This window comes from Curcuma longa, chromosome 7, assembly GCF_044706935.1.
Source record: "Curcuma longa cultivar G26 ecotype Majalengka, Jawa Barat chromosome 7, ITB_CL_G26_1.1, whole genome shotgun sequence".
Taxonomy (NCBI): Eukaryota; Viridiplantae; Streptophyta; class Magnoliopsida; order Zingiberales; family Zingiberaceae; genus Curcuma; species Curcuma longa.
The window spans coordinates 3357994-3428743 of record NC_133867.1 but is presented as its reverse complement, the minus strand read 5'-3'; the positions used below and the strand labels follow the sequence as shown (position 1 = coordinate 3428743).

Below are 70750 nucleotides of genomic sequence, written 5' to 3'. Positions count from 1 at the left end.
ATTTTATAATATATTGAAGCGTCCATTACTATAAAAGTGATGTCTCTCCTTTGAGAATCAAATCAATCCTTTCAATTTCTATTTAAAGATAATTGATTACGACACTAAGATAAATAACTAATAACTGTCCATTACTATAAAAGTGATGTCTCTCCTTTGAGAATCAAATCAATCCTTTCAATTTCTATTTAAAGATAATTGATTACGACACTAAGATAAATAACTTATAACTCTCTTTTCATCTAGCACAGCTCCTAAGTGCTAAAAAAAAAAAAAAAAAAAAAAGACCTTCCTCGTGTATGCATAAGATCAAATCCATTTGATTTCTAAAAAGGATTACTAATCCTTAACTTTTCGAGAAATCCTCCAATAGTGGTTGTGAATAACTGACTTTTTCAATCCTTTTGATCTTGGAATTCCGTAAAGATACAATTCACATGACTTTTTGAATTTTCCTCCTTTTTCAGTTCTTTCATTTCAATTCCTTAGCTTTAGGATAGGGAGAAACGAAAAAAAAAATGTATATATGGAACCTCAACAAAAATGTGATAGATCGAAGATCAAATTTGGGAGACCTAAAATTTAAATGTGGATCCAATCTAGGGATGGTTCCGCAAAATCATAAAATGGGGGATTTCTTATTCTACTGATTTAATTCGATGAATTTTATCCCCAGAGCTGGAGAAGTATAAGCGCCTATCAATAGTTTTTTTTTTCTCAAAATTTGGTCCTTGGTGTGGCTCAAACTGATACAAATAGGAATGAAATGAGTCTTACTTAGTAATATGATTGACTCTCACTATAAAAAAAATAGTGAGAGTCAATTCTAGGATTAAGAACGACAAAAATCAAAGATCGAAAGTATCCAAAGGTTCTTAAAAGGCAATCCATTTTTCTCCTAGGATTGAAGAAGAGATTGTACGAATGAATATCAAGAATTCCTAATTATTTTTCACTATCATTACTAAAATTGTGTCTACTAACTCCATCTGAAATTAGATTGTACTCTTTTTATTTTTCTCCATTCATTTTCTTCATCTTTTCTCCGAGGTCTGACTAGAACATCTGAGGGGCCTTGTCAAAGTTCGGCTTGATCCCCCTTCTAACTTCTTTAGTCTTTTCAGATCTTTATTTAAAGGACCTTCTTACTACTCCGCATTTTGAAAGTCGACCTGAAGGAAGTCGGTCTATTGAAGATCGACCTAAAAGAAGTTCGACTTAAAGGAAGCCCTACTCGGTGTTCTGAAAAATTGATCTGAAGGAAGCGGGTCTATTTAAGACCGACTTAAAGGAATCCCGACTTGAAGATAGTCAGTCTATTAGAGATAGACCTGATTTTTGTATCCAATCGGTCAAACGTATTTGCCCGTGGTTACTCTACTGAGTTATCACATCCCTTGATCTTGGGCCAAATCAAGAACCTAGCTAATTAACTAGTGACCAACAATTAAACATTAATTTTATTAGAGATAGTGGTTAGAGATAATATTAATCTTGCAAATATTTTTAATAAACTTGTTAGGTTTTATTGGTGCAATCGACCTCAGGTCAAGATTGACTACTTTGACCAAGCTCAAGTTGACTCGAGTTTGGATTTCAATGTTTGATCAATATGTTAGTTATATGTCAAGTAGATCAAGGTTGATCGGATACTTGACAATGAAGAAGAGTCCAGTGGGTCACGACTGTCGATCACTTGACATGAGACGAAAAGTCTAAATGGATCATGGAGGACCAAATACTTGATACGAGATAGAAAATTGGGATTATGGAGGACCAGACACTTGATAACTAAAAGTTGAATAGGGAGTTGGTAAGAGAAATCCAAGTGAGACGCGATTGACCAGACATTTGGTAATCAGAAAAGTTCAAGTGGGACACGGAGGATCAAACACTTGACATGAGATGGAAAATTCAAGTTGGTCACAATTGGCCGGACACTTGATGATTTGGGCAGAGAAAGTTCTGGTAGGTCAAGGTTAATCGGATGCTAGATAATAGGAAGTCCTAGCAACTCACGAATAACTCGATGTTGGATAGAAGAAATCTTGATAGGTTGAGGTTAATCAGATACCAGAAAAGATGTGAATTCAACCTTTAAAAGATTGAAATTAGGGTTAACAATCGATTGACGCAATGTAGTAATCAATTGGCAAATCCTAAACTCAGAATTTCAGATTTGATACATGACCAATCAATTAGTGAGGTTCACCAATTGATTGGTGGTTATCAATCGATTGGTTCGATCAATTGGCAAAAGGTGGACAGTGAACAAAATGCTTGGGCGGTCTAAAGCAATAAATTAGTGAGGTTCACCAATCAATTAGTGGCTATCAATTAATTGTCTCGATCGATTGGTAGAAGGTGGCTAGCGAACAGAATGCTTTGGAATCGATTAGGGCAATCAATTGGTCTAAAGCAATCAATTGGTCAAGTAAAATAGTCATTCTACAGGTTTAAACAGTCGGATCCAACGTGACAATTGATTGGTGAGTAAGATTAATCGATTGGTAAGCGAAAATCAACCCAATTGCAACCCTATAAAAAGGGGTTTTTGTGAAAATTAGAAGACACCAGTTTTTGGAGATTCTATGGTGAAGTACTAATGCATTTCCAAATCACAAAAGGTTATTCCAAGCAACAAGAAAGCATCCAAAATAAGATTTCATTGTAAAGTCATTTTTATTTTTATTTTAATCTTTGTGTCTTGTTCTTGTTGTTGTGTTCTTGTAAGAATGTATTGTAAGAGGTTTCTCTGCCTCTGAAAGGTTCTCGAAAAGGAAGAGTTAGTGGAGGGAGATCACTAGGAGTAGACATTGGATTAGTTATCTCAAGAAGACAGATATCAAGTAAAATCAAGGTGTTGTACATATGGCGTTGATTTTGATTCAAGTTTCCTCTACGCATTCAAATGATGAGTCCGCATTCAAGATGAGAAACGATCGAAGTTATTCACCCTCCTTCTAGTTCACACAAACCCTAACAGATTTAGTATAAAGAAGAGAGTTAGTTAATTAGGCATGTGCATAGTAGACACAAAATTTGACACACACATATAACACACACATATATATTCTTATTTGCCTACTATAAACACATTGACACATCACTACACATTGTTATTATTTTCTCTTTTTTTTAAGGCCTCGGGGCAATGATGTAATGGTTAAGGTCACTAGAGAAAATGAACTGTTTAGATGGAGCACCACAAGTGTTTCTCGATTTACTTTGATAGTAAGTGAAAAATTTTTATGAAACTAAACTAGTAACCCCAGAATTAGACAGTAGATATGCTTAGTTTGTATATTGAAAAATCTTAATGAGAGTGGAATGCTAGAAGGATGCTTTTATTCATAAATATCTATATTTATATTTAATTTGTTATGGTGCATCTTAAGAGTTACAATAAATCATTTCTAGATCATCTTGAGAAAAACTAGTGCACTTAGTTAAAATATCTTAATTGGAGCCTTTTTAATCATAATATATAATACAAAATTTATTTATTTATTGTTATCTCATGTTTCAATAATTTTTTTTAAAATTTCTTTATTAGATGTTTGTCAAATATAATGGGGAGAGAAAAGTGTTTAACTTAACTTTTAGTATGATTTTAATTCTTTTGATTTATTTTCTACATATATTTAGTTTTTATTAAATAGATAACTTAAACTAGTTATCAAATGTCAAAAAGTAAAAATTATTAATCCCTCAAAAGTTTAGATATCTAACAAAGTGAGTTAAAATGAACAATGTGTATTTAACAAGTAAGTTGTCATTTGGGCACTTTAGTTAAAGGTAGATTAACCTAAGGGTTTGCTTTAAAAAGAAAGTGTTGTAAATCCTAGATTGATCTAGAGGCCTCATCTTCTAAGGTCAATCCATGTCTATCCATTGATGAAGTATATGTTGGGAATTAAGTTTTTCTAAAACAACAATGATTTAGTTATGTTGATATCTATAGCAAAAAATAAATGCATCAGTAAGACGATGAATCTGATTGTACTGGAAAAATCATCATCTTTATGTGATATATATATGAACACATTCGTTATCAGCTCATTAATGATAATGACGATTTCTATACATGAACCTCACATCTATAATAACTCAAATCCTCAATAAACATAAGTTAGATCACTTAACCGGTTCGGTTCTCTTAATCGCACGTATCCGCATGTCACAAATAACTTGCAAGCCCACTAAATATAGATAAAAATCAATAATCTCCCACTTGAATTATATGTTATTTGTATATGCTATGTGATAAAACCTTAGTTGATGTCAACAATAATGCTAAATTTTATGAGTATAAATTCACTCTTGAAAAATAATATGGTCCATGTCTAAATAAGAATCTACATGAACTCTAAAGTACAACTCTTCTAGACTCTCACTACTTGCTTAAGAGATACCATTTATAATTTGATTTCGCCACTAAAAATGGTCTTCTACTAGTTACTTATCCCTCCAATACACCAAACCCATGATATGATCCTAATATCATTCTTTATACTTTTCCTACCTAGTTTGTCTCCTTTTGACTATCATCGACAATGCAACCACAATACTCCTCGTCCTTCTTCAATCTCTAATAAACTCAAGTCATCGAGTCAATCAATTTTCATCACGTGTAACACGTCTATGCACAACTCAATGCATTCATTAAAAACATAGACAAATTTAACTTAAATCTTTTATCAAATATATTAAAATAACACTACAACAAAAGTGAAATCCTCTCTCTAACAGTCTTTCACGATCGATCCCACAATCATCTATGAGTAAGTAAATCGAGAAGTTACAGTTAATCATTAATTATGAAAGAGTGCATTTCTTCGATTTCATCGAAATTCAATCCTTATTCACTATAATGTATCTATTCCATAATAACTAACTAAATCATAGTATGAGAATACATATCTTTCAAACACAGTGCTCATTTAATATAAATTTAAGAATGATGGCACTAATCATCTTGTGTCATCTATTGTACCCTGCCCTGGTCTGCACGTAAGGCACAAGGCACCCCACATCAGTCACATTCACATAAATAGTGAGCATACAAAATTTATAAATAGTGAGCATACAAAATTTATAAGTAAATGGTATGCAATCATTGCAATAAATGAATATGCCTTGAATATGGGATATAATTTATGTCCCATATTCTTTTTCTTTTCTTTGCAGAAAAAAAGAAAAAGAATATGGGACATAAATATTAATTAAATAGGTTTTTTACCCATGGCACACTAAAATTGAGTAGTGCACTTCGGGCTCAAAAGTTTGATATTTTTCTAAAGATATATTTATTTTTGATTATATCCTCCCATTTTTATTTCAATTTTAAATTAAAGAAAAAATTAATTTTTATTTAAATCAAATCAAATCTAATTGAATCAAATAAAAAAAATTAAAAATTTAGTTATTTCATCAATGAACATACAAAAATCATTAACCCTACAAAAACTCATTTTTTAAAAAAAAATTAAGTCATTAAATTTATGATCATTTCTTAAATTTATCCAGACTTTTTAAAATTTAAAATTTTAATAAAAATTAAAAAAAATTAAAAATACATAAGAAGATTAATAAAAAAATATAAAATTAAGAGAACGTAAATAAAAAAAAAAATTATTTTTATTATTTTATTTTTAAAATAGCTAATTATAAGAGAAAATGGAATAAAATAAAAAAAGAGAAATCAAAATTTAAAATTAAATAACAAACTAAATAAATTACTTTGGTACTATTTTGATTAAATCATCACTACTTTAGTATTGATTTTATCAAAATATCACCATCTTCATATTGATTTGGTCAAATTATCATCATCTTGATGCTGATTTCTTACAACCAACACCATTATGATTCTGATCTTTGAACAACAACACCACACAAGTTCTAATCTGTGAAACCACCACCATCATGGTTATGTTCTTTGAATAATATGATCAAAGTGGTATTGATCCTTAGAAATCAATACCACCATTTTATGATATCAACAACACATACGGTTCATATAACAATACCATAATGGTGCTGATCCTTAAAAATCAACATCATTCTTTTGTGATATCAATAAAATATCATGGTGTTGATCTTTGAATAACAACACTATAGTGATGCTAATTCTTGACAACTGACACCACCCTATTATGATATCAATAGAACACAGTGCTTTTGTTCTTCGAATAATAGCACACCACCGTTTTGTAATATCAACAATACACTATGGTAATGTTCTTTAAATACAATACCATAATTGTGCTGATCATTAGAAATCAACATCACCCCTTTGTGATATCAGTAAAATATTATAGGTCACGAGTTCTAATCAACAAAATTAGCACGGGCCCATAGGTTCTTTGTAAGGGTCTCAAAACTAGGATTCGACACCATAAATTCCTTTCCTACACTATCCTCTTTCAGTATATGTCAATTTTTTAGAAATCCAAATCCCCTAAGTCAGGGGCGGAGCTACAGGGGGGTGCCTGGGGGCGGTCGCCCCCCTGCCCCCCCTAACTTTGAAAAAATGTGCAAGTTTCAACCTGCCTAGATCTTTAACAAAGTCAATTTCAAATAGCATCAACAAACATAAACATTATAGAAAGAGCAGGACATCCCATAACGTGAAGCCGGAAAAGCTCAAATTGAATACTGTAGAGTTTTCCAGTGACGTCACTAGAAAATGATCGAACAACCAAATAACCAAACAAATGCGGAACATGATTTCATCATAGAAGATCTGGAAGGATAATAAAAAAAATCAACACTTTACCCCCCCTGCCCCCTGACTTTGAAAAAATGCTTTTACCCCCCCCCCCCCCCCCCCCCCCCCCCCCCGCGCTCTTTAATAATGTATATTGAGAAGGATATTGCTCGCAGTTTTGATGTTAATTCTGTCATAGATGAATTTGAGTCTATGAAAAAGCGAAGAGCGCAACTTAGATTGCGTTGAATGTAACTTATTTCTTAGTAATTCAAAATTTATTTTATTAGTGTGACAATACGATGTTAAAAAATGGCCCCCTCCTCGACAAAAATCCTGGCTCCGCCCCTGCCCTAGGTCCATCAATGAGTTTGGTCAAAATCCATTAATGGACCTAGCAAACTCTGATTAGACCCAATTCAAGCTCGATAGATTTCTACAGTACCTTGGAGTCCAAATGTACCCTAAGTTATTAGATTGAAGGTATTCCTAATAGTGCTCAAAAGGTTTTTAAATTTTAGACTTTGAGACAACTACACCATAACTTCTTGTAGGGGTCTTAGAACGAGAACTTCACATCATAAATACCTTCTTTATACTACCCTCTTCTAATACATGTTTATATTTTAGAAATCTAAATCTCCTAGGTCCATCAACGGATTACTATCAAAATTCATTAATGGACCTAGTAAATTCTGATTGTACCCATTTCAAATCTAGTAGATTTCTGTAGTACCCCAGAGTCTAAATGTGTCTAGAGTTAATAGCGTGAAGGCATTCCTAATAGTGCTAAAAAAATGTTTTTAAAATTTCAGACTTTGAGGCAACTAGTGCAGATCCATTAGTTTTTTGTAGGGGTTTCAGAAATAGGATTTCACACCATAAATACCTTTTCTGTACTACTATTTTTCAATACATGTTAATTTTTCAGACATCTAAATCCTCTAGGTCCATTAATGAGTTTCGATCAAAATTCATTGATGGACCTAACAAGTTCTAATTGGACTCATTCCAAGTCCAGTAAGTTTCTACAATGCCTCAAAGTTCAAATGTGCCATGAGTTATTAGTTTGAAAGTATTCTCAGTAGTGCTCAAAAGGTTTTTAAAGTTTCAGACTTTAAGACTACTAGCACAGATCCATAACTTCTTATAGGGATTTTAGAACTAAGATTCAACATTATAATACCTTCTCTACACTATCCTCTTCTAATACATGTCAATTTTTTAGAAATTCAAATCTCCTAGGTCCGTCAATAAATTTTGATCAAAATCCATTGATGGATCTAGCAAGTTCTGATTTGACTCATTCCAAATCTAGTAGATTTTTTTAGTGCATCAGAGTCAAAATATGTTTTAAGTTATCAACTTGAAGGCATTTTCAATAGTGCTTAATTTTTTTTTTTAAGTTTGAGACTTTGAGACAAATGACATAGACCCATAACTTCTTATAGGGGTTTTAGAACCAAGACTCCACACCATAAATACCTTCTCTACACTAACCTCTTTCAATACATGTTAATTTAAAAAAAAAAATCAAATCTTCTAGGTCTATTAATGATTTTTTTTATCAAAATTCATTGATGGACATAGCAAGCTCTGATTGGACTCATTTTAAGTCTAGTAGATTTTTTCAATGCCTTGAAGTCTAAATGTGTTTTGAGTTATCAACTTGGAGGCATTTTCTCAAAAGATTTTTAAAGTTTGAGACTTTGAGACAAATGACATAAACCCATAACTTTTTGTAAGAGTCTTAGAACTAGAATTATACACTATAAATACATTCCCTACACTACTCTCTTTCAGTACATATTAAATTTTTAAAAATTCAAACCTCGTAGGTCCATCAATAGATTTCAACCAAAATCCATTGATAGATCTAACTCTGATTGGACTTATTCTAAGTATAGTAAGTTTTTTTCCAGTGTCTCGGATTCATTTTAAGTCCAAATGGACATTGAGTTATGAGCTTAAAGGCATTTTTAGCCGTGCTAAAATTATTTTAAAGTTTCAAACTTTGGTTATGATATTCGAACAACAACATCATAATGGTATTGATCCTTGAAAACCAACACTGCCATTCTGTGAGATCGATAGTTTATATTAATTCTGATATTCGAATAATAGCACCATAGTGGTGCTGATCCTTAAAAATCAATATCACTGTTTGTGAGATCAATAAATTTCATTAGTTCTAATCTTCGAAAAACAACACTATAGTGATGTTGATATTCAAAAATCAATATCAAAGTGGTGTTGATTGTAAAAAATCAATACTACAGTGGTGATATTTTGATAAAATCAATACTAAAGTAGTGATGATTTAATCAAAACAATACCAAAGTAATTTATTTATTCTTAATTTTTAATTTTTGATTTCTTTTTTAATTTTATTTCTTTTTTTATAATTAGCTATTTAAAAAAATGAAAACAATTTTTATTTTTTACGTGTCTTTAATTTTATAATTTTTTTATTAAACTTCTTTAATATTTTTAAAATCTTTTAATTTTTATTAAAATTCTATTTTTAAATAGAGAAAATTATTTTTTTCTCTATTTAAAAAAAATATGTCAAAAAATTATTTATGTAAATCAAAAAATAAAAATAAAAATTGAATCTAAAAAGTTTTCAGTTTTTAAAAAAATTTTATGTATTTATGATGATCTCCTAAATTTATACATTTTTTTTAAAAAAATAGAATTTTAATAAAAATTAAAAGATTTACATTCACATAAAACTCTTTCATGAAATAATTAAGTATAATGTGAATCTTTTTGAATATGTTAAATTTACGTTGTAACAATTATAAAATTATAATTAAATATTTTTGAATATATTAAGTATATGTTATAGCAGCTACGAAAACATAACTAATATAATACGGACTTATCCTGTTGATATAACTAACCTATCGGATTAAAATTTAATACGTGTGGTGGGAAATTAAATAATAATGTTGAATAATATATATACTTGAGAGCAACTGTATAATTTCATAGAAGATTGATGGAGTGGAATGCCGATTTTGGAGTATAAACAAGGGGAAGTAAAATTCAAAAATATTTTATTCTAAATTTATCTCTATTTTAAAATATTAATTCTCAAATTAACTTATCTATTTAGGCATCTCATTTTTGTACCATCACTCCTCACACAATGCATGTCGTCACTGCCTAATGTCTAACCGTTCACACTCCACAACGTCAGTGTCGGTCTTCATCGTAAATCTCTTTAAAGACAATACTCAAGAGGATAGAGATAAACGCGCACACAGTCTTCGAGACTTCGACTCTTCATCTCCCCTCTGGCCATCACATGATCATCTATCGTCTTCGAGATTTCGACTCCCTCTTCTCGTTCGACGCGCACGCGAGCACCGATCAGCGAGGCACGAGCAAGACAACACCTCCGTTCGACACGACATGCCGCACACGAGCACTGCTTCGACGGTCTTCGGTCTTCCTCACCGACGCCGGCGAAACCGCGAGGCTCGCCCCTCTGGCCGTCTTCCTCGCCAGCGAAACCGCGAGGCTCGCCCCTCTGGCCGTCTTCCTCGCCGGCGAAACTGCAAGGCTCGCCGCCTCCCCCCTCTGGCCGTCTTCCTCGTCGGCGACGGCGAAACCGCGAGCTCGCCGCCTCGCCCCTCAGCCCTTTGGCCCTCTTCTTCGACCATCTTCCTCGCCGGCGAAACCGAGAGGGACTCGCCCCTCTGGCCGTCTTCAGTCTTCTTCGATCATCTTCCTCGCCTCTCTGGCCTCTGACCGTCTTCCTCGCCTCTCTGGCCGTGAGGCTCTCCGTCTTCCTCGCCCCTCTGGCCTCTGGCCGAGTGGCCGTCTTCCTCCGTTCCTCGCCCCTCTGGCCGACGAGTAATCCACGTAGGCGAAACCGTCTTCCCTGCCGCGTCAGATCTGATTAATCGTCCTGTTTACAGATCGTCGGATTCACTAATTGTGCTTCGTTTACTCTGTATTTGGGCGTCGGATCCGATCCGGTAATTTCTGTTGGGTTGCAATGGTGCAAACATAGTCCCATATCTAAAGCACATGGAAAAGATCATGAGTTTAAAAGGATGGAAGATATCTCCATTGGAATGAGGCCTTTTGGAGAGAGCCCAAGAACAAAACCATGAGGGCTTAGGCCCAAAGTGGACAATATCATGTCATTGTGGAGATGTAGACATTCTTTAGACCCTACAAGTGGTATCAGAGCGAGACCGCTCTTCACCGGACTAACTGCCGGATGAGCCATGATCCAGATCTAACCATGTGGTTTGAACCTTAAACAAAAGAAGTGGGTACTCCCGTGTCTGAATCAAGAGGACTAGACACCAGGTGAGAAGTCCTAGTAGGTCGGGTGGACCGAGGGGCAAAGTTGGAAGTTGCCGCTAGGTGGAAGTCCTAGTAGGTCAGGTGGACCGAGGGGCAAAAAGTCCTGGTGGGTCGAGGATTCAGACCGGGGGGCCTGTGGTCCTTTGTTTGAGGGGGGGATTGTTGGGTTGCAATGGTGCAAACATAGTCCCATATCTAAAGCACATGGAAAAGATCATGAATTTAAAAGGATGGAAGATATCTCCATTGGAATGAGGCCTTTTGGAGAGAGCCCAAGAACAAAACCATGAGGGCTTAGGCCCAAAGTGGACAATATCATGCCATTGTGGAGATGTGGACATTCTTTAGACCCTACAATTTCTTTTCCTTCTTTCAATAATATTGTTGCTGAGATTTAACTTTTAGATAGTAATTTTTTTGTGTTTGATACAGCTGAAGATAACCCTAAACTTTTTTTCTCCTCCAAGGACATGAACTTATCCAAAGAGCATGTGTTGTGTATTTTAGAACTTCCATATTCTAGCTTCTACATGTAATACTGATATAATTTTATAATTTTTCATCTGCCCTCTATATGCACGTTGTCTTTTTTAAGAAGTAAGGATATTTTTATAACTTCATATATTTAACCTTCGTTTTCTTTCTTTTCCTCCTAAATAAAGTAATACATATTACATTAATTAATCTTCCATCCATTCTAAATAAAAGGAATCTTCTCTCACCCCATCCATTATCCAACTAGAGTATAAGAGTATAAGATATCTGTCCTATTTAAAATTTGAATTCTGATTTTTTTTATTATTCCTCTATATGTTTTATGTTTAATTACCATGTTCGTGGGACTACTTTAATATTATATTTATATTTATATAATATCATAATTATAAAAAAAAATTAGTTTTAATTTGTCACTAATTGATGAGATCTAAATAAACAAGTGGACAAATCAAATTATATTATAAATATAATTATCTTAAATTATATATTATTAATGTTTTTAAATTTCATTATAGGCATTAAATTATTAAAATTACATCATAAGTACTATCAAATTATAGTTTAGGTGTTCTTAAATTTTATTATGTCTGGTAGGTTTAATATGTTGTGAGACTTGCACAAAAATATGGACTCTATAAATTTTAACTTGAATTTAACTTCAACGTGGATTGAATAAGAAATAAGATAGTTAACTAGCTAGATATAGAGGTGCCAATAGGTCGTAGATGGCTTTCATGGGCCCATTTCCTTTTCGTGGCATGCATGCCTCAACTTAACTTGAAATGGGTCATGCATGATATGAAACAAAAAAGAGGTTTGCCTCACAATCCAAGTTAATCTAAGTCATGTTAAGTAAGACTATTCAGTAAAAAAGTAGAATTCGTTACTTCACACGATCGGTCCCATGATCATATGTGAGGAGGTAAATCGGGAAGCTGCAGTTGGTCACTATAGGGAAAAGCATTGCCTTGGCTTCGCTGAAATTCGACCCTTGCCCACTTCAATAAGTCTATCTCATATTAACCAATTCAACCATGCTCCGAAAGCAAATGTTGAGTAAGACTAAAGTCATGAGGTAGATTGAGTTATAAATGTCTAGCCATTTTACATCTCTAGTTAATGCAAGAGCATAGAAAAAAATAAAAATTATAATAAAAATGAGCTTTATATATAAATATATATATATAACACTTAGTGATGATATATTTATTTACTTATTGTTGCTTGTCTAAAAATGAGCTTTAGTTATGATTTTATACTCTGTTCTATTTGTTTGATTTTAATGATAAAATTCGATCAATTCAATTGATCTAAAAAAATTGATTTATTTGATTTTAGATAACTCAATTTAGTCCATTTGATTCTAATCGAAAGCTCAAACTTATGTATGATTACAATTACGATTTTAAACAAATGATATGTTTGTAAACAAGCTTAATATTTAATTTGGTAAAAATTTATTTATGTTCGTTCAATACATACAAAATAAATTAAATGAACAAGTTTGAATAACTCATTAAATTAAATAAATAAATTTGAATACATATATGTTCAGCTTGTTAATATTCATAAATAAAATTTAGGAATGATGTTTATCAATAAACTTTTATCAATATGATAAATAAATAAAAAAACTTTAAAAATGAACAAATAAGCTTATGTTATCAAATAAGTTTTAAAATATAAAAATTTTAAATAATCAAACAAACTTAAATTAAGAACTTGATAACATTTAAACGAACCAAGCTCAATCTAAATTTAAACCAAACTTAAACTTATAAAAAAATCAAGTCAAATTTGAACAATTATTTCAATGACTTAGTTCATTTTTAACTCAGCTCAATTACCTTATCAAACGAACTCGAACATTAGAGAGTTTGTATCCTCTTGCTCGTTTACTGCCCTAATTACAATAAACACAAACAAATTACTAAGGTGTTGACGTACAGGTAATAGAAAAACCCTAACCCAATAGACCAATAAGCTAGGCCCAAACCCAGTCACCCAGAATTTTGTGTAGTGATAAGATAATACTTAATAGCCTCATGAACGTATTAATTAAAACAGCTTTGCTTAAAAACAATGGTGACCATTGTTGTACTGATTTAGACTCACTTCTTCTTTCAACAATGACCAAGGGCATGCAGCAGACTTGCAATTCCAAGGAACCAAAGAGAGAATTAATACAAATAAACAATTCCTATAATACTGCAAACAGTACAATCCAGCACCAATGGCTTTCTTCTGGCACTGACCAACTACAATTAACCTAAAGCCAACTGGTAGTTAGACATCAAGCATCATAAGAGACACTAAATGAGTAAAACAGGGATCAACATCAAAGAGAGGGGACCAGGGAAGTGTAAAATGTGTGACTCACCGGCCAGTTTCTATCCAGTTTATCAGTACACCTAAAGCTTTAGAAGAAAGCAACAAACTTAAATGCCACCTCTAAACCCTCTTTCTGTTTTGTGCATCATTTTTGCATATGCCCTGCTCCATCCCTCTTTAATAGTGAAACTTCAGAAATCAGTGCATTCCCCAATCTCTGGCTACTCTTTCCCTGAATGTGCATTTGGTGCCTTTAGGTTTTTGACTCACAGAAAGAACATCATGATTGCAGTTACCTAAAGTTTTGCAGCTTGTGCTAGCTTCCACTGACAGCAATTAAATATGTAGAGTTTTTGCAGATGCTTCCTGTATTTTAATACTACTAGTATGATACTAACTCTTCTCTATGTTGTTTTTGTCACAACTTTTCATAGGTAAGGAAGCAGCTTGCTTTCTCCTACAAAAGCTAGCTAATCTTTTTCATTGCTCATATGATTTTGCTTTTTGTTTCTGAACCAATTTGAGCTGAAGACCTAATGCAACTGCAATGAACTACACTGTAAGGAATCAAAGTTGACTATCACAATCTAATGTCACAATTACTATACATGTACAGAACTACCTTGAAGTATTTGACTAGCCACTGGTAATGCATTCCAAGTAGGTAACCAACTTAAAGCAAAGCTATGTCAATGATCTTGTTGATGAAAGAAATTCACCATCTAACCTCTCTTTTCAATACACAAACTGTAGCTTTGAAGTGGTAGGGTTCCTCTGTCTGGATGATTAAGGAACTAGCAACCCTCTCCAAGTCTCATTTTTACAGAATATTCCAGTGGTGAAATGGTGATCTCGAGGACAAACTTCAATCATTCTTGACCAACTACTAACTGCTACTAATCGACAAAGGTCAGGCCAGAATTGATTCATCTCACACGTTGTTGGAGCAGTTAAAATTTTAGTTGGGATGGTGGGGCTCTACTCCCAGGACAAAAACCAGTGCAAGTAAAAACATTCAAGTCAAAAGGACTTCCTTCACAGTTGAAACTAGTGGCTTAGTTTAAAGGCTCACTGGAATGAGCATCGAGCAGTGGAAAGCAGTGAGAGAGAGTAGAGAAAGCTCACAACCCCACACGCAACGCTCTCTTTGTTCCCTTTTGATCCAAGCCGACAGCAACCAACTCATTGTCACAAGACCTGCTCTGCTGCTCATCTCGTGATATATGTTATTGTTCTTTGCTTCCTACTTTATTCCTTACCCCGCAGTATCACCCCCCTTCAATATTACACCCATTAATTAGAGCCTTGTGGATGCTTAAATTGGAAGACAAGAAATCTTGTGTCATGAGCATTGAGCAACTGACAACAACCAAAGGCCTACCTAACATGTGATTTGATCTTAGAAATACTTTACTACAATACTCATCAGAGTTCTGCTGAGAATTTTCCTAGCTAATCAACAGGTTCCTGAAGAAAATGAACATAGAGTTGCAGAAAGTGGATTGGAATAGGAAGGAGGGGATGTGGTGGATGAGAAAGAAGCAGTTTTTGCTGCCCAAGAGAGGCAGGTGACAGAGGAACTCTTGTGCTTGATTTGATCCGTATCTTGATTAGAAAAAGGGACTGTGAAACAAAGTCTAAAGATCTGATAGGGTCCAGTGCGATGTGACGGCCAAACTGTAACTTCACTGCTAGGAGACAACAGAGCGAGCCGGATGGGATGGATCACAGCCGCCCGCGGTGCATCCGACGTCGTCCTCGAAGGCCATGGCCATGGGAGAGTTGGAGGGGTAAGTAGTGAGCGATGATTCCAAAGCGATGGCAATTAATGGACACGCCGAACGTGAGCTCAACTCCGGCGTGGGTGCGCTGCTTCGCACGGACGTGCTCACTGCAACGTACCGCTTAATGGAACAGTGCAATTAAGGTCAGATGGCAACAGAAGTGGTGACGTACTACGTTCCAAAAAGTGGAGCGAGGGAGCGAGAGCTCGATGTGCTTTTAAGAGGAAGAAGAAGAAGAAGTAGCTGAACACTAGAGAGAGCGAAAAAGGAGTGAAGAAAAGTTCGAGTAACAGTGGAACAGTAGGGGTTTCCAGGTGGGTGTTGTGGCAGAGAAGGAACAAAAGCAGCAGCAAAAAGCAGCGGTTCTACACTGCTCAGCTCTGTCCTGCTTCCCCAACCATCTCTCTTTCTCTTTCTCCTGCACACTTGTGACAGAATTGCATACGAAGAACGGTGTTAGTCACTTGCTAATCCACGTTAAGAGAGCACATTTAGCAAGAAGAACTGGGAGCAAAGAAACAAATTAACAAGGGAAAGATGTCACATTGCAATGGATCCAACCTACTCTGTTCTTGATCAGCTGATGCCGTGAGCAACAATGGCGACTCAAACAAGGAAAATATATGCAACTGATTTAGCTAAAGCAAAAGAGAAGCAGATTCAGGAGCATACAAATATAATCACCAGCTTTATCCAACTGAAAAAAGAAAGAAAAAAATTTGAGCTTCATTGTTATGGGTTCTTTATGCTTCCATTTCTTACCTCGAACTTGGACTCGGTTCCTGCTTGCTCAGAAGTCGGAAACGATGCTTGTAAATTCAGCTCGATGCCGGGTTGGCAAGGAAATCCATGTCAGAAACGGCTGACAGCTCGACCTCGTCCTCTGCCATCGCCGGCAAGTTGAGGTCGAAGAGGCTGACGCCGGTCGCACGCTTGGTGGCGGAGCCGGCGACGGGTGACATGCTCAGGCGAGAGCGTGGTGGCGGATAAAGAGGGACCGACACAGGCATGTTGCGGGTGACCGCAATGGAGGAGGAAGAGCTGAAGTGGGCCCTCTTGTGGCCGCCGAGAGCTTGGCCGGAGTTGAAGACCCTGAAACAGAAGGGGCACTCGTGAACCTTCGCCCCGCCGTTGGCGTCGGCGGAGTCAGCCTCGCCAAAGATCTGGCCGGGCTCCGAGGCGGAGACGCAGCCATTCTTCTTCTTGTGACTCGCCCGGTGGCCACCGAGCGCTTGGTACGAGCGAAAGATCTTCTTGCACGCGCCGCACTGGTACCGGGTCCGCCCCTTCCGCGGCGGCATCGGAGGCGCCGGCGATGGAGTAACTTGCCGACGCTCCACCTCCTCTTCCTCCTCGCCGTCGTCTTCATCGTTGGATCCGTCGGAAGGGTGGACCTCCCCGGCGACGGTCCAAGAAGAATCGCGGGAGAGCATCATTAGGCAGAGCGCGACGTCTTCCGCCGGGGTCACGTCGGAGACGGAGCTCGCCGGCTCCGCCTCAACCGGGCACCCCCGAGGCCGCTTGTCCTGCCTACGGTGCGCTCGGGGAGACTCGGTGTCGCTCTCCCGGTCCTGGACGACGACGCTGGATCCCGCCGGCTCCAGCGCGGCGAAGGACGAAGAGAACTCAGGGTCCGCGAGGCGGACGCTCTTCCTGGGATTGGCTCTCAAGCCGTAGGAAGCGGCCGCCTCCTTCCCCTCCTCCGCCTCTCCTTCTTGCGGCTGGCTCGACGAGGCGGAGGCGGAGGAATCTCCCGCCGGAAGCAGGGCCGCCACGGCGGCCAGCGAGGAGACCGCGTGCGAGCGCATGTGGCCGCCCAGCGCGCGGCCGTTGTGGAAGCGGCGGAAGCAGAGGTTGCAGGTGTAGCGCTCCATGGAACCGCAACCAATCGCCTCAACTCGATTCCATCGCAGACGCAGACTAAAAAGAGCAGGTGACAAGAAGCCACTCCATGTCCCGCACCACCGCATCAAGAAGGCCAGAAAAAGCAAAAATAAATAAATAAAATATTAAAGATATTTTAAAAATTAGAAATTACGAAAATAAAACACATATATATTAATTAATCACGGATTAGTTCTCGAGATCTAAAGCTTATCATCATCATTAAGCCAGTAACAAACTCTCCGATAACAGCGTTGGATGTCTCACGTCGATGCCACGTGCCTGCCAGATGCGATCGTCTTGCCACATAAATAGGCCCGATCGACATTTCAAATAAACCCGTTTTTTTTTCAGATTTATCCGTGAAACGGTCCGAAAGTGGTATGGATCAAGTGAACCGACGGTTCGATCGAACCGCACCCTGTCGATTTCTTCGAGGGAGTAGGGGTGGCGGCGCCTGCTCGGCGGAGGGCTCGATCCAGATCTCGCTCTGCTTCCTTCGGGCGGATTCCGCTTTCTCAGGTACGAAAGGTTCCGCGGTCGATTTCAGTGCCTTTTCTTCTAATCTTCTCAACGGATCCATTGCTTGCGCCGAAAAACTATTGGTTTTTTTTTTTTGTTTCTCGGAAGAGATTGATCGGCGTACCGAATGTTTCTTTGGGAGAACGAAATGAAGTACGGTTCGCGTTGTTCTTATAAATGGATGGTGTGATTATCCGCACCTCTTTGTCGTTCATGGAGGAGTTGCCGATTTGAGATTTGGGCATTTCTTGATGCCTTGCGATTGCTGCTCTCTGCGGGTTCCTGCACAGAGAGTTGAGTAAGGGTAATTTTCTGGTAAGTTAAATAATCTTCTTTATTAATTGTTGTTGCCTTTCATTTTACGCGATAATAGGCGTGAATTATTTAGGTTTGCTTAGGTTTGCTCGTAGTAGAGATCAACCTTTAAGTTAATTGCCCCAAATCAAGTCAATTTAGTGCCTCCGTGAAACCAATACTATGAGCAAAATGGTGGTTGGCTGGTTTTTATTGAATGTGAATGTGAAGAAAATTGAGCATAGGGCCTTTTGATAATGGAAAAATGCTCAAATTGGGTCTTTCTGTTCCATATACCTAAATCAAATCATCTTCATTTTTCTTGACCAAACTAGGTTTTAGTTTTTCACCAAAGAAGCTGATTCAAAGAATCAATGTGAAACAACTTGGGTGATTTAAAAAATAAAATTGAAAACAAATAGATAAATGGAGGAAAATCCTGCTTAAATTTATAAGTAAATCTGCATTTTTATTTGTCAAAGAAGGTAAATTTGTTAATTATAATTAGACAAGACTAAATGACATTATTGTTTCTTTTTTTTCCACTCTTAAAAAAGTGTATCCATTAATTTAGGTATTCTCTCTTTTTTTTTTAATAATTTTCTTTCATAAAGGAGAGGGGTTCTAACTTTATGAAATTTATGGAAAAATAATTAAAAATTAGTTAGAAAGAGGCAAAAGTCCATTTATTTTTGTAGGTAAATATGTCTTGGTTTTACAAATAGTCAAATAATCACTTTCATTCTATCAAGCTATTTCAATAAAGGTCTTGATGGATTAAAATTAGAAAAATAAAAGTATTTTTCCTTTTTTTAAATGTTACTATTAATTAATTAAAATAAGTAGTTATTTGTTGTTTAAAAGAGAATATTTTTTTCAGTCAATCAAGCTACTTCACCAACCAGCTTAACTAATTGAAATAGAATAATCTTGTACTTATAATTCTTAAAAAAATTTGTTTTTACAAATAAATTGTCATTTGCCTCCTATTTTTAAAATTCTTTTCTTTGAATTTTCTTTTCAACCAGTCAAGTTGTTTCACCAAATAGCTTGATTACTTTCACATGAGACTGATTTGGGCATTTTGGAATATGAGAGCCTGAATTTGGCCATTTTATATTATCACGGTCCCAATTCAGGTAACTGCTCAAGAAAATTACTAGGTAGTAACCTTGAATTCAAGGCTACAAAAAGAGTGGATAAGTTAATTGTGGATGCAACCTGGAGCTCCATTATGTTAGAACTTAGTGGTACCCGGTCCAAAAAGTAAATGGAAAATGTCAATTTTTCTCAAAGATTTCTGTTGAAAAAGGAGAAGGGGGAATATATCATTCTCCCAATATGTATATATGGCAAGTAAAGAATGCATGCCTGCTGGTTACATTGTTAAACTTTAGAATAATACTACACAAAACACCCTACAAGCTACCAATAGAGACTAAATAGTCATCGAGAAACAGCATGCAAGCAAAGTGCTACAAAATATAAGAAGATTTTAAGAGCCTGTAATTGTAATGCCTTGGAGGTTGAAATCTGTCCTATACAGATCTTTGCAGCTTCCTCAGGTTTCTGTCAATCAAATTCTTAAGTTTTACTGGGGCCTTAACTGATCAAGACACCACCAACCTTTCCTGTTCACCCACTAACTCATGAGATGTTTTCCTTGGCTGTCTTTCAAGAAGTATATTATTCCTTTCCTTCCAGACAATCCACATATCAACATTGACATAAACTTCCAAGGAAAAAAGCTTGGTACTGGTTCTCATATGATCATGATTAAAGAAGAACCACCGCTTGCAAGTTTCAGGGACAAACCAGCCAACTCCCCAATTATCTCCTTGTACATCAATTGAACTACCTTCAGAATTTCAAATGGATATTCAAGTGTTGTTTACTGTCAATCACAATTTAGATTTAGAAAAAAAGGCATGGTTGGTTATTAGACATCCTCAAAGGTATATTTTAGCCTAGATTGATAAATTGGCTGGAAATTGTTGATAACCATTTGTGAAAAGACTTACCATTATGAAACTAGAAACACCAAAACATTTGGAATCTTACTAGTGATTTTATTAATTGAAAACCATCAAGGCCATGGATACAAATGATACCGGACATTGAATTGCCAAATTGGATTGAATCAACATAGTAAAACTGATAACGCAAAATTGACTGTGAAACTATAATAAATGTTGATTTACATGTTGGTAACATGAAACTTAGAGGATCTCCCTACACTTTCTGCTTTCTGTAGAGTTTGACCTGGCGACCTCGTGTAATGAATCAATATGCCCGAGAAGAAAAACATTGATAAAATGCATGAATACAACTAACAACAATTTTTAGTAGTCTGACATGATAGGCATACATCCACAGGAGAAGGGATTCTTTATAAACCAGGAACACACTGCAGCCTACCTTTGTCTTTGTCATCTGATCACCTGATGGTTTTAATAAGGTCTCTTCTTCTCCAATCTTATTTGATACCCTAGTTTTATAAGTAAACTGTCTGAGATCCCTTAGGGTTAGTGTACTTGGATGGAAGATATGAGGGAAGGAGGGAAAGTGACACAAAAGATGTGCATAATGATGATATGAATTTGTAAGCCTTTTTCTTCCCCTCCTGATTTTCCATCCAATAGATACATTCTTAGGGCAAGTTCCGACAACACATGTCATCTGAAGTGAAACCAATTTCAACCGCTCACTGTTGCTGCAATTGCAACCTTCCCAAGGTTAACTGCAGAGCCAGTTTCCTACCTTTTGGCTGGGTTTATCTGCATCAAACCTCCATCCTTGGAGTAAAAATGGATGATGAAGGGTGCTTATTCTTATTGTTGTTTGCTATACTAACTAGAGCAACTTCAGATTTTTGATTTGCTTAATCTAATGTATGGCCTATCTGAATCTTTATTAAACTTTGGCCTTCTAAGTTTGTTTTCCCCTTTCTATCATTCAATTATCAGATGCATGTGATTTTCAGATAACTTATATCCTGATACTGCATCTTTCCTCAAATAACGTTCAATGGCCTGAGAAAGTTTTCCAAAGTTCCCTTGTATGATTCCATCCTAGGAACTGCCTCATACCTTGTGATAATCAATATGTGTCTGTGCTTATGTTTATCATTGTGAATTACAGATCAACTCTGTTACAGTTGAACAAACATGAGCCGACCACAGAATGGACAGAGAAATTTCTTTCCTTTTGGAAATCCTTTTCGGATTGTCCTCCCCAAGGGATCTAATTTATCCCCGAAGCTTCGTGAATTACTGTTCTCTTTTGAGAAAAACCTGGCAGAGCAATTGAAGAAGCTGAAGCCTAAGAATGTCGAAGATGTCTTCACCCTGTCTTGGATGAGACTCTCCATTCAGTTCTTATCAGATATGCATAATAGCATTAGAAATTTGATAACTGATCTTCAGTTACCTGTTTTTGACTGGGATGAAAAGTGGTTTGACATATACTTGGACAGCAGTGTGAAATTGCTTGACATCTGCATTGTATTAAGTTCTGAGCTCTCCAGATTGAATCAAGGCCAACTGCTTCTTCAATACGTGCTGCATCTTTTGGATATCTCAACAGGTGATCCTTCGTCCGAAGTAATCACCAAAGCTCATTTGCATCTTCATGAACGGATAGAACATTCCAAATCTAAAAGTTCTAAAATAGAAAGCTGTCCTGCAATGATAGTGGGTCTTCAGGGAACTCTTGGTTATCCAAAGGTCAAGAGCCCCAAAGGTAAGGTATTAATGAGGGCCTTGCATGGAGTCAAAGTAATGACTGTATTTATTTGTGGCTGCCTTTTAGCAATGCTATCAGGGTGCTCAAATGCAGTGGTAGACTCGCATGTTTCCGATGGTTTCTTCTGGTTCGAAGCCTTCAGTGACTTGCAAGTTGTTTTGAACAAGGAAATAAGGAGACAATTTGCTGGTGGGAAAGTGAAAGCATGTAAAGAGATTGAAGAAGTGGAAATGGCGTTGCATAGTTTGACCAAGAGTTTGGGTTGCAAGAAAGAACATCTACAATGCAGCACTGGCATCAATCCTGAGGTGGAAACAATTCCACCAGCAGGATGCTGCTACTTAGAAAGTCACAGTATTGAAGAGTGTGCCACAAATATGGCTGCCAGAGTAAAGAGGCTTGGAGATGAATTAGATTCTCTTTCAAAGGAAGTCAATGACTTTTTCCAAACTGTTCTAGTTGGACGTGATGCTTTGCTTTGTAACCTCAGAGTATCCGCTTCTTTGCAGAAGAGCACTAATGAAATGAAGTCATGAGGTAATCATTTTTAAATGTACTTGTATGTGCATTGAACAATATGTCCTAGCAATGTTCTCAGTGTTCATAGTCATTCTCCAGTGTACTCAATAGTCCAATCGCACTCTATATTGTTCAATGTGTGCTGGCAAAGTGGTATGGAAAAGTTGCTTAGTGGTGCTAATGATATTAATAGAGCTCGTTATAGATGTGCATGGTTCGTCTGTCTTTATTGCTTATTTATTTCATAGAGCTTCTTTATTGCATATGTTCAGATGTTTTATATGATCGTCAATAAAACGCAAATACTTGGATAAGAATGATAATATAGATTAGAGAAGCAAGGTGAGAGGTTCATAAATGGTTATAGTGAGTGGATGAACACTCTTTGAGCAAGAATATACTTCAGTAAAAGATAGAATCCGTCATTCTAATGGTTTCACATATCTCAAATATATATAAATTTCATCCAAATCTATCTCAGGGCATATTTGGTTACGATTTGTTGAAATGGATAATGATCGAGCTTTTATATTTTTTTTAAATATTTTTTACAAGAGAGTTAAGAGTGCAACAGTTTGGAGAAGGCCAAATTTAGCAAAATACATTGGATGAAATTGGATGGCCTCACACGTACGATCATCTATGAGTTAAATAAAAATTGTAGTTGATCAACGAAGGATATTACTTGATTTCGTCATACAAGAATTCAATAAAAAAAGATATTGTTTTAATTTTTGGCCGATATCATCCTTTAATAAAACGAATGCATCCATGAAACAACCATAAGCCTAGGCCCTAACTAGGTAATGCCGTGAGAAGCAGGGAAATGAGCATGTGAGTATATATCTTCTGTTTTTATAATTAAGCATTCATTAAGCATGCACTTTTTAGGTTCGAGACACACTCGTTACTGTGCATTCATTACGAGAGCAAGCAAGTCTTCTCCACCCATAGTATTGTCATGATACGAATTTACGATGACTTTCGCCCCCCTAATTACAATAGTAAAGAACTTTTTATAAATAATTAGATATTTATGGATTAATTTTTAATTTAAAATGGATATTATGGATTAATTTTTTTAAATTGGAAGATAATTGAAATATTGAGAGTTATTTAGTTTTATGTTATTTAAGTTTGACTTGATTTTTTTATATGAATTTGAATTTAGTTCATTTAGATGCTATCAAACTTTCAATTCGAAATTGTTTGATAGTTTAAAATTTTTATTTTTTTAACTTTATATGATTGATGATCGAACTTGATATTACAAATTTATTTATATATTTTGAGTGTTTTTTATCTATTTACTTACAAGTTTGATAAAAGTTTCATTGATGAATACAGTTCACAAATATTATTTACGGATAAGGTTGTAAACGAGTAGAGTCGAGTTAAATTTCATATTGTTCAAATTTATTTGATAAGGTAACTGAACCAAATCGAGTCTAAAATAAATTAAACAATTGAAATGATTATTCAAACTTGATTTGATTTTTTTTACGAGTTTGAGCTTGATTTATTTAGATATTATTGAGCTTTCAGTTCAAGTTTTTTAATTATTTAAAAATTTTATAATTTTAAACTTGTTTGATTAATTATTAAGTTTGATAAAAGTTTATTTGCTTCATTTTAAAAGTTTATTTATTAGGTTGATGAAAGTTTTATTGATGGACATAGTTTACAAAGTTTGTTTGCGAATATTATTCACGAACAATTTACAATTCTTGTTCATGAATATTAACAAACTGAACATATATATATTTAAGTTTATTTATTTAGTTTAATGAGTTTGATGCAACTCGGGTTCACCTGGCCGGGTCGTTGTCCTATCAGAACACTATATATTCAATCGACGCCCTCAGCAACAACTAAGGTCTATCAAGCTCCAACTTCCTCTACCCGAGCGATTATGGCAGTTCTGGGACGATGAGGAGGTTGGGCTGAGCGGGCTCTCTCAGACACCAACTTCCAATAGTCCATGATGCACAATCACTCCTAGCTAGGTTGCCCACCTCGAGAGCTACACCAGACTAACAATCAAACAATTGCAGTGGTACGGATGAACGATTGCTCCCTCTAGTGCAACAGTCTGCTCGTACGGGCATCCACGTAATCGATTCAGGGCTATAGTGGCGGTCTACGTGGATCATCCATTTCCACGACTATATAAGATGTTGTGAAGGTAAGTAAAGATATGATTTACTTCTCACTTGTAAAGGCTAATCTTCTCTGTCTTTTTCTTTCAATCTCTTAACACTCTTTCGTGCACGCAAGACCTCCCCACTCACCCCTTTGTTGATTTAACCGTTGAAAGGGCTACACTGACAATGTCGATTCCCGACTAACGTGCTTCGACTAACAAGGCACGAACCGTCATCATGTCGAAGAGCCCGTCTCTATTGCCATCCTAGAGTAAAAGAGAGGAGTTCCAATAAGTAAAAAATAGACACTATCAAAGTCATTTAAAATTATTTATTTAATTAACTTTATATACATTAAAAACATAAATAATCTCTAACAAATTGATATTATTAAATTTATTTATTTAATTTAATAAATTATTCAAATATAATTAATTAATTATATATATTCACATTAAGTTGGACATCAACTAAATTTGTCATTTACATCCTTAATTAAGTGGCCCTCTCTCAATTTGGAACTCCAATCACAAGCGAGAAGACCATGTGCTCCACTCATGGTGCCAGACTATGCATAAATATATACTCGACAAAGATCACTAGTCCTCCAACTCGAGAGCGACCCTTCCATGACTTCCAGCCGAGCAGAGCGGCTGGAAAGCAGGACTCTTGCCTCTGCTTTCAGCTTCCATGCCCATCCATTTGCATGCTCAGTACGACCACCACTGTTGTGGCAGCACCAGCTGAAAGTTGAAGCTGCTGCTGCAGTACAATCACCACCACAAGGCATCGGCTTCCCTACTGCACAAGTAGTCTGAAGGGCTTGGTGGTTGAACAAAGTTAATGTTTAGAATTGAATGTTATAGCTAGCAACACAGTCTTCCCAGAGTCAACAGCACAAGACATGGGAGTATTTACTTCAGTCGGGGCCATGTGATGTCTACCCTTCTTATCTGACATTTCTTTATTAAAGGATAAGAGGATAGAAGAGATGTTGTTGTTAAACAACTTAGCCAAAAATTGATGTTATAGTAGAGTTGAGATTGCTATCCTGCGCGATAAATCCGTGCGCAACTTCCTGACCCACCGCCGCTGCCGTCGCCCCGTTCGACTACCGCCGGCTGCCACCTCGACCGCGATCGACACGTCACTCGCCGGCGCTCCTTCCGACGGCGGATTCCGATCGAATAGTGATATCCGAAATTTATCCGGAAACATGACCCGTGCCCGCTCACCGCCACTGCCGACCAAATCGCGATCGGATTTCAACTAAATCGCTACCGAAGACCGACCAAGGAAGGACCTTCCTCGACCGATCTCCGACTGTGATCGATCAAATTCGACCGTGATTTGATCGAAATTATGTTTGACACTGTCAGTCAAATCGCGATCAGATTCCGACCAAATCGCGAACCAGATTGATCGAGGAAGGACCAACGTTGTCAATCTCCAGCCGCAATTTGATCGGAATCCGATCGCGATTTGCCGACAATGGTGGTGAACGAGCACGAGTCGCGTTCCGAAACAAATTCATCGTTCGATCACGCCTGAGGCAGCAGCGGCTAGGCAATCAATCGTCCTAGACGGCACGGTGAAGACAACATGGCGATGGCAGCGACAATGGATCGAAGATGTCGCGCACGAGATCGTGCAAGATAAGTCGTGCAGCATAGCATTTCTCACAGTAGATTTACTCATCTTTTACCGAAACCCTCTTTTAGGTACTGCGATTGGTATACTGCTGTCTTCTGTTGCAGCATCGCCGCCACGTGTGACATCGATGGGCGGAGGCTAGGGTTTTCCCTGAGGCACATCGCCGCCATTCTTAGTACCTCCGCCGCCTCTCCGGCGTCGTACTCCCCTGATAAGCCGGGGTCCACCGCCTCCGATGCCCGGCCCTCCGGGTCCCGCAGCGCAGGAGCCATCTCCGCCGTCAGCCGCCTCTCCCTCTCCGCGTCGAATGCCTCCGCGCCGGTGACCAGCTCCAGCAGCAGCACCCCGAAGCTGTAGACGTCGCTCTTCTTGGAGATCACCCCGCACCGCAGGTAGTGCGGGTCGACGTACCCCGGCGAGCCCACCACCATGGTCCGCCCGGATCGCGGCGGCGCCACCGCCGCCGAGAAGCCCACCCGCGCGGATCCGAAGTCGCACAGCTTCGCCTCCATCCGCCCGTCGAGGAGCACGTTCGCGGCCTTCACGTCGCCGTGCACCACCTGGGGGTCGCAGCCCTCGTGGAGGTAGTCCAGCGCCTGCGCCACCTGGTGCGCCACCGCCATCCGCCACGCCCACGGCAGCGCCTCCCCGCCGCTTCCATGGAGCTTCTCGTGGAGGCTCCCGTTCGCTACGTACTCGAACACCAAAGCCCCTTCCGCCTCTGCGATCCCGATCCGAAATTAACCACAAACTACGGAAGATGCCCCAAAGGGCGATTTAGGGCAGATGAAATACCGCGGTCGTCGCAATAGCCGAGGAGGCGGACGATGTGCGGGTGGCGGAGGCGGAGGAGGACGTCGAGCTCCTGGCGGAAGGCATGGTGGAGCCGCTCGCTGGGGCGGTGTAGCTTGAGGGCCGCAAGGGAGGAGCAGTCCGAGAAGCGGGCGAGGTAGACGGTGCTGGATCCCCCCTCGCCGACCACCGCGGAGAGGGAGAACTTACCGGTCGCCGAATCTACCTCATCCCACCTGAACCGCCGCGGAACCGCCGCCTGCTTCGTCGCCGGATTCCCCTTCTCCGGCTCGGTCTCATCGGCGACGCGGGCGTGGCCCGGACCCATCTCCAAGCGGCCCATGTCCTGGAAGCACCCGGTGAACAGTATGCACCTGCGGTACATCCTGACGTACGCAACGGTAACCGCACAAAAGGTTAGGACGGCGGCGGCGGCGACAAGGCCGGTGAGCAAGGCCAAATGCATTCTCCGGCGAGGCAAATAACAGAACAATGAGAGGGCGAGCGAGCAACAGAGGAAGGAGAGATGATATTTATAGGGAGAATAAAATTTCATCTGGCCCCAATAGTTTGATGATCTCTTTTACAAACACCCCTATATTTTTAATAATCGGTGACTAAAATTTATAAGTGTGGCGCACTAGAGATAATAAAAGGTAATGAGCAGGGGTATTTTGAGAACATATGGAAATTGTAGGGGTACTTTAAAATCTGAACAAATTATAATTTTTTTTTTTTTGACTCCGAGCCGAATGGGAGGACAAATGGAGATGGTCAGGCTTCCTAAATCATTCTGTAAAAGATGAAATCTGTCATCTTAGTGGTCATATATGATCGGTTTCATGACTATTTATGAGGAGGTAAATTAAAAAATTGTAGTTGATCATGACGTAGGAGGGTATTGTTTGACTTCGTCAGGATTTAAATCTTTGTTCTTTTCTATAAATTTGCTACATCGGAACTAATTTAGTTATGTTTGGGGGCTTCCTAAATCTTAATGGGAGAGGGATGGTGTTGGGTGGGGGCAGTGATATGTCACGTTGGAATATTTAATTTGTGTACAGGTGAATTTAATGCTTATGGGTTTTTGGCTTTTCCAACGTTTTGATAGTTTTATAATTTTAGGGTAAAAATCAAGATGATATGTATTTTTTTTAATTATCAAAGAATTTTTATATTTATTTTTAATTAAAAAAACATTTTATTTTACTATTTTATTTTTAATATTTATTCAAATACTCGTACGATAAGATTTATTATTTCTCATAGATCATATATTATAATAATTATAATTTCACAATTATTTGATATAACGTAAACTTATTTAAAAATATTTACGTTATAGTGACTATGAAATTGTAACTGTTATAATGTAAATTTAATCTTGAATTAAAACTAATTCAAAAATTAAGATTTAGAGTTTAAAGAAAATGATAGAAATGATATTTGAGTAATTATATATAGTTAAATAGTGTCAAAAGATGCCCTTTTAATTAAAAATAAACGTGAAGTGTCTATGATTTAGAAAAAAAAAATGTTATCTTAAATTTTGCGCATTTACCATTAGATGAACTTATCCCCATTTTTAAAAATGTGGTAGAAAATTGGACAAAAATTTAAAAAGCATCCTTGTTAATTAGAATAGTTAAAAGGATTTTTTATTTTTAAATATTAAAATAATATTTTTTTAAAAAAAAATTATTTATATTCTAACATTATTATACCATATATGAACTAAATATTATATAACTTGTAAAAATAAATTAATTTAATTCGATCAAAACATTAATATACAAAACCTCTTTATAATTAATTACTGTTGTATCAATTATTAATTGACTTCTATAACAATTACAGCAACCACTAAACTTGATTTTAATTTTTTTTTATGATTTTGATTTTTTTTAAAATAATTTTGATCAAGGTTAATTAATATGAACTAAGTTTGTAAAGAAATTTTTATATAAAAATGTACTATGTATTAATTTTATACGTTAAAACAATTAGGGTTGTGCCCATTTTCTTAGAGGTTCATAATTTTTTTAAAAAATTATTATATAGTAGTGTAAATTGTCCCAATATAATTCTTCACACTCTAATCCTTTGCAAATCAATCGAAGTACCCTTTTTTTCTCTTCATTCCCCTTTTCAGTTCTTAACAAATGATGAAAAATCTATTGGTAGAATTGTTTTTCAATAGTTGGAAGGTTTGATTTCTTTTTCCTCTTATTTTTTTCGATTATTAATTAGTTTAGAACATTTTTATTTCAAAAGTAGAAACAAATTTCTCGACTTAATATATAGATGAAACACAATTTATGTATGTTCTTTGAGATCTTAAATTAAAGGGAAAAAATAGAACCCAACCGAAGAAGATAAAGTGAGCTTTTCATTTGAGTCTTTTCTATTTTCACTATTTTATGATAATACTAGGAATTACATTAATCTATTATAAGAAATTTTCATTAAGGTGAGGTGTGGATTCATATGCTTACTAAAAGTTTTTGAATAAATGCCTCACAAAATTACAACATAAGCAAAAGTGTACTTGATATTCTTTTGATTTGTTTGTTGAATTCGTAGGTTAATAATGCTTCCTAAATACACGTCCGAGTTTTAAAAAAGAAAAAGAAAGATAAAGATTGAAGAAATAATTCAAAATCAAGTTGGAGATATCAATAACTACTTTGCTTCAAATAAAAAAATAATTGTAGAGGTTGAAAATGTAGTTGATAATTCAATTAGTGGAGAATAAGATAATGAATTAGATGAGAATGAGATTGATATTGAAGAAGTCCTTGAATTTGTCAATGTAAATGAATTGAATGATAACAAGAAAGATGATGAGTATGTTCAATATGAGAATTTGAATCAGGAGACTTGCTATGATGGTCTAGGGAAGTGGGACAATATTGATTAGAAAGTTAAAGACTTTTTAATAGAAAAAGGTCCAAAGAGAGATGCCCATAATGTGTTTTTTAAAGATAGTGTTAACTATTAGGATTCATGCAAGCTAGAGGGGGATGAATAGCTTTGATCACTTCGATGATATCACACAGCGAAAAACATGAAGCAAAGGCAACAAACACAAAACACAATGTCAATACACTTCGTTTTACTTGGTTCACTATCTCCCAAGGCGACTATGTCCAAGGTCTAGTCTTAACGATCACCAATTTATAAAAGATCACAAACCAATCTCTCTATGTATCTTAGTAGTTGTTCAAGTCAAAAGATCAATTTACAAAACAGTTTTCAAAGCATGAGTTTTCAAACAATATTTTTAAAAAGGTTTTTCAAGTAAATTTGTCAAAGGTCTTTTGAAGATAAGATCTTTCAAAAAGTACCTCCTCTTAACTAGACACTCTCTCAAGACATCCTTGTTCACCACAAAATATTTTTGTCTATGTGTCTTAGGGTTGTAGACATAGTGTTAATCTAAAGATTTTGTGTCTAAGTATTGGTCAATCAATTTTTAAATTTATAGAGTTTTGACAACTTTATGATATAAGTACACACAATAAGAATGAATTTTAAGTAATTATCAAAATTTTAAAAATAATTTTCAAAAAAATAGTTTTATAGTTTTTTAAAATATTTTCAAAACTTGATAATTTAATAGTTTTTATCATCTCACCCGTTCTAAATATCTCAGTACATGGCATACAAGAGTTGTTTTATGGGTTTTGTGAGATGGTTTATCAATTTTATCTTTATTTATTTAAGTTAAGTTCTATTGAGTATTTGACCTTGTATTAGATTCAAATTTAACTGTCAGTTAGTTAAGTCCACATTTTAAAAATCGACTTTCAAATCATGGCGAGGCAGGAGTCTTCTTGGTTATCGAAACAACGACCACTTTCTTAAACAAAGTCTTTTTAAAAAATCATATACTTAATCAACTTCTTAAGAAATTTTGATCTAACTAGTTTAGGATGTAGCGAGGTAGTTTCAATTATGTCCACTTAGCTAAGCAGATCAAGCAAGGTACTCCTTACCCTACTTGACTACTTAGACCAAACTTCTTTGATGTACTATCATCTTGTCTCACTCTAGTACTATATATTGAGCAAGTGTCAAGCAATCATGTGTCATTAACTAACCGTTCTAAGTTAAGTGAGAATTTAAACATGAATGACATGATATTTATGTGCATAAATAATAAATAAGTATATGCATGTACAGGTAAGTATGCATGAGTCAATCAAGTCAAATAATTTTTTAATTTCTAATAATGTATCAAATTCTTGATTTGATATATTTCATATGATTCCACGAATGTGTCAAACCACTTTGACACATTTTAAATTTTATTAAGTTTTTATTTCATTAGATAATATTTTAATTAGTTTCATAATTATAAATATTTTATTATAATTAATTTTATAGATTTTAATTGTGTTTGTTTGAATTATTAATTTATTTTTATTTGAATTATTAATTTATTTGAATTTAATTTATTTTTGTTTATTTTTATTTGAATTATTAATTTATTTTTATTTGAATTATTAATTTTTTATTGAATTAATAATTTATTTTTATTGAATTATTAATTTATGATTTGACTTAAATTATGTTACATAATTAAATAAAATTTAATGATAATTAATTTTATTATTTAAATTAGAGTTCTTAAAATTTAAATTTAACTTTTTAAAATTAATAAAATTATTTTTTTAATTTTATTAATTTAATTTTAAAATTTTGTAAATTTTTAAATTATTTATTATTTTATAATTAATTATTTCATAATTAAAGGGTACATGATTGTAATTAATTTTATTATTTAAATTTTAATTTTTAATATTTAAATTTAAAATATTATTTTTAAAGTTTGAAAATTTATTGTAAGAAATTTTAGGATTTAATTTTGAGTTTTTAATGGTTAAATTATTAATTTTAGAATTTATCTTGTTAGATTTTGAATTTGTCTCATTATTAAGATTATCTTGATTATTTAATTCTAAATTTTTAATTTAAATTTAAATTATTAGATTTATCTTGATAATTATTAATTATTTTTAGATTAATTAAATTTAAATATTTTTTAATTTATCGTTGTGAATAGGTTGAAGAATTAGTTTAATTTTTTATTTATTTAAATTATATCAAGCTTAAGTTGGTTAGAATTTATTATATTTAAATTTTTAATGATTGAATTATTTAAATTTAAATTAGTTAAATTATTTTTTAATTTAAATTTATTAATTGAATTATTTAAGTTAGATGATTTTTTCAAATTAATTAATTTATTTTTATTAATTAAATTATCAAAATTATTTGACTTTTTAAAATTAATATTATTAATTAATTTTAATTCTGAATTTTTTAAATTAATCAAATTAGGTAATTTTGAATTTTTAAAATTTTTTAAATTTATCAAATTAGGTAATTTTGATTTAGTCAAATTAATTAAATTTATATTTTTCTAATTTATTTGAATTTTAAAATTATCTGAATTATTAACAAAAGTAAGTCTATCATGCAAAACTCTAGGGGCATTTTCATAAATTAATGTACTTATCGAAATCCTAACTCCTAATTTGATTTGGACTAGTTTTTTATCTTCTTCTTCGGGCACTGATTTTTATAGTGTCCGTATTTCTAACATTTGAAGTGCGTAATATGCTTTTTGTATCGTTGGACTTCTGACATTGATTGCTCTTTTATCATTGATGGTGTCATCTGAATCTTATGAATAGGATATTAATTTTTATAATGTTCTTTCTTTCTGTACTTAAAACAAGTAATATGTAATTTTAAAACGAACTTTAACATTTACTACAGTAATATTATAAAAGATGGTAGAAAGTAAAAAAATAAAATGGCTAGAGAATGTTAGTTGAGAAAAAGATAAGCTATTTTAGAATTTTTAGAAAAAAAATGAAAAGTAACAATGATTATAGCTAAATTAATACACTATTAAAGATTATATGATGATAAATGTAAGTGATCATATATTATATTATATTTCTCTATAACATGACATAAGAGGCTTAGACCATAATTATATATATAATTAATCTCAACCTACCTTATTAAATAATATTTATATATTTAATTGGTAAGAGATAAAAATTAATTATTTATCTAAATAATAATGGATATATTTTTTAATAAAAATATAGCTTAATCTTACGTTAAATTTTGATTTTGTACTAGTTTTGCACTAATCCTCGGACACAACGCAAGCGATAAAGACGAAATATATGGAGTCAATTTTTAACATGGTTATTTGTCTAACATGATTAATTTTTTTTTAAAAAAAATCAAATTGTGAGTATCGGATTATTTTATATTTTTTAAATTTATTTTGATTGTTAATGAAATTTTTTTATGAAATTAAATAGATAAAATAAAATAAACATACTAAATTATTAGTTGACTTAATTCGACGAATCCAGTTAAATTAATAAAGTAGTTCAATAAATTCTTGAAATCTAATTATGGAGAAAAAACAGGATCTAAAGCAGATCCGTTTGTTGTTTTAAATCCTTTAGATAGATTTAAGAATGAGTAGTCTAGATTGTTCTAAAGATAAGCTTTGCTGACAAGGATCCACGTCGGCGTCAGATCGAATTTATTAGTTGGACCCCAAAAATCGGTTGCGAATCGATCTGTTTATATATATATAAAAAAAAATCCTTCTTTGGATTCCTTGCCCTCGTTTTCGTCTACAAGAGAAGCATCGAATCGATCCGAAAAGCGCGACGGCCGCCTGATCGATCGATCGAGCGAGCGACCTGGAATCGATTCCGGCGTGGATGCCTCTTTCTTCCTTGCTCCGGTGCGCTGTGTTGTCGTTGGCTGCGGGGGATGGGGTCGTGGATTTCGAGCATCGTTAGGAAGGAACCCGCCGCCGCCGGCGGCGGCGGCCTCGGGGACTTGCCCGAGAGCTGCATCGCGGAGGTGCTGCTGCACCTTGACCCGCCGGAGGTCTGCCGCGCGGCGCGGCTCAACCGGGCTTTCCGAGGGGCGGCGTCGGCGGGCGTCGTGTGGGAGACGAAGCTGCCGAAGAACTACGCGTACTTGATGGAGATGGCGACGGATGAGACGGCCATGACAGGCCTTTGCAAGAAGGAGATCTATGCGCGATTGTGTCGTCCGAATCCCCTTGACGGCGGCACCAAGGTATCCTCTTCCTCGTCTTCTTATTCGAATTAGGGCACTGTGAGTTAAATCCAAATTCCTTGAACTTCATCTTTTGGATAAAAAATTTCGTTGCTTGCCTTTTTAGGGTTTATCTAACTTCATATGACGATGAATTAGGAATTTTGGCTGGAGAAGAACAGGGGTGGAATCTGCATGTCTATTTCCTCAAAGGCATTGCTGATTACAGGAATCAATGATAAGCGATATTGGGCATTCCTCCCAACTGAGGAATCTAGGTATTTACTCTTATCTATAGAGTAACTGATTAGTTCTTCTTTGAATATTTCCTTTGACCTTCTTTGCAAATTCTAATGAGATCTTGTCATCTGTTAGTTGAGGGGATTATTTTCCTGTTGCCTTTAATTGGAGGGGGATGGAGAGGAGGAAAAACAAAACAAAAATAGTTTTCTTTTCCCTTGAAGTGTTTGTTGTGTTCGAGTCAATCTTTCCTGCAGGATTTTGTTTGTCCATATCTACCTTGTAAGTAAGCAGCCCCTAATCTTATAGAAATACCCGTCGAAGGATTATTCATTTGTTGCATATTTTTGCATTGAACTACATTTTCATTATGATAATTTCATGGAAAATTGCAAAGAGGGAACCAGTATAGCATCAGATCATCATGATCTCAATACACAAATCGTGCCTTCGATCTCTTTATTCTATCATCTTAGAGCATCATTATCATTGACATTAGGAATGCGCCGTCCTCTACATTTTCAGAATGACAATTCTTTGATGTTTCCTTGTTATTACAACTCCGTAGACAATTGCAAAGAAATTAGTTGGTGTAAAAGAGAGTACGAGTATGGCATTCAACTCATTACTGCTATCTACTATAAGATCTTAGTTACTGACCATCTATTCTATTATCTTAGAGCAAATATGATATTGATGTTAGGAATTTGTGGAATTCGATCCCTACATTTTCTGAGTGCCATTTCTCATAGCTGGTTCGCAGAATTGTTTCAAGTGATTGATTCATTTCAACGTTGATTCTGAAGATGTCAACATACGATTTGATTCACCATTTATAGTAGTGGTAAACTTCAAATTTTCCCGATTATTGGCAAGAATTTGGCTTCCGATGTTGGTTACGGTTTGTTGAAATGTCAAAATATACTTCCACAGCAATGAAGTCATGATGTCCCCAAGGAAGAAAACATGATTGGTGACTTTTCCTTTGCAGGTTTAAGAGCATTGCATACCTTCGGCAAACCTGGTGGTTTGAGGTGGCTGGGGAAGTAGATTTCTGCTTCCCAGCCGGGACCTATAGCCTGTTCTTTCGACTCCATCTAGGTCTGCCTTCCAAGCGGTTTGGTTACCGAATTTGCAACTCTGAACACATCCATGGGTGGGAGAAAAAGCCTGTGAAATTCCAGCTATCGACGTCGAATGGCCAAAAGGTTCTATCCGAGTGCTCTTTAAGCGAGCCTGGAACTTGGATAAACTATCGCGTAGGAGATTTTGTGGTAGACAAATGTGATGTGCCCACCAAGCTCAAGTTCTCATTGACACAGATTGATTGCACGCACACTAAAGGTGGCATTTGTGTAGACTCAGTGTTCATATTTCCCAAAGGTTTTTCGCAGGGAAAGGTTTTCGACACAAACTCGATTTTGTAGGCTACAACATTCAAACAATAGATATGCAAGTAATGTATATTGTTCCTTTATTCAATGGTAATGGTTTGATAATAAAAGGGAAGGTTTTGCATATCCTTGTTGAGTTTGATAAGCTTCTAAGGATGTATATTATATATATATATATTATTTTGATATGCTGCACTTCTCATGAGCACCTAGTATAAATTTTTTCAAGGTTTAAGATTTAGGATATAGTATTCCGGTTCAGGGTTTAGAATATAATATTTAGGTTAAATGAAGTGAAAATTGAAGTTAAAAAAAATTATACTAGGTGCTTAGGGGTGTGTAGCAAAAGGTGTACAACATATCATTTAGCTCGTGATTTATTGATGACAAAATATTCAGGTGCCTGGAAGGATTTTAGGCATCTAAAACATGAACAATGACATACAATGACATTATTATTTTTTAAAAGTTATTTATTTATTTTTTTTGACTTACGGTTAAATCATTTAAGATTTTTCTTTTTAGAGTTTAGAGGTTAAGTTATTATATTAAACATGCAAAAATTTTTAAAATGAAAAAATTTAGTTACTCATGGGGTGTGCTAGATTGTTATCCAACACTTCTTATTCTGCATATTCCATCAACAATTAAAATTTTTTATTTTAAAAATTTTTATGTATTTAATATTATAATTCAAAATCTTAAATGGCAAATTAAAAATTATCATAAATAAAAAATAAAAAAATATTATGTTCAGACACCCAAAATCCTTTCGAGCATCCCAAATATTTTATCGCAGACGAATAACATATTATAAGATACGTAATACAAGCACTGAAAAACATTTGAAAAAACTGTCATAGGTCCCATATAACAAATAGAATTGTCAATTTAGATAGGATCTCTCATCAATTATTATTGTCAAATAATTTAAATAAATCAAATTAAAAATTTATCAATCCTTTAACAGGCTTAAATAATTTAGCTTGATTGAATTGAAATCTTATCAATCCAACCTAATGAGTCAGATTGATCGTGCAGTAGAAAAAAAAAAATTTAAATTAACATAAAAAATAAAGTTCATCGGTTTGACTGCTCTAATAATTAAATATTTTTTATATTTTATATTTTTATTTTAGGATCGACACGTGGATTAGATTAGAAATTTTCCAACCGTCAGTGGCTGAATGATGGACGATGGATGAGGGTTTTTGGCGGGCCGCTCTAAAATAACAAGGCCAGAGGGATCGGGGTCTGACTCGAATCAAGTGGCAATGAGTTCTCCGGCGAGATCGTCAGTCTCGGCGACGAGCGTCGGCCAGGGCTGCGGGGTTGGCGGCTTTGTCGATGAGCCCCCTGGCCCTTACCAATTACCGCCCGATGTCATCTTCTCCGCCTACGAACGCAAGGACGAAGCCCTCGCTGGTGATCAGTCGCATATTCTCTCTCTCTCTTTTTCTTTCGTGCACTCTTGCCATCAAATTTAGGGTTTTCTAAATATTTCCCTCTGTGTCTCCTAAAACTCGCCTGGCATTTTCCTTGGATAACCTTTTTTTTTTCCCTCAAAATTTGTCATTTTCTGGCGGGAATAAAGCATTGAAGTCAGAACTGATGGAGGCGCTTCAGAAGGAAGTGAAATCTTTGGACGAAGACGCCTGGATGTTTGCTGGCCCTCGGTCTCAAATCCAACGCATTTCACGGCCAGGTATGCCTTCCTTTTCAGTCGTTTGCTGAACAACTCAAAATCGGTGCTTTTCTGCCGTTTCCTTATATTTTAAGCACGTCTAGATTCAACTTGGAGTTGTCAGGGTTCAACGTTGGAACTCTTACCCCTACATTTTAGCCAAATGTTTCATTTTATATTTTCAACATAGGAAAATTTGAATACTTCTTTTGGGAAAGTTTGATGGCATGACAATTTTATCATTTTTTTCAGCGCTTCCTTTGAATAATCTAAATTTGGTAAGTGTGATTGTCTCAATGATACCCATTAGTTAGGCCAATCTTTAACCTCAATTAGCTAGACCAATGGAACATGACAGATAATGCCACAGTCAAATCCTGTTGAGTGCTGGCAGGTTCATGGTTTCCAAGCTAAGAACCCACAAATATCAATTAACATTTCCTGCTAAGGAGAGATTCTCTATTTTTGGCTCGCATTTAGCAGTTTTCTAGGACATGCACTGTGTTGTCAACCTGTTAGATGCCATTATGGGATCACTAGCAATGCTCTTCTTGATTAGCTGATGCACTATTCTGTCATGGAAGAACAAGTAATCAGAAGTTAAATTCTTTAGTTGGAATGCTAATTTGTTTCCCTTTTCTATTATGGCATGTTGGCATTGGCTTCCGAAAGATTTTAGATTTGATGAAAATTTCATTCTCAAACTAACTCATTCACTTATTTATGTTAAGGTCATTAAAATAAAATAATTGTAATTCTAAAAAAAGGGTTACTTAATGACCTAAAGAGAAGTTTCTCCTGATCTCATTGGATAAGCGCTTCAGGCCTTGCTAAGAAAACTTCCTGTAAATAACCTTTTTTTACCTTTGTGTTATTAATTTAAATTGACATTGCATATAAGGATGCTTTGCTTTGCTCTGTGCTTTCTGGGTGGATTTAGTAATAGGTTTTGGTGGTTATTACAATATGTTCTGCACAAGTAATTTGAACAGATCTTTTCATATATTCTTTAAAATGTAATGCTGTCTTTTGATTATTATTTTCTTTACATTCTTATGTCTCTTATAATTGGTTAGTATAAACATCAATATTGTCATAAATAAACTAGGCAGTATTAGATCAGAGTTATTTTATAATACTAAGGTTCTTATTTTAAGGACAATAAAATAAATAAAGGAGCTATTACTTGAAGGCATTTTTTTGTTGTCATTAAAGAGATGCCCCCCATCGTTAAGGTGTTAACTAAATCATCTTTTGAAGTGCATGTCATCATCATTTCCCACAGTGAGCGTAGTTTCTGTAGAGTTGATGCAAATTTCATGCACCAAAATGGAAAAGTTGAGAATGTGGAAGAGAATAGAAGGAAAACTATGTAGAACAACTGTAATATAACACCAAATAGATTATCTAAGGTCTTCTGATGCTAACTTCGATGTTAGATGATTTATCTTGAAAGAGTGTTGTTATTTGTACGCAGTTAGGTACATTTTTGCACAGATGGTATTCCAACTGGTATCCAAATTTCAGACAGGTTATGCGCTAGAACTAGGAAATGCACTATTCAAAGTGATGTATCCAAGGAGAATAACTTGAGTTAAATACTTGTAAACACAAACCATTAAAAGGTGGATTTTCATTTTTCATGAAGGGTGGCAATAATGATTGTCAATTTTTTTTTCTTTATATAAATGTAGATAGAAATAATTATATGCAAACATATAAGGTAGTTTTTGTGGTATGCTTGACAAAGTAACACCAACTAATAGTATTGATATTGGTGTGGTGTTAGAAAATGTAAGTATGTGTGTATATGTTGTATTTACAAGAATTAGATGGTGGAATTTTAAGGATAATAATATAATGATGAAAAATAGAAGTTTGCAATGAAGAATTTGGTAATGCTGATATTATATAGATTATGATGCCAAATCAATAAAGTAGTTAGATCCAGGTAAAATAATATAAGTAAAGTTGGTGATAGTGTGAGGATGTTCAAAAGGATATTAGTTTAAAGGAGTTGTGTTTTAAAGATCTATAAAATTGTAGAAGTGAAGATAATTTAGATAGGTGTACAATAGCTAAAATCGAGGAAAAAATTTATAAGTATAGCAAAATTAAAACATATAATAAATTTCATGATAATCTAGGCATTAAGAATGAGAGTAAGATATTTATCAAATTGCTAAACCGAGATTGGAAATGTAGAGACTTAGGTAACCAAGTTGTGATGCCGAAAATGAAGTAATTAGTACCTATGCATAAGAATAAAGTTGCTATTCAATATTGTTCTACTTATAAAGAAATCAAGTTGATGAGTCTACCATGATACTTTGAGGAAGGGTTATCATGAGGAAAATAAGAGATGAGACAACCATTTTTGAAAATCTATTTGGTTGCATGTTGGAAGATTAACCATGGATGTTATTTAGTTGATAAGACAACTAATAAGAAAAACATAGAGTAATACATATGATTTTTATTGGTTTTAGAAAAAAGCTTATGATAGAGTCTCTAGACAATTATTGTGGTGGGGGTTGGGGTTTAAAGAAGAAAGGAATATCGAATAATTATATATATGATGACATTGTTATATTAGTGTTAAAGTCTACCATATGTGACAAATCATATGCTTATGATTGTAATTTTGCATAAAGGGTCAACTCTAAGTCTCTATCTCTCAATGTTATTACTAGATGAAATAATCAATCACATGCAAGATAAATCTCTTTGGTGTTATTCGCAAATGATATTGTATTAATTTAAGAGAACATAATTGGATTAAAACTTGAAGCTTAAATTATGGAGAAAAAGTTAACTTTTAAGACGAGTAAGACAAAAATGAAATATACAAAATGTAGTTTCAATAAAAAAAATGATGGAATAGTTAAGACGCCTTAAAATGGAATCCTATAAGGAAAACAATAAAGGGATATTAACAAGCTTCTAGAATCTTATGTGATCATCATGCCCCCCTTAGGTTAAAAGGAAAATAAATTTTATAATATTATGGTGCATCTCATTACACATTATGAATCAATATGTTGGGTTATTAGTAAATAACTTGTAATAAAAGTTACTTTAGCAGAGATGATCATACAAAGATGTATTTGTGAAATTATTAGAGGATAAAATAAAATATTCAGTAGTTAGAGCAATTAGGGCCTTCTCTGACAGGATGATATAGATAGTATGGACATATTCCTAAGGTTCTATAAATAAAATAGTTGAATGAAGGCAGTTTCAAGTGGTAGGCAATTTACCCATTGCACAGTGCATAGGCAATGGCTTAGGCAAGAGACTAGACCATAGACATTAAAGTAATATTAAAGTAAAATGATTGAAATTGACATAAAAAAGGACCAACACTAAAGAATATTAATCAATCAAAAACATTTACATCACAAACAAGTGATACTTGATAAGTAAATACCTAATTACAACAAAATTCATTATATTTCATAATGCAACTTGTAAAAGGAACATAATACACTAAAATATATAAGCACATAACAATGTGCGATTAATGGTCCTATCAAAAATGTTATAACTAAACACATAAAATTTATATATTCATATTTATATATTTTAAAAGAACATACAACATAACAATATAACCAATTAACCATCCAATAAAATTGCTTGTTAACTAGTGTCATGCTACAATATCGAAATTTAACAACGCGAAGAGATTATAATCAATTCATCATAATAGTTAGTTTAGTCTTGTTTAGGAGGAGAAAAACTATAAAAAATACTTATTAAATTTTTTATCATCACCCTATTCACTTTATTTTTATTAGTATTATTCAAGTTTCTGGTTTAGCAAATGAATCTTTTTTTTTCAATTAAACTACCTAGACCACCTACGTACCTCATCACTTGGATGGTCTAGCCTACCTAGTCGAACTGCCTAGGCCACTTTATAGAAGACCCACCAAAAGAGACCGCATAATGGGTAGTCAAAGTGGTTCCTCTATCCAAGTTAGAACAATGTGAAGGTGTAAGGAATTGAGGGAAATCAAAGGTAACATTTATTATTGTAGTGAAAAATGATTTAATTAATTCAAATATTGCTAATGATATTGTCTTAAGAGTATCATGAGCAATAAGATTCATGTACTCATCTCAAATAGTTGGAACAAGCCTAGCTTGATGATAAAGAAAAAACCACCCATGAACATTGTTCTTTGATTCTTGTAGTTTAGCTGGAGCATCTTCGATGTTGTTAGCTTGATGTATACTTTATTTCTTATGGTTTAAGTTGATGAACTTATCATAATTTTCAGTACAAAAGAGATCTTAAGCATAGCCTGTGCATTCCATCAATATGAGCTTACAACTTGCAAGCTATATTTATAGAAAACTTTGTTGCTGATATCCTTCTGGTTATTAGAAGAATTCTATGTCAGGAATCAATGGGAGTGAAGACTAAATATATGATCAAAAAACAAAGTAGAATTAGATGATTTGACATATATGGTTATAGATTGCAAAACTTGTAAGAAGGAAATTGGTTGATAAAATCAATGTACCAGAAACCAGTTGAGGACGAGGTAGAACTCGCAGAAAACTGATGTAACATGTTATGCACATAAAGTAATAGTGTTTCTTCATTCTGAGCACTTGACCTGGTGTGGGTTGATAACAAATGTTTGCTCAAGTAGAGAGTAGAACCTAGCATTCTCTTCCTCTGAAAACCTACTTTGGTGTCACTATCTTGGATTATCCTTATTTTGAGAAAATAAATAATGATGCTTGTAGCACACATTTGTGTTCAAATACAACATTAGAGTTTATCCACCGCACTTCAGTGACCATAAGGGATGCAAAGGGATTGTAATTACCATATTGGAAGGTTTCTTTTCCTGCTAGTGTGATCCTCCTGAATTAATTTGCAGGCTGTGGGCTTCCCCACCCATCCTTTACTTCTTAGGAGGTACCCAGTTGAGTGAGCTAGTGTTAAGTTCAGAAACTGGGACCTAATGCAATTCACGGTTATGATGACTAAAATCCATTGATTACCTTTAAATGTGTAATTATTAGGTAAGATGTGGAAAGGATTTTCTTTTTCTTTTCCTTGATACACAGTAAATCACTTCATCCATTTTTTTTTTGTGAAAACATGCCTAATGACTTTATCACATGATCCATAATACTCTTGTTATGGAAATAGAGGTGAAGTATGCAATACGCTAAGCGAAGATCTGTCATGAAATTGAAAATTATCAATTTTGGAAATATTCTCAGCATTATAGTTTATAGTAATGTGTTGATAGCGCTCTTCTATTTTTGAAAAAGCTAATGACTTGCTAAGGAACTTTATGCAAAACATTTTCACTTCTTACCTTCAGACTTCAGGTGCATTAACCAATGTGAAATTCATCTTTTTAGGATGTCTTTGCCCACCGAATGTTCTACATTGTTATTCGTAAAACATTCTTTTGTGAAAACATGCCTAATGACTTTATCACATGATCCATAATACTCTTGATGGAAATAGAGGTGAAGTATGAAATACACTAAGCGAAGATCCGTCATGAAATTTAGAATTATCAATTTTTGGAAATATTCTCAGCGTTATAGTTTATAGTGAAGTGTTGATAGCGCTCGTCTATTTTTGAAAAAGCTAACGACTTGCTCAGGAACTTTATGCATAAACATTTTCACTTCTTACCTTCAGACTTCAGGTGCATTAACCAATGTGAAATTCATCTTTTTAGGATGTCTTTGCCCACCGAATGTTCTACATTGTTATTCGTAAAACATTCTTTTGTGAAAACATGCCTAATGACTTTATCACATGATCCATAATACTCTTGATGGAAATAGAGGTGAAGTATGAAATACACTAAGCGAAGATCCGTCATGAAATTTAGAATTATCAATTTTTGGAAATATTCTCAGCATTATAGTTTATAGTGATGTGTTGATAGTGCTCATCTATTTTTGAAAAAGCTAATGACTTGCTCAGGAACTTCATGCAAAAACATTTTCACTTCTTACCTTCAGACTTCAGGTGCATTAACCAATGTGAAATTCATCTTTTTATGGATGTCTTTGCCCACCAAATGTTCTTCTACATTGTTATTCTTAAAACAATTTTTTAGCTGCAAAAGCCTCTACACTGTCTCCATTGTTTATCCTAGTCGGATGCAGTTAAATGCTAATTTAACATGTTTCAAATAGATATTATGCAAGTTTGTCAACCTTTTCCAGGTGGGTATCTAAAGAAGCAAACTGGAACTTCTTGAGAGGTAAACCAACTCATCAAACAAACAAGAACTGCTTTTGAGATGAGCTTCCAGTGATTCTCTGCTGACAATCTTGTGCCAATATGCTCTTGCACAAGCAAGTTAAGAAATCTTTTTTAAAGATGGTTATGTGTTGTTTGAGACATCAGTGATACCCACTCTAGCTTTATAATAGTTATACTAGAAACATTATTCAGTGGAGTTTCAAGACTTTTTTTTTCTCTTTCAGTGATACCCAATAGATTTGTGTTTCATTCTCAATTGAGTAAAAAAGCTAGTTTTTGATAGTTGGGTAGTAATAAGGAAGTGACTAATGAAATAGTAATAAAGTAGTTCCTAAATAATTTAAGTTTTTCCTCAATTAAGTTGTTAAGAAGTGAAATTCTAACACCATGGAATTCTTGAATGATAGCTGATATGAGAAGAGTTGATGTGCACACAGAAAGAAAAAGCATATTTTGCGTGCATGGCAATATATGTGTTTGAGAACCTTGATCTGGCTAGCTAGCTCACATGCATGAAGGAAGGATCCTTCTGATTCCAGCACAAGCTCCGAAAAATCGGAGTAAGAAAAGGTTTGCTTCTCTTGTACCTGCAAGTATGCATGCATCAACGTGGTGATATAAATATAAATATATATTATTCTCCAAGTGCTTTAGCTGTAAGTAATACACCATGGCTTGCTACTGCACAGCCAAGTGGATCTCTATAATAGGTTAAAGGAATCATCAATTCACTTTAAACAAAGCTACAAATTGTCCTACTCTGGGTTGTTTAGTGTACCTTAGTTGTTAGGATTCTAATGTCAGTAGGCAGATCTGTCAAACTGAGATTCTTCAGAGATAACGAGGGAGAGGCCATGATATTATTAGTCAAGTGACTCCACTGTTAGGCCATGATATACATGTGTATGCAATAATCCAGACACTATAGGACAGTTGCATATTCCCTCTTTATTTGACCGATTTGAATGTATAAAAATTAATTCAACTGTACACGTATTGCATTAGTTACGAATCACGGTTATTGTAATATACTAATGATTATTATCTCTGCACATATTATAATAGTTACGATTCATAGTTATTAGAATATACTAATTTGAGTTGAACAACATTTCACTTGTATATATGCTATAATAGTTATGAGTGGCTATTGGTAAGTGTTGACTTGAGTGGCACATGATTTCATTTGTATGTATGTATGTTATAGTAGTTACGATTTATACGTGTTACACATTATAACAACTCTAAAATGGGGTCTGTAAAATTTTAATTTTTTTTTGATAATTTAGGTTTCACCTGACTAAGTCTCCGAGGTGGACAATCTTTCCTTTGGTTCGCTATTCCTATAAGACTGTTTCAATATTGAAATGGGCACTCCACTTGCGAAAATAAACTCTTAATTTTTTTCGCATGTGGATATTTCGATCGAGTCTGTCTAATATAATTTTCTGTCAACTTTGGTGCCAATTCATATCTCAATAGAGGATGGAATTATGATCTCTCATATGTATCTGGAATGCCTTTACCGTGCAAGTGTTGCTTCACGTCGGAATTTAAAATATTCCAAGTGGTAAGCATGGAGACGTGTGTTACCTGAGGTTCTGGATTCGAGTTCTTTTAGCAACATGTATTTGTTGATTGAGGTACTGTTGTGATTCGAGTCATCTTAGCAACATGTATTTGTTGACTGGGATGCTGTTTCGGACAGTAGACTCTTATCAACATAGTGGTACTGTGCATTCAAAAAATCCCTTAGGGAGTTTTCTGATATGAGGTCATTTCGACGGTGGGGCCGATTACTATAAAAAGTTTATCCATTACGATTTTTATCAAAGTGTCTTATTCCAAGTGGTAAACATGGAGACGTGTGTTGCTTGAGGTTCCGAGTTCGAGTTCTCTTAGTGCTCTTATCAACATAGTGGTACTGTGCCTTTAAAAAATTTCTTAAAGGGTTTTCTGATATGGAGCCGTTTCGACGGTGGGGTCGGTCACTATAAAAAGTTTATCCATTACAATTTTTTACAACGTATTTGTAGGAATTTTCCTCCAGGAACACAATCAAAGGATACTGGGTCTGAACTGGTTGTTGCGTACACTTTTCGATTTATCCAGTAGCTAGTGAAAAATTTCTATGAGATCAAATTATCACCCTCACGGATAATGAATGAGTTTTTTTTTTTTTTTAGACTAATTAAGATTTATCATTTTTAAAATATTGGCGCCACCTCACTTCCTATCCTTCCCTCGACCACGTTGCACTTAAACATTCATTTATTTTCTAGGGCAGAGCAAGAGCATTCATCATATAATCTGTCATTAGACTGCACTTGTAATCTCTCTTGACAAAGTCAGTGTCTTTAATTTTCAGAGAAAAAATGTCTCCTTTCCTTACAGATTAAACAAAGGAAGAGTGAAGGAAAGGTGAACACATGATGTAACTGGAACACATTATCTAAGGCCTCAAACAAAAAAAAATGACATTGAAATTCCATTTGTTAAGTTCTTTAATGAGGAAAAGAAAGAAGATAAGATGTGAGATATGGACACAAGGCAATATTTTAAATTGACCAAGCATATTGGGGAGGAACTTCTTCACTTCAATTCAATATGAAATCACAGTTAAGCAACTTGCACTAGTTATTATATAGTAAACAAGCACTTTGCTTGCAGCATCAGATTTTATTATATATCTATTATTTGTTATTAATTATTATCATTTAGAAGATGAACATAATGACTGGGGAATCATGTGCCATATATCCATTAGTTTATTAGATTGATTGGTAGAGTAACATGGTTATTGAATGATAGGAGATCATCTTTAATTCCTTGGAACTCCTTCCAAGATATATAATTTATAAGAAAGAGGCATGACTGGTATTTAAAACAAAGTTTATTTCCCTGGTAACAGTGATCAGTTATGTGCCAGTCCACCTACATTTGAAGAATTCTATTTGTACAAGTTATATATATATATATATATACACACACACGTTGCACACCCATAGTACACGTCTAGTGTGCACGCTTGAGTACGTGACATGTCCGGAAGTGATCCAAGCATCTGGATTGGTTCTTTGTCATCCATGAATAGTATGCACAGGGTGTGCAGGGTATCACATCCATATAGATATAAATAAAGATTCACATGGGGTGCATATTTAAAAGTTAATGATTAAATATTAGGCCGTAGATTGAATGAGTGATTGTGATGACTTGGATTTAATCTTCTACTTTAAAACATCTATAAGATTTGTTGTGATATTGTTGTGACAAGGTTGTATATCTATAGATATATATATTTGAGATTAGGTAGATGATTTTTCTCTGATTTATTTATTGAGTAAATTTGAAGTATAATTTATGTATATTCAAAAGTCGATGTTTAAAATATTATCCTTAATAGAATTCGAAGCTTAATTTTCTTAATTATTTCTCTGATTGCTTTACCACTATATCATATCTATAAGGGTTTGTACGTATTATATTAATCTTATAGATAGGATTGTAAATGAATCAAATATTTATGAGTAAATTTATGTGTGATTTGATAAGAGTTTATTTATGTTCATTCAATATATATAAAGTCAATTAAATGAACTAAGTTTGAACATATATGCATTCAGCTTTGTTAATATTCATGAATAATAATTATGAATTATTTATAAATAATATTTACGAATAAAGTTTGTGAATTATATTTATCTATAAAAGTCTCATCAACATGATAAATAAATTTAAAGAAACTTTCAAAAATGAATAAACAATCTTATATTATTAAACTTAATAACTAATCAAGCAAGTTTAATACTATAAAATTTTTAAATAATTAAATAAGTTTGAACTAAGAGCTCGATGATATCTAAACGAATCAAACAAGTTCAAGTTAAATTTAAATTAAGTTTAAGCTCGTTAAAAAGAAATTAACTTGAACAATTATTTCAACAAGTTGATTCATTTTATATTTGATTTGATTAGACTCCGTTACTTTATTAAATAAATTTGAATATCATAAAATTTTGACTTATATATGACTTAGACGTCTATTCATGCGACTATTAATTTTGGAGGTGGACGACCTTACCCATAGATCGACCACCAGTTAAATCCGAGAAGCTCATGAGTCCTAATATAGTGGTTCAGCATCACGAGTAATTCAAGTACGTTTGATACATCCTATGAGAAAATTAAACCATCGATGCATGGATCTACTGTCCTATTATTTACCATCGCATCAAGCCTTAAGGTGCCAAATCGGGAAGCGCATATAGAAGCAAGCTAATGCATCATTAACCTGTTATTTAAAACAACAAACATAAGTTGGGGATCGAACTGCGGGTCTTAACCGGATTATGGCACCATTGCTCGGGGACTTCCGTACAAGCCCTCCTCATAAAAGCTTAACATGCTATTTAAAACAACAAACATAAGCTTTCTTATTATTATATTTACTAAATAAAAAACTCAATATCTATAAGGTAGTAGCCTGTAATTATTGTGCTAGAATATATATAGAAATTAACAGCAGTAAATACATATGAAAGTAAGGGGAAGGGCGAGTTGATGTAGAAAGCCGTTAACTGCGGCGGCTTGCCGGCCGCCCCCAGCTCATTAACTAATTTAGTGGACATTCTGACAGATTTGTTTACCATAAAAACCAACGGCAAAAAAAGTCAAACGTGCTTAAAAAGATACTTATTTAACTGCTGTAATATATTATTTTAAATTAATTCAACTTTTTAAAAAATATTATATAGACACTGTTGTTATATTAATTTTGTTATTAATTTAATTAAAATTATTTAAACTTTGATAAAAATATTTTTACTTAATTAAAATCACTAATTTAATAGATATTTAACTGTTATAATAATATAACAACAATATAATGGTAACTATATATATAAAAGTGGTGCTATATTTTGTACTATTAGAATAGTTATTTAAATAGCTGCTAAAATAATTTAAAATGATTTTGATCAAATTAAAATATTTTTAATTAAATTTAATTTTTAAAAATTAAATTAATAAAATTATTTTTATATAAAAATAATTTATATATAATATTTTATCAAATTAAATTAAAAAATTAATTTACTTTAATACACTGTTTACCATTACTCTATTACTACTGTAAAAATATATTGAAATAAGAGTATTTTTAGTATGAGAAATATAATAAATCTTCATTTTGATTTGTTAACAATAATTATCTTTCGACAGTTTTAATAATAATTAGAGGTGTTTCTTTTAATGATTATAAAAATTAAGATGCCTTTTTCATTTTTTTTTGTCCTTCAAGTATGATGCGATAAGTAAGAGATATAATATATTTTTTTAAATAATTAAAATTTAAAATACGGTTTGACAACTAATGAGTTAAATTGTCACGTCAAAAATTATCTTACTTTTTAAATTTATTTGATGATAAATACAATATGAAATCGGATGGGCTATTTGACTGATCAATTATATTTCTTTAGACTTTAATAAAGTAAAATTTAACACTTCAAGGATTTCACATGATCAGATTCATGACCATTTATAAAAAGATAAATTGAAAAATTACAGTTGATCACGATGAAGGAAGACATTATCTCGACTTCTAGATTTGATCTGGATCACTTCAGCAAATTTACTCCGTTGTAATCAACTTAATTATGCACCGAAAATAATTATTTCTTTTAGACAAATTAGAGGCTAATGGCTGTATAATTCCCCTGGTTATTAATGAGTTTTTCCAATTGAACCAATCAAAAATTGCCCAATCAATAATTTTCCATTGATTTAATTGAATGATTCTCTAGTTTTAAGCAATTAATTAGAGAATCTATCCATTCCTATCATCATCTTCCTCTTCCTCTCCCTCTTCCTCCTCCTCCCATGAGGAGCATGGGAGTAGCCTTTCAGTGCATGGAAGGATGCAACCTCGTCTCCTACCTCTGCTCCATCTTTTTCTGATCTCTTTGGGCGGCGCTGGAGAGAAATAGAGCTGAGAAATGTGTGACTACTTCCTGCAAAGGATGGACGACGACCACGGCGGTTACCTTGCGGACATCGTCCGCACCGGCGGCCATTTCCCGAGCGACGGCGACCTCGAGCCCCTCCTCGACGACGCCAGTTGGCAGCTCGACGATCACCTTCTCTCCGGCTCCGCCAACGGCGCCGACTTCGGCGACCCCTTCGCCGTCGTCGACCTCCAAGACCCGCTGGTGAACCCCTTCTCCCACTACGGAGGCGCCGACCGCGACGGCGAAGACGGAACGCCCCAGCTTCTACCGCCGCCACTGCTGAAGGCTGCGGAGCAGGATCTCGTCAAGGCAAGCACTGCTACTGGTACTAGCAGCATCTTACCGAAGGTGCACCAGATCTCGCCGCTGCTGATCGGTCCGGCGCCGGCAGCGGCTGAGGAGATGATGATGATGAAAGCAATCAGCGCCGGCTGTCCGATGGCCGGTGGCGCAGGGGATCACTACGGACGGGTGCAGATCTCGCCTCACATGGCTACTCCGGGGATCAAACGAAGGTATACTCTCAGAATTCAACAGATAATCCCTGCACTTGTTCATGGCAATATAATTACCATTTATATCTTCAGAAAAAGCCAAGCGAGGAAGGTGGTGTACATTCCTGCACCGGCGGCGGCCAGCAACAGGCCGAGCGGGGAGGTTGTTCCATCGGATCGATGGGCATGGCGGAAGTACGGCCAGAAACCGATCAAGGGTTCCCCTTATCCAAGGCAATTAATATATCAACTGCAATTGATCTGATCGATTTGCTTTTCTGATCCGTAATCTGTTCGTCATTCCACGCATGAAGCAGGGGCTACTACAGATGCAGCAGCTCCAAAGGCTGCTCCGCCCGGAAACAGGTGGAGCGCAGCCGAACCGACCCTAACATGCTGGTCATCACCTACACCTCCGAGCACAACCACCCCTGGCCCACCCAGCGCAACGCCCTCGCCGGTTCCGTCCGCTCCCACTCTTCCAAATCCGCCACCAGCAGTACGAAGCCGACGCCCTCCGCCACCGGCGCCGACGATCCAATTAGCCCCGACGGGGAACCGCTGCCGGACTCCGCCACCTCGCCCTTAGTCAACGAGGAATCCCCCGGGACTGCCAGCGGCCCTCAGTACTACAGGCCGATGATTCCCGAAGCCGACCAGCCCGACGACTTCTTCTCCGACCTTGCCGAGCTCGAGTCCGATCCGATGAGTCTCATCTTCTCCAAAGGGTTCGCGGACGGTAAAGCCGACGAGGTTGCGGTGGATCCCTTGCTCACCATGTTCGACTGGCCTGAGAGCTCGTCGTGAAGCCGCAGCCAAACTGGGAGAGGTTTATAACAAGACCTCGGAGCATGGAAAACAGCTTAATTGCATTGTTTGTCATGTCCGCTACTCCAAATTGATTCAGTTCTTGTTCAAGGTCTAGCTATAAACCTTCTTAATTTGGATTCACAAAGTTGTTGCTGTTTCGTTTAAATGAATGGAAGCATGCGAGAGGGTTTGAGACCTTCGACTTTCTAGGGTTGGACGATGGGACAGAAAGCTGATGAGTAATAGAAACTTTCAAACAGCTGTAGGAGTAGTTTGCCATTCTTTTTAATCACAATATCTCAAATCATTAACACAATTGTAGTAAAAAATAGAATTCATCATTCTAGAACTATTTCACAGGGTCGATTTTACGATCAGAGTTAAATTGAGAAATTATAATTTCAAATCATTAATACAAGAATTATAACAAATGAGAAATCATCGCCTTCAGTGCACCAACCCACTCATGAGCTCCAACATGGTGCAACTATAGACTTGGTTCCATCCATTGTTCCAAATTCATTCTCCTTTTCTCTCGACAATTGTAGGACTATATAAAACTTTCAAATACCGCCAAAAGTTCATCTTGTTTAGTGCTTTAAATTCAAGTTCACTTGTATACACTTAAATGCACCGACTCTTGGATAAAAATTAAAAGGACATCTATTTTTTATTGGAATAGTCAAAGAAGCACTTTTTTTATTTACTATCAAAAGGGTGTCCTATCTGTTGGGATATAATATATGAAAGTCCTACATTAAAAATACATAAAAAAAATCATGAGTTTATAAGATGGAAGATATCTCCATTAGTATAAGGCCTTTTGGGTTAAGTCCAAAAATAAAATCATAAGGGCTTAGGCTTAAAGTGAACGTATAATATCATATCATTGTGGAGATATTTTAATTCCATAAGTACTAGCAAGTGGTATCAGAGTCATATCATTGTAGAGCCATGTGGGGGCTCCTAGTAACAGGTATTTTATCATTGATCATTTTATAATGATAGAAATTATCTTTGATTTTTAACTTTGTTTGGGGGGAGGGTTGTTGGGATACAATCAAAATATTATTGTGGAGATATTTTGATTCCGTCGGTAATAACATTCTATCTTGTCACTATTCATTTTATTTTCTGAACTGTAGCAGCTAAAGAATTAAAGCTACGTACGTACTACAACATAATATTTTGATTCCATTGGTACTAACAAGTAGAGATATCCTATGGGCAATATTGAACGAGAGAATTTTAATAAATAAACAAGAAACGCACACTATTTTGATGTTTGCCCATGATTCTCTTGGCTCCATTGTTTAAGTCACTTCGAGATGGAAAGCAAGGCCACATGCTCATTGATTGGTCTCCATCGATTAATGGAAGATACGAGCCATGGTGATGAGTGAAACATTATGCACATGGCAACTCCTGTAGCCATTATTCTCATGCTGAGAAATGAAGGTTCTACAGTTTGACATTTGGTACCCTACAAACTATGGTCAACAAGATACATACAAAAGACAATAAGGTGCTAACCTAGCTCCCTAAACCAAAAGTATCTTTCAGAAGAGTCAACAAAAAGATTAAACAAATTTTGTGTTAAAGAATAATTATCAGAATTAAGAAAAAAAATCCCACTTAGCTGTCAATTAATTATTATTATGACTCCATCATGGTTTCTTTGTGTGATCCAAAGGTACTCGAGATCAATATTTATATAGTTGAAGGCTAAATGACAAATGAAGCATATTAATATATTAGTGACTTAGCTGTTGAGAGAATCAAAATAAATTTGCGTGAAGTGCAATATATAATAGTTAATTTAAGAAGCAATATTATTTTATTTACAAAATCTTTTTAAACTATCTATGCAAACACATACTTCTATCACCAACCCATAGGAAAATAATATGAATTCTCATTTTAAATTCTTTAATTTTATTGTGGTATTAGAGCCACCCTTCTTTTTTTCGACATATTCCCACATATACTTGTTAATGTCTTGAAATTAAACGATGTACATGGAATAATAACCTTCGGCATTTGTTTATGTCCATAATATCTAAACCATATTTGGCATCTATAAAAATATCTAAATCGCCATGAAATCTCCTAAACTTTAGTTTCATCAATTAAGAAGTTGTAGAAAATTGACTTATCTCTTTCCTCAAGTGTACTATTTCAATGATTTACATTATTCTTATTTACATACATGAATATGAAAAATGATACAAAAGGTATTCACGATTTATTAAATTGCTCAAGACATTATTAATTTGTTGCTCATGATATAACTAAAACACATATTTCATTTATGCATGGTTGCATTCTATCTCATAATAAACATATAGAAAAACTATTTTAATGTGCTAAGATGAATATGCATTTTACTGTTTACCCGTGAATGATGATTTATTCTAGTTGAGGTTGATTATGCATGATTGGATATAGATTTTACTTGTTGAATTGAGCATCATAACATATACATGATAGAAGTAAGTGTGTCGATTATTGTTATTGTTGTTGGATTTACTTGACACTGTATGATAGTAGCATGAGAGTGAGAGCAATTGTTGTACTAAGTTGGATGCAACCAAGACTAGCTAGATAGCTCTCTTGCGATATCTTGCCCGCTCCCCTCTTGATTAGTAGTGGTTTGTTGTTAGAGCGTGTGCATTTATCCTGTTGTGCACCCCAATTCACTACACTGGGTGGGTGTTTGGAGTGGCTAGTGCAGACAGTGACCATGCATAACATATGTACATGCATTTGTTAGTAGTTGTGTACTGCGTTTATGATTGTTGCACTTGTTGTTATATGATTATTGCGTTGGATGCATAATTCTTGTTTTGTATATTACCTGTTAGTTGTTCGTTGAATATTGACCTTGTTCATTATGTACCGTATGATATCCTATTATCCTATATATATAACCACCCAGACCCTGGGGTTTTCCTTTCTTCTCCCCAGGTAGCAGATGAGGACGTTGTTTGGAGCTTGGAGGTCTGCCAATCTGTCCTATCATCTCACAGTAGGAGTATTCTGTTGAATATGTCATATATTTTTGTTGGACGGTATTGGTTGTTGGATTCAGATTTATTTGAGTATCTGTAGTTTGCCTTATGTTTAAGTTGTATGGATTTGGATCTTGTGATGATTCCGCTGCGTTTTTTCTGGTTTTGGTAGACTTGTAGAGTTTAACGTTGTTTTGTTGTAATGTTTTTCAATTTATACATGTTGTTAAGTGGATATGCATGTGTTGGATTGGTGAGTGGTCGTATGACCACATTTCATGTAGTTAGTAGTTAAAATTCATATAATGTATTGTTGATTGGCCGTGTGGGTTTCATGTATTCAGGAAAGTTGAATTGTTACAAGGGAGATGTTATCAAAATTTTTTGGACGGCTGTCTCCCGGGACGTGACAATGATGACTTTTGGTGAACAAAGGAAATTCTTCTCTACGGATTTCTCTTTTTTTTAGCACTTTCTTTCTTTCGTTAGTCTTCAATCTTGGATTGGAATTGACTTGAGCGTCGGAGTAGTCACACCCGGTAAAGCCGATCAACTCTAACCTGCTTTGTTTCTTAGATCACCAAATCTTGTACCTTCTAGTCTTCTAGAGGCAGTCGTATAGCTTGGAGAGAGGAGGAGCTTGAGTGAACGAAAAGGACACTGTCACCGACCTTCAAATTGGACTTCCTAGAAGCGAGCGAGATCTGGAACACATCTAAAAATGAGATGAAGGCAAGTTGTATGGCGTAGTAGTCGTCGTTCATCATAAGTGGTGTGATGGTCGACTCTTCAGGGATCGTGTTGTTGTCGCGTCCCAAGTAAAGCATGTTGGTGAGTCCTCTAGAGGACTCCGCTGTCTTTTTTTTTTTACTTTTCATTGTGCATTAACATCTTATAGATAAGTATAGATCGGAGCTCCGCTGTCTGGAAACGTGTAAACGACGGACGTCCTTGTTTCTGAAACATTGGGAAACGTTTCCATCCGTGGAAACTTCAACCTCGTGGCGACCTTATCGTCCTCTTACCGTGGCGACGAGGAGGGGACAACGAGGCAAGTGCGCACCTCCCTGACCACGCTGGCGAGCATCTCCGAGCTCCTCCGCCAGCTTGGGGCGTCGGTGTCCCGCGGCAGCGACCAAAGGAGCGGCGACAGCTGTGGGGTGGAGGAAAAGTAAGGAAGGGAAGAAGAGAAGAGAGGATGGCGTCGACAAGTGTGGGCGGAGGCGGCAGAAGATGAGGAAGAGGAGAAGAGGAAGCAGAGATGGGGTCGGCAAAACAGGGGAGGCTAGCTGCGAGAATCGAGCGAATATTTATGTTACGGTAGCTTTTATTAATTCCTTAATGGGTTTGAGTTTAAACCGTTAAGCCATTAATCCATCCACTAGCCAATTAAACCCACTAAACCTCCTAACCCTAAATGAATTAGAATTTGATTGATCAAATCCCATCTACATTAGGTTTATTTAATTAACCCCTCCTAAATTAAAGTTAAGGTTATTTAACTTTAGGTCTTCGATATTGTAGGTCTTCGACGTTTCCAAAAATTGAAAACTTCAACTATTGTCGTTTCCCGTTTCCGTTTCCGCGTTTATCATTTTCTGTCTCCAAGTTTCCAGACAGCATAGGATCGGAGTGGATTAAATTGTAAAGTTAATTAGTATCATTAAAAAGAGAGAGAGAGAAAGAGAGAAAGCAAATTATATTCAATCAAGCTAATCCTAGATGTCAATTAAATTGTCTAAGTAAAAGGTTAGCGAAGAAAATATATCGTCGCTAAATACCTGAATTAAAGAAATTCTTCATTGATTTATGACTACAAATATAAATAGGAATGCTCCGGCGACGGCCGTCCAGTTTCAAGCATCGCTGGGGACCGCGGAAGCCTTCTCCCACGCGTACGCCGATCCCTCTCCTCGAGGAGCTCAAGTCCACCGCTGACCCCGCCGCCGCCCTCCGCCTCCTTCAGCACTCTGACCCCGACCTGCTCACCTACCCCGTCTGCTCCTCCCTCCTCTACCGCCTCGTCCCGGAGATCGACTCCCTCCTCGCCCTCCTCCGCGCTCACCGCGTCCCCTGCAAGGAAGCCGCCTTCAACTCCCTCATCCGCCGCTTCGGTAGCGATGGTCTCCCTGATCGCGCCGTCGTCGATCTCTTCCACGCCCTCCGTTCCTTCGAGTTTTCCACCTCCGCCCCCTCCGTCCAGTCCCTCAACTCCGCCCTCGTCGGCCTCGTCGAGAATCGCCGGTTCGAACAGGCGAGAGCTCTGCTCGCGCAGTCCGCCGCGGCATTCAGCCTCCGCCCCAACGCCGTCTCCTACAACATCCTCATACAAGGCTGCTGCGAGGCCGAGGGATTGTCCAGCGCGCGGCTCCTGTTCGACGAAATGCTCCAGAAGGGGATCCGCCCCACCGTGGTCACCTACAACGTCCTCATCGGGCATTCCGCCAAAAACGGCGACTTGGGAACCGGCGCGAGGTTGAAGGAGGAGATGGTGCGGAGAGGAATCCAGCCCAACGCCATCGCCTTCAACAGGGAAGTCACTTCTCACGTTCAGCAGAGCCTTCCTCTCCTTCTCTATGCACAGTTGCAAAGATCCAGATAGAAATGAGAGAGAAATCCAGAAGAGGTAAAGAAGAAGCTGGAGTGTAGCAGCAGTAGTAGCCATGAGATGAGAGAAATGTTAAGTTGCACAAAGAGTAGTTCTTCAAAGGCAGATCAATAAGAAAATAGATGATCCATGGAAGTCACCATTAGGATTCATTTCTTGCCTAATTGACTGAATAGACTTGAAAATAAAAATCTAATGATCCATTTAATTCACGATAGTGATATATATCATTCTAAGTCTTCTTTTTTTCAAAAGAAAAATAATCAGTGAAGAAATTCCTATAATTGTACCGACTAGCAACATTTTCTCCCTTATATAATTTAGATAAATTAATAGGAAATATTATATGATCCATAGAAGCTACCATCAGAATTAATTTCTTGTTAGGCTATCTCTATTGACTTGGAATAGACTTGAAAAATAACAATCTACGATAGTGATATATATATATATCATCATTCTAAGTTTCTTCTTTCAAAATAAAGAAAATTGATAAAGAAATTCATACCAAAATATATAGAGATCATTGTATAGAGTCTAATATAAACTTTAGCAACATTTTCTCCCTCTCTCCTTTATATAATTTAGTTTTAGGAATTTAATTTGTTCGTCGCCAAATTAGCAACGAATAAGAAATTCGTCGCCAAATTGGCGACGAATTTGGCAACGAATAAGGTTTTCGTTGCAAAACTTCACTAAAATCTGAATTTCCCTTTTCTCTTCCCCCACGCGAACTTGGCGACGAATACACTATTCGTCGCCAATTTGGCGACGAATTTAATCGTTCGTCGCCAAATTCGGCGACGACTTTGGCAACGAATAAGGTTTTCGTCGCAAAACTTAACCCTAGATCCGAACTTTTCTTTTCTTCTCTCACACGAACTTGGCGACGAATGCCCGATTCATCGCCAATTTGGCGACAAATGCCCGATTCATCGCCAATTTGGCGACGAATTTTATTGTTCGTCGCCAATTTGGCGACGAATATGATTATTCGTCGCCAATTTGGCGACGAATTTGGCGACGAAGTTGGTTTCGTCGCAAAAAACTTACTAAATCCCTAACTCCGAACTTTTCTTTTCTTCTCCCACGCGATCGAAGTTTCTGCCGCAGCGAAGTTTCTGCCGCAGCTCTCGCCGAAACTCCTCTCCCTCTCGGATCTCTCTCACTCGCCGGATCTCTCTCCCTCGCCGGAGCTCTCCCTCGCCGGATCTCTCCCTCGCCGAAGCTCTCCCTCGCCGGATCTCTCCCTCGCCGAAGCTCTCCCTCGCCGGATTTCTGGCCGAGTTCTCTCCGAAATCTTTCCTCCTCATATGGTAAGCTTCCTCCTTCCTTTTTATTTTTTTTTTCCTATGTTTTTCACCGCCGGCACTGCTGGAGAGACATCGTCGGACGTCGGGCGGCGTCGGGCGGCGCTGCCTGGCCCTAGGCGGCGTCGGGCGTCCTTTGTCTGTGATCTCATAGGGGAGAGAAGATGATGCCACAGCAGTCTTGTTGTAAGGATGGAAACTTGCCACAGGAGCAGCAGCGTTTGGACAGCTGAAGGGATATAACACGGTGAGAGCCGACCCCAACCCTCCCCTTTTTTGCTTTGACATTTTCCATTCATTTTCGACTTTTCATCTCCACAAAAACAAAATAACTCTCCTTATGACATTGTATTTTAAAAATTGTGATCTGGAGGCTTTGCTCTTATTTGTCCTTTCAAAGGAGATGATAAGGTAAACTTCTATAAACAATAATACATCCTGATCGTATGTAAGCTAATGAGAGAGCAAATTATCAATAATAACTTAATGAAGATGAAACTTCCAAATTCTTGAACGGCACTTTATTAGATTAAGCAAACCATGAGCTTTTAGTGCTCAAAAGTTCTTTCGAGAATTTTAAATATAGCCCTCAACTTATATCTTATGGTTAACTTGTAACTTAACCCCTCAACTTCATTAAGCTCCTGCCCGAATTTCCATTGTAAAATCCCAATCCAAGTAACACACTCCATCGATCGAAACCTACATCTCTCGAAGACCATTGAGCTCCAGCGTAACAATCTGATTTAAGCTACACTTGATGCACATGCATATCAAAACACAAGTGCTAATAAATATAAAAAGTACTTTGTTCCCCTCAGGCTAAGCTCCCCTCCATCTGGGTTAACCGCTCGCGAGTTGAGCTATCATTGAGGTGACCATTTACTCCAACTTAAACTTCTACATTTCTATGCCTTTTTCACACATCAAAAATTACCAAAACAATAATATGGGATAAAAGACTTGTTTGTCATAAGATATTTCAATCGAGCATGGTGATCAATACAAATAAGCAATCAAAGCATAGAATCATGCATTATCATTTTTCATGGCTCGTCTCCCATTTACAAACATAATCATGATAACGTACAAATCTTCATTCAATCCGAGAATTAGTAAGAAATACTTCTAAGCGTGGTCATGCCATCAAAATGTAACTATATTAACATCACGGGGAGCTTCACCCCTTTCTCATAATTTATATGATTTATCTAATAGAGGAATAAGATCTGTGTAGACAATACCAAAAAGTAGGAGCTAAACATCATTCAATGGTGCTGGTGATGATACATTCATGTATGGTACATTGGTATGGAGAGAGGAATACTTAAGACTAGAGGTAAGTAGTACAAACTTTGTCTGAAGTCCTTTTTTATTTTTTGTTCTTATTATTAGTTTAAATTGGTAAATTTTGATTAGGAGGTCCAATACTTGTTAGAGATTATTCAATACAAAGCTTTTTTTGTATTATATCATGTTTTAGAGAGCTACATTCTTTACCAAATCTGGCATCATATAGGTGATAGTCAAAATCATTCATTTTAGTAGAGAATAATTTTTAAAGTGTATTTTATTTAACATAAAATATTTCCTAAAATATATTTTATATATTTCCTAAAGTGTCTTTACATATTTAGTTTATAGGTTTAAGTTTTAATTTTAAAAATGATACTTTCTCTTTATCATGTTTTCTTATGCAGGAGAAAAAAAGATATTGATGGAGAAAGAAGCAGAGTCTCCGGAGAGCAAAAACGAGCACAATGATTCTATTGCATCTTTTTAATTCTTTATCCTCAACCCTCTTGACATTACATATATTGATATATGTATGTGGATGTGGATTTATATGTATATTAATTTGTAGAATGTGGATTGACGATATATATAGATGTGGATGTTTGTGATTTTAATTTGTGTGAATTGATATGTGTATGTGGATGTGGATTGATATTAATATGTGTACAGGTTATTTGTAAAATTTGATTCGATCCGATTGGGTCGTGTATTGTATATATGGGATAATCATCAAATAAAGGGATAGGAAAGAAAAATTTTGATTTTGCGACGAATTTTGCGACGAAAATGATTTCGTCGCCAAATTCGTCCCCAAATTCGTTGCAGATTTGCGACGAAAACTAGATTCGTCGCCAATCTGCAACGAATTCTGCGACGAAAATGATTTCGTCCCAGAATTGTCGCAAATCTGCAACGAATTCTGCGACGAAAATTATTTCATCCCAGAATTCATCCCCAAATTCGTCGCAGATTTGCGACGAAAATCAGATTCGTCGCAGATTTGCGACGAAAATAGAATTCGTCGCTAATCTGCGACGAAAATATTTCGTCGCAAATCTGCAACGAAAATGATTCGTCGCAGATTTGCAACGAATTCGATTTTCGTCGCAAATCTGCGACGAAAAAATTTCGTCGCAAATCTGCAACGAAAATGATTCGTCGCAGATTTGCGACGAATTCTATTTTCGTCGCAAATCTGCAACGAATTTGGGGACGAATTTTAGTTTTCGTCGCAAATATCTGCAACGAAACAAGAAATTTTGTCGCCAAACTTGGCGGCGACTTTATAGCAACGAAAAATAATTCGTCGCAAAATTCGTCGCAAAATATTCTGCAACGAATTTTTTTTTAAAATTCGTTGCAGAATTCGTCCCAAAATCAGTGTTTTTTTGTAGTGAGGCCTTTTGGAGAGAGCCCAAGAGCAAAGCCATGAGAGCTTAGGCCCAAAGTGGACAATATCATGTCATTGTGGAGATGTGGACATTCTTTAGACCCTACAATTGGTATCAGAGCGAGGCCGCTCTTCACCGGACTAACCGCCGGATGAGCCATGATCCAGATCTAACCATGTGGGTTGAACCTTACACAAAGGAAGTGGGTGCTCCCGTGTCTGAATCAAGAGGACCAGACACTAGGTAGGAAGTCCTGGTTGCGACTGGGCAGGAAGTCCTAGTAGGTCGGGTGGACCGAGGGGCAGGAAGTCCTGGTTGCGGCTGGGCAGGAAGTCCTAGTAGGTCGAGTGGACCGAGAGGCAGGAAGTCCTAGTTGTGGTTAGGCAGGAGTCCCTAGTAGGTCAGGGTGGACCGAGGGGTAGGAAGTCCTGGTGGGTCGAGGATTCGGACATCAAACGGAGGCTTTCCGTTTAAGGGGGGCCTGTGGTCCTTTGTTTGAGGGGGGGATTGTTGGGTTGCAAGGGATGCAAACATAGTCCCACATCTAAAACACATGGAAAAGATCATGGGTTTAAAAAGATGAAAGATATCTCCATTGGCATGAGGCCTTTTGGGGAGAGCCCAAGAGCAAAGCCATGAGGGCTTAGGCCCAAAGTGGACAATATCATGTCATTGTAGAGATGTGGATATTCTTTAGACCCTACAAATAGCAGTGAAGAAAGTCTAGAATATGCAACCGAATACCACATTTGGAATGGAGATGAATTGCGATGTTTCTACTATGGCGAAACGGAACGTTTCTGTGAAGAGGATTCCGTTAATGTTGGAGTTGTCACTGTAGGCATACTGGTACTGGCATATGTCTTCCGATCTATATTTATGTTCGATGGAGTTGTTAGACAATCTTCTACAATCTCGTTGGAGATATTTGTAGAGTTACGAGAAATTTGCTAAATTGAAAAATTATAAAAATTTCAACTCAGACTTATTTGTTAAGATGACTTGAGTAGATAATATTAAGTTCTCAACTTGAGATAATTAAGCCGAGTTGTTAGGACTTGAGCAGATAATATTAATTTATTATAAAGTTATTTCATTTACATTCTTCTTATTTGTTATTGTATCTTTTGTATTCTTGTTGTTACTATTTATAAAAAAATAATTTTTAAAAGATTTTTTTATCTCCAGAAGATATCTAATAAGGAGGAAGAATAATCATGTTAATACTAGAAACGTTAAATCATGTCCTTCTTGAATAGAAATTGAGAATTCCAAACCACATAAAAATTGAGATGTTCTTATGTTTATCTTATTTTATGTCAATTTTTTTTTTTTTACTTTTCATTGTCCATTAACATCTTATATAGATAAGCACACATTAAATTGTAAAGTTAATTAGTATCATAAAGAAAGGAAATTATATTCAATCAAACTAATCCTAGCTAGCATTAACATCTTATAGATAAGCACACGTTAAATTGTAAAGTTAATTAGTATCATAAATAAAGGAAATTATATTCAATCAAACTAATCCTAATCAATTAAATTGTCTAAGTAAATCGCGGCAAAAAAATGCACATGTCCTTTCAAAGAAATTCATTGATTTATGACGTACTACAAATATAAATAGGAATGCTCAACTAGCACTTCTTCATACATGCTTATTAATTAGGGTTCATCTTGGTGCAATCTTTCTCTATAATGGACAATTCCATTTTTTCTAAATCATGTCCGACCATAAAATTTTGCTGCGTCATATGCCCAAAGATCTGGATCTTATCAACTACTCCCGTTATCACCATGCATTTCACAAACCGACTAAACCACACAAACAGCTTCTCAGGGCCGACCCTGAGGTTCCCCGATTTCCCGTCGAACCCGAACCACAGCCCCGGCAGCGTCTCCTCTTGCTCCGTCGACCGCACGACGAAGCACAATTTGAAAGGGCCCGTCGGCTTGACCATCGGCAGCTTAACGAAAAACGTCAGTTCCCTCACCAACTCGTCCACCACTTCGTTGTCCAGCATGGTCAGGACGGTGCCGGAGTCGAAGATGATGTTGCCGCCGCCGGCACTCAAATGGGACCTCCTATTGAGCAACGAGATGTCGAACACCCCCGGAATCGAGATGGAGTTCAGCTGCACGGCGTAGTAGCCGTCCTGCGTCATGAGCCGCGTGACGGTCGGCGTTCCGGTGATGGTGGTGTTGCCGCGTCCCAAGAAGAGCCTGCTGCCGAGTCCCGCCTCGACCCACTGGTTCAGGCAGTAGGAGAAATACTTGCTGATGTACTTAGGGGCGAGCTGGTGGATCAGCGACGGCGGCCGGGGGCCCAGCCCGATGAGGCTGCCGAGGTCGTCGCCGGCGGTGGACAAGGACCGGAAGTTGCAGCCGAATACCATATTTGGAATGAAGGTGAATTGGTTTGATTGTACTGAGTGCAAACGGAAGGTGTCCGTGGAGAGGAGTCCATCGATGTTGGAGCCGTCGCCGTAGGCGTAGTGGTACTGGCACGTCTCGTCCTCGGTGCAGAAACCTCGGCCGAGGCTGCTGCACTCGTCGGAGTAGCAAGTCACCGTCTTGTAGGAGAGGGACGCACTGGCATTGAATAGGGTGGCGGTCCTGTTGAAGCATTGGCAGCCCACGCAGTTGACCCAGTTGAGGTCGCTGCCGGTGTCGACGATGCCCCACACGGCTTGCAGGTTCGGCGAGCCCATGCTGAACCCCATCAGGAATTCTGCGTCGAAGCGCAAGCCGAGGTCGATGTCGAGGGAGGTCTTCATGGCGATGCGCGTGGCCAAGTAGCTAGCTCGGTTGACCGAGCGGAGGGCGGCGGCCTGCAGGCGATCGAAGGGCGTCAGCGAGCTGTTGTACAGTGGCGACTTGGGGGAGTCGCGGTGGACCAGCTCCATGTCGAAGACAGTGCCCGCCGTCGCCGTCGTCGGCGTGACGAAGGCCGCGAAAGAGATCAGCAGGAGGAGGAAGCTGATGCTGATGGCCGCCATTGCGATGAAGAATCAATGAAGATAGATTTTCAACAGGTGCGTGAATTTATAGAGAGATTGAATAAGGCGAATAAAGAAGTTTAATTAATGGGAATTAATGATTAATAAAATAATAAAAAATATATATTTGAATTAATGATGAGATTGGTTGATTCGGAATCGCATTTAACTTGAAAATTCTGAGAGGAAATCATGCTTGAAATGGCCAAAATATCAATTGAATGCTAAAAAATATCTCTTTAATTGTTTATTATATAATTAATTGATTCCAAAAGGAACTAATTGATATTTATTTGGAAGGAACTTTGTTAGGGAAAACATTTAGGAGGATCAAATTTAGTTAAATTGTTTTAATTGTATTTGATGTTGATGCAATCAACTCTTGATCGATCAAGGTTGATAAATTTGACCAAACTTAATTACATAAGATATCGTTGGACACTAAATTAATTAAAATTTCAGTAATCCTTTTCATTCTAGCCAATCTGATTAAACTACTTTAACAACTGCAAATTCGACAAAGCTTGATAGAATAAAAAAGATTAGACTATGAAAAGGATCACCTGGTGGCTAGGTAGAGCCGATAAATGGTGGCAATTTACCTTCACAGCTATGGATCTCATCAGTTGCTCATTTAGGTCATTATCCCACATTAGGATTTTATGAGGATCTATATATATATATATATATAGATATATATATATATAATCAGTAGCTACATGAGAGATATGTTAATATTTTTTTTAACTTTTCTTTTTTTTGTTTATCACTGATGAATATGTAAATTAAATTTATTAATTTTCATAATAGATACATATCTAATTGTATTTATTTTTTCAGAACATTTAGATAATGATATATTTTATATATCGTCATCAACAGATATTCAAACTAGCATTCAAATGTGTAAAATTATTATCTTGTTAATCTTTATTTAATATAATATAGAATAAGTTTAAATTCAATTTGTTAGTCATAATTGTAATAATATAGTTTATCCTTATTTTATTATAATAACTTATCTTATTATATTTTTTATAGAATTCAATACTATTAGTTGGATATTTTAGATATTTGATAAGTTATAATTGTATTGAGATATTTGATATGTTATGATTATATCGTGATTGTGCATGATTGGTTTAACTTGAGATATTTGAGATATTGAGTGAATTCATTTGTTATATTTGAGATATTTGATATTTGTGATTGTAATTAGTTTAACTTGAGAAATTGAGTGGGTTCATTTGTTATAATTGATATGTTATGATTGCATTTGTGATTAGCTTAATTAACTAGTTGGATTGGTTAACTTGTTGTATCGTGATTAGTTAACTTGTATCATGATTGGATTGGTTTATAACTTATTGAATTTGTTAAGTTGTTGGATTGGTTAACTTATTGTATTTTGATTGTTAATTTATTAAATTGGTTTGTGATTGTATTGTTGTTTATTGGATTGTAATTGTGTTATTGTATATTGGATTGTAACTGTATTGTCAAAACCATCGTTTGTGATGATTTATGGTTGATTATGTAAATGCAAACAAGAAAAATGTGAAAAATGAAAAGGTGCTATAAAAATTTTACCAGATACTAATGGAATATTAATTGGATTATAATTATATTGTCAAAATCATCGTTTGTGATGGTTTATGGTTGAATATGTAAATTCAAACAGGAAAAATGTGAAAATGAAAAGGTGTTGTAAAAATTTTACTTGATACTAATGAGAATATTAAATATTCTGTCGCTACTTAACAACGGAATTAAGTTTCTATCACTAATAATTAGTGACAGAATTAAACATCTGTCGCTAGTCCAGAGATGGAACAGTGCTTTCCGTTTATGATCTTAGTGACGGATTTAAATTTTCCTCGCTAATTAGCATAAAAATTTAAATCTGTCACTAAATGACACATCTGCAATCAATTTTTTAGAGACGAGAAAATCAGTTGCTAATCGATCGCTAACCGTGGTTAGCGACCGATTAAGATGAAATATTCCATCGCTAAAGCTCAATATTCTTATAGTGATAGTCACCCCTGACCCAAGCCTTAGGTCAAGAATAATGTGACGTGAGCTTTTCCCTATGCACTTAATCTCCCTTTTTCGTTGTTTAACTACTCAATCCATAAGAAACCTTTTTCTATTATTGCGATCGACCACTGGTCAAGATTGCCTAAACTTGAGTTGCAGAGATTATTGAGTTTTGATGTTTGATCAATATGTTTGATAATTGAGAGTGAGATGTCAAGTAAAATGGGGATTATTAGAGGAGGAGATTGTTGGTGCAATAAACCTAGTTTAGGTTTCGATATTTGATGGAGGAGTGAAAAGTCAAGTAAGTCAAAATTGATTGAATACTTGAAGTGGAGAAATCTAAGTGGACTATGGTTGATTATGTAGGACTAATGGGGATTAATGGAGGGGGTGTGAATATCAATGGTCTTTTTCATGCTCATTTCTTCATGTTCGTTTCTATCAGATAAGAACTTACAACGGAATTAAACAATAACAATACAAGAAGACACCGAGTTTATACTTGGTTTACAACCCACCAAGATTGCTAATCCAAGGTCTATGCACAGGAGGTGTCCATCCATTAGCATATCTCTTTTTTCAGAACTTTTATAGAGACAGAGAAACCTCTTACAATATTTATATTAAGCACAAATATGAAAGTAATGTGAGAGCATATAATAAAAACAAACTCAACGGTCGGTCTGGAAGCCCCTTAGTGCCACACACTCCTCTTAACGCTTCCTCGGTATCACAAACAAAGCTTCGAGATCCTTTTCCGAGCATAGAGATGAAGAGCATAATATGGAGATTGATGTTCTAAGGCTCTGATCTTGAGGACTTTTAGCCCTATCTGTCTACCAAACTTGGTCAAATTTGATCCAAAAGATCGAGTTTATTGTGATTTGGATCGAGTCTTTCAATCTCATCTTTATCAAATTTATTGGTCTTTTGAATTGATTTTTTAATCTATCAAACCAGGTTATGTCATTGACCTGGGTTCAACCCCGAACCTGATTAATCGAACCCAACCGATCTATCGATTCGTTGGATTAGTTGATCGAACTGGCTTAGGTCTGGTTCGACCCGAATCAAGTTTGGTTCACTCCAGACTTGGTCTGACTACTTTCAATTTGCGCTTGTTTTCTTCCAGTTTCAAGTTCATGCAAGACAAGCATACAAGTGCAAACAAGTAGCATAGCCTAATCATGTAAGTCTACCTAACTTACTAAGCTTACTTTTTGTTTGGAGTTCACTCCTCCAAGACCTCTCACCACCTAAGGTTCACCCTCCCAGCATTTTCTTTTACCAAGCATTCGATCATCTTGACCTTCTTGGACTTGTCACTTGTTAGACATCCAGTCATCTTTGACCTTCCTAGACTTTATCTTACCTAACGTCTAATTCTTTCTTAATTTGCTAGAATTTTCTGTTGCCAAATATCTAGTCACTTTGACCTACTTGGACTTGTTACTTACTAGACATCCGATCATCCTTAATCTACTTGGACTTTCCCTTATCAAGTATCTGATTACCCTTGACATGTTTAGACTTTTGCTAGTCATCCAATCAAGCAATCAATTGTTAGGTGGATTCCAATCATAACATGAAGCCTATAAAAGAGGATTTTGTGAAAGATTCCAAACGTCGATTATTGGAGATTTTGAAGGAAAATGATGTTGCATTCTAGACTTTCAAGAGGCAATTCAAAGCAACCAAAAGAGATAAAAAAAGATTTATTAAATTGTAAAGTTGTTTCATTTGCTAGTATATAATTTTTATTCTTGTTACTACTTGTAAGAATATATAGGTTTGTAAAGGGTTTCTTCGCCTCCAAAAAGTGTATGACAAGGAGAAAGAATAATGATGATGATACTAAGACATTAGATTGTGAGTAAGAATCAAAGGTTTTGAATCACGTAAAAATTAATATGCTCTTTTGTTTGTCTTATTTTGTATTTGTTTTGTTTATTTTCTCTATGCATTAATATATTGTAGACAAGCACATGAGTTGCTATTTACTACCTTTAGCTACATCAATGGTTCTAACACTCTCAACAATTGGATATGGAACTCCATAAGGCCTTAATATAAAACTCCAACCACCTCCTAGTATTTAGAAATAAAATGTAAAGTCAATTAGCATCTTCTAAAAATAGAATATAAAGAGAGAGAGAGAGAGATAGAAAGAAAGAAAATTATATTGGCAAAAAAAGCACATTAATTTACTTTCATTGAAATTCCTTGCACATTTATGACCATAAATATAAATATGAATGCTCAACTAGCACTTCTTCATGCATACATGCTTAATTATTAGGGTTCGTGTAACTTGGTGCAATCTTTCTCTATAATGGACAATTCCATTTTTTCTAGATCATGTCCAACCAAAAAATTCTGCTGCGTGATATGCCCGAAGACCTGGACCTTATCGTTTGTTCCCGTTATCACCAAGCATTTCACAAACCGACTCACCCACACAAACAGCTTGTCCGGGCCGACCCTGAGGTTTCCCGATTGCCCGTTGAACCCGAACCACAACGCCGGCAGCTCCTCCTCTTGCTCCGTCGAGCGCACAGCGAAGCACAATTTGAAATGGGGGGCTACCGGTTTCTCAGTCGGCAGGCTAACGAAGTCCGTCAATTCCCTCACCAGCTCGTCCACCACGTCCGTGTCCAGCATGGTCATGACGGTGCCGGAGTCGAAGATGATGTTGCCGGCCTTCAAGTTGGACGTCCTGGTAAGGAACGAGATGTCGAACTCGCCCGGAATTTCGATGGAGTTGAGCTGCACGGCGTAGTAGCCGTCCTGCGTCATGATCGGCGTGACGGTCGGCCTTCGGCCGGAGACGGTGGTGTTGCCGCGTCCCAAGAAGAGCCTGCTGCTGAGTCCCGCTTCGACCCACGGGTTCAGGCAGTAGGAGAAGTACTTGCTGATGTATTTAGGGGCGAGCTGGTGGATCAGCGACGGCGGCCGGGGGCCCAGCCCGATGAGGCTGCCGAGGTCGTCGCCGGCGGTGGACAAGGACCGGAAGTTGCAGCCGAATACCATATTTGGAATGAAGGTGAATTGGTTTGATTGTTGCCGAGTGGAAACGGAAGGTGTCCGTGGAGAGGAGTCCGTCGATGTTGGAGCCGTCGCCGTAGGCGTAGTGGTACTGGCACGTCTCGTCCTCGGTGCAGAAACCTCGGCCGAGGCTGCTGCACTCGTCGGAGTAGCAAGTCACCGTCTTGTAGGAGAGGGACGCACTGGCGTTGAAGAGGGTGGCGCTCCTGTTGAAGCACTGGCAGCCCACGCAGTTGACCCAGTTGAGGTCGCTGCCGGTGTCGACGATGCCCCACACAGGTTGCGGGTTCGGCGTGCCCATGCTGAACCCCATCAGGAATTCCGAGTCGTAGCGCAAGCCGAGGTCGATGTCGAGGGAGGTCTTCACGGCGATGCGCGTGGCCAAGTAGCTAGCTCGGTCGACCGAGCGGAGGGCGGCGGCCTGCAGGCGATCGAAGGGCGTCAGCGAGCTGTTGTACAGCGGCGACTTGGGGGAGTCGCGGTGGACCAGCTCCACGTCGAAGACGGTGCCCGCCGTGACAAGGGCCGCGAAGGAGATCAGGAGGAGGAGGAGGAGGAAGGTGATGATGGCCGCCATTGCGATAATTAATGAAGATGCATTTTCAATTGGTGCGTGAATTTATAGAGAGATTTGATCGAGGAAGAAGGAAGTTTAATTAATGGAATTAATGATAAATTTGATTGAAGAAAAATTTGGAAGGAAGTGAGATTCGGAATCGCATTTGAAATTAAAATTTTTGAGCTAGGCATTTATCCCTTCAATTCGATCGATTAATGGTCCAAATCATGCTTGAAATGTCAAAAATATCATTGTTAATTATATATAATTAATTGATTCCAAAAGGACTTAACCATTATTCCGACTAATTGATATTTATGTGGAAGGAACTTTGTTAGGGAAAATATTTAGGACGATCCATAAAAGATGACTAACTGTCATTTCCCTCTTGTTGTTTCATTTAAATTACTTTTTAGATGATTAGTTGATGACGCTCTTGCGTAGATCTTCTATAAGAAAAGGTGGAATCTGCCATCCAGCAGCTCTATACGGTTGGTTTCACGATCATCTGTAAAGAGATAAATCGAAAAACTGCAGTTGATCATGACGGAGGAGGATATTGCTCGACTTCACCGAGATTCGAATCCTTATCCTCTTCTGTAAGTCTGCTCCGTCGTAACCAACTAAACTATGTCCCGGGGACACTCTTGCGTAAATCAATACATGTGAGAAGGCAATAGGGTTGTACGATAAAACCTATGCTAATAAAAAATTAAAAAGAAAATTACATAGAAACTTAAGAATTCAGATATGGTAGAAAGGTTTGCACATCTCAATATTCATTAATTAGAGAAATATCTATTACTTCAAATTGAGTCAATGTCCTCCTTCGTCATGATCAATTATAACTTCTCGATTTATCCTCTTTACAGATGGTTATGAAGCTGATCATGTGGCACCGTTAGAATGATAAATTTTACCTTTTACTAAAATGATTATTTCAAATTTGAAACTATTTGCCCGTTATAGTGATCCATCTCAATGTAATTGTCATTCAATTATGGATCAGTTATTTGACCATTACTTACCATGTACGAGGGTGTGGGATCCCATAACATCACACATCACGACTAACTCAGGAACCCACTTAGTTGGGTCTCAATTTAGATGGACTTACATCAGATTATTGATTATGATGGAAAAGCCAAGTGTTCAAGCTATGAAATACACTCTGTTTGGATGGGGTGAGGGAAGGTTCATTAACGGAAGGGGAAGGGAGGGAAAGGAAGGAGAAGAGAAATATTTATATTTTTCTTATTTGGGAGGAAGGGAAGGTTCATTAA

General features: G+C 36.3%; 10 protein-coding genes across 12 annotated transcripts; 5 read left to right on the top strand and 5 right to left on the bottom strand.

Moving 5' to 3' along the window:
* Positions 1–16273: 16273 nt before the first annotated feature.
* LOC141831605 (zinc finger protein ZAT9-like) lies at positions 16274–17525 on the bottom strand. The gene has a single exon (XM_074718998.1). It carries the CDS (start codon positions 17523–17525, stop codon positions 16470–16472), a length of 1056 nt encoding a protein of 351 aa, XP_074575099.1. The 3' UTR covers positions 16274–16469.
* Positions 17526–17980: 455 nt separating this feature from the next.
* LOC141831604 (UPF0496 protein 4-like) lies at positions 17981–22826 on the top strand. Of its 2 annotated transcripts, XM_074718996.1 has the most exons (3): positions 17981–18057; positions 18168–18372; positions 21493–22826. In XM_074718996.1, exon 3 carries the CDS (start codon positions 21519–21521, stop codon positions 22629–22631), a length of 1113 nt encoding a protein of 370 aa, XP_074575097.1. In that variant the 5' UTR covers positions 17981–18057; positions 18168–18372; positions 21493–21518; the 3' UTR covers positions 22632–22826. The 2 variants fall into 2 exon arrangements, with proteins under 2 accessions (XP_074575097.1, XP_074575098.1); XM_074718997.1 differs by lacking the exon at positions 18168–18372 and having other exon boundaries at positions 18007–18057.
* A 3584-nt stretch (positions 22827–26410) lies between these two features.
* LOC141831603 (salt tolerance receptor-like cytoplasmic kinase 1) lies at positions 26411–27692 on the bottom strand. Its single transcript, XM_074718994.1, has 2 exons — positions 27207–27692; positions 26411–27132 (listed from the first exon to the last, which is right to left on the bottom strand). The coding sequence occupies exons 1-2, from the start codon at positions 27667–27669 to the stop codon at positions 26453–26455; spliced, it is 1143 nt and encodes a 380-aa protein (XP_074575095.1). The 5' UTR covers positions 27670–27692; the 3' UTR covers positions 26411–26452.
* Positions 27693–33872: 6180 nt separating this feature from the next.
* LOC141832304 (F-box protein PP2-A13-like) lies at positions 33873–36064 on the top strand. The gene is made up of 3 exons (XM_074719795.1): positions 33873–34334; positions 34473–34591; positions 35545–36064. The coding sequence occupies exons 1-3, from the start codon at positions 34020–34022 to the stop codon at positions 35978–35980; spliced, it is 870 nt and encodes a 289-aa protein (XP_074575896.1). The 5' UTR covers positions 33873–34019; the 3' UTR covers positions 35981–36064.
* Positions 36065–37200: 1136 nt separating this feature from the next.
* Positions 37201–44136, top strand: LOC141832448 (protein SAMBA). 2 transcript variants are annotated; one of them, XM_074719951.1, is made up of 3 exons: positions 37201–37372; positions 37542–37652; positions 43848–44136. In XM_074719951.1, exons 1-3 carry the CDS (start codon positions 37222–37224, stop codon positions 43880–43882), a joined length of 297 nt encoding a protein of 98 aa, XP_074576052.1. In that variant the 5' UTR covers positions 37201–37221; the 3' UTR covers positions 43883–44136. The 2 variants fall into 2 exon arrangements, with proteins under 2 accessions (XP_074576052.1, XP_074576051.1); XM_074719950.1 differs by having other exon boundaries at positions 43818–44136.
* Positions 44137–49886: 5750 nt separating this feature from the next.
* On the top strand, positions 49887–51199 carry LOC141832399 (putative WRKY transcription factor 14). The gene is made up of 3 exons (XM_074719905.1): positions 49887–50413; positions 50486–50626; positions 50710–51199. Exons 1-3 carry the CDS (start codon positions 49887–49889, stop codon positions 51197–51199), a joined length of 1158 nt encoding a protein of 385 aa, XP_074576006.1.
* A 4845-nt stretch (positions 51200–56044) lies between these two features.
* LOC141831811 (putative pentatricopeptide repeat-containing protein At1g53330) lies at positions 56045–56815 on the top strand. Its single transcript, XM_074719210.1, has one exon. The coding sequence runs from the start codon at positions 56045–56047 to the stop codon at positions 56813–56815; it is 771 nt and encodes a 256-aa protein (XP_074575311.1).
* Positions 56816–62482: 5667 nt separating this feature from the next.
* Positions 62483–63820, bottom strand: LOC141831810 (putative aspartic protease At2g35615). Its single transcript, XM_074719208.1, has one exon. The coding sequence runs from the start codon at positions 63818–63820 to the stop codon at positions 62483–62485; it is 1338 nt and encodes a 445-aa protein (XP_074575309.1).
* A 4338-nt stretch (positions 63821–68158) lies between these two features.
* Positions 68159–68659, bottom strand: LOC141831809 (aspartic proteinase CDR1-like). Its single transcript, XM_074719207.1, has one exon. The coding sequence runs from the start codon at positions 68657–68659 to the stop codon at positions 68159–68161; it is 501 nt and encodes a 166-aa protein (XP_074575308.1).
* A 124-nt stretch (positions 68660–68783) lies between these two features.
* LOC141831808 (putative aspartic protease At2g35615) lies at positions 68784–69485 on the bottom strand. The gene has a single exon (XM_074719206.1). It carries the CDS (start codon positions 69483–69485, stop codon positions 68784–68786), a length of 702 nt encoding a protein of 233 aa, XP_074575307.1.
* Between the last annotated feature and the right edge of the window lie 1265 nt (positions 69486–70750).

What these genes read in the sequence shown, in the direction of transcription:
- LOC141831605 (XM_074718998.1), bottom strand. Translation starts at nt 17,525, where the DNA reads ATGGAGCGCTACACCTGCAACCTCTGCTTCCGCCGCTTCCACAACGGC.
- LOC141831604 (XM_074718996.1), top strand. Translation starts at nt 21,519, where the DNA reads ATGAGCCGACCACAGAATGGACAGAGAAATTTCTTTCCTTTTGGAAAT.
- LOC141831603 (XM_074718994.1), bottom strand. Translation starts at nt 27,669, where the DNA reads ATGCATTTGGCCTTGCTCACCGGCCTTGTCGCCGCCGCCGCCGTCCTA. An exon ending in CGGCTATTGCGACGACCGCG is followed by an intron (nt 27,133 to 27,206) that starts GTATTTCATCTG and finishes TCGGGATCGCAG; the next exon opens with AGGCGGAAGGGGCTTTGGTG.
- LOC141832304 (XM_074719795.1), top strand. Translation starts at nt 34,020, where the DNA reads ATGGGGTCGTGGATTTCGAGCATCGTTAGGAAGGAACCCGCCGCCGCC. An exon ending in CCCTTGACGGCGGCACCAAG is followed by an intron (nt 34,335 to 34,472) that starts GTATCCTCTTCC and finishes ACGATGAATTAG; the next exon opens with GAATTTTGGCTGGAGAAGAA. An exon ending in CTCCCAACTGAGGAATCTAG is followed by an intron (nt 34,592 to 35,544) that starts GTATTTACTCTT and finishes TTTCCTTTGCAG; the next exon opens with GTTTAAGAGCATTGCATACC.
- LOC141832448 (XM_074719950.1), top strand. Translation starts at nt 37,222, where the DNA reads ATGAGTTCTCCGGCGAGATCGTCAGTCTCGGCGACGAGCGTCGGCCAG. An exon ending in CAAGGACGAAGCCCTCGCTG is followed by an intron (nt 37,373 to 37,541) that starts GTGATCAGTCGC and finishes GCGGGAATAAAG; the next exon opens with CATTGAAGTCAGAACTGATG. An exon ending in CCAACGCATTTCACGGCCAG is followed by an intron (nt 37,653 to 43,817) that starts GTATGCCTTCCT and finishes TGTTTCAAATAG; the next exon opens with ATATTATGCAAGTTTGTCAA.
- LOC141832399 (XM_074719905.1), top strand. Translation starts at nt 49,887, where the DNA reads ATGTGTGACTACTTCCTGCAAAGGATGGACGACGACCACGGCGGTTAC. An exon ending in ACTCCGGGGATCAAACGAAG is followed by an intron (nt 50,414 to 50,485) that starts GTATACTCTCAG and finishes TTATATCTTCAG; the next exon opens with AAAAAGCCAAGCGAGGAAGG. An exon ending in AAGGGTTCCCCTTATCCAAG is followed by an intron (nt 50,627 to 50,709) that starts GCAATTAATATA and finishes CGCATGAAGCAG; the next exon opens with GGGCTACTACAGATGCAGCA.
- LOC141831811 (XM_074719210.1), top strand. Translation starts at nt 56,045, where the DNA reads ATGCTCCGGCGACGGCCGTCCAGTTTCAAGCATCGCTGGGGACCGCGG.
- LOC141831810 (XM_074719208.1), bottom strand. Translation starts at nt 63,820, where the DNA reads ATGGCGGCCATCAGCATCAGCTTCCTCCTCCTGCTGATCTCTTTCGCG.
- LOC141831809 (XM_074719207.1), bottom strand. Translation starts at nt 68,659, where the DNA reads ATGACGCAGGACGGCTACTACGCCGTGCAGCTCAACTCCATCGAAATT.
- LOC141831808 (XM_074719206.1), bottom strand. Translation starts at nt 69,485, where the DNA reads ATGGCGGCCATCATCACCTTCCTCCTCCTCCTCCTCCTGATCTCCTTC.